The sequence below is a fragment of the Pinus tabuliformis genome, chromosome 9 (genome assembly GCF_031772625.1).
Source record: "Pinus tabuliformis cultivar Carrire ecotype Pingquan chromosome 9, CPIR1, whole genome shotgun sequence".
Lineage (NCBI taxonomy): Eukaryota > Viridiplantae > Streptophyta > Pinopsida > Pinales > Pinaceae > Pinus > Pinus tabuliformis.
The window spans coordinates 1,683,920,961-1,683,993,049 of NC_142307.1; positions in this window are offsets into that span (position 1 = coordinate 1,683,920,961).

The following is a 72,089-nucleotide window of genomic DNA, read 5'->3' on the forward strand; positions in this document are numbered from 1 at the left end:
TCACTGTCCGTTCTCAATACTTCCCTGAAATTTTCTGCCATGCCTGGGATATCTTCTATCTGAACTAATTGACTATCTACCTCATTAAAATTATCAGCAAATAAAACAAAGGATTCTAAATCTGTTTGTACATAATTTACAGGATGATTTACTGGCTTTTCCTTGCTAGTAATCATATACTTCATCTTTTGCTCTCGGTACACCTTTCTCATTTGGCCAAACACCGGAATAGTGGCATATGAAAAGTCCAGCTGTAAAGTACCTTTAAGTTTTGATCCCCACGACCTTGAAAGGAGCATACCAAACCTTGGAGGAATGTCTGCCACTACCACATCCATCAAGAGATTCTTTGCGGGAATTTGATCCAAGCTAACAACCAAATCTTTAATCAAACCGATGCATCTAACTCGGCTGGAATCAAATGAATATAGATCATGGTACTTACGAGTTATATCAAGTCCCAACTTCTCCATTATTGCCTTGGGCATTAAATTGTGTGATGCTCCCGAATCGAACATAGCATTATGAAGCACATAATCATGAATTCTTAAGCTGATATAGAATGGCGGGACATCGCTTTCCGGAGACTCACCGTTTAGAGCTGGCCCAAAGATTAATTCCGGCTGATCATCCTCCACATTTACCGCATCTAACATTGGATCAGTATTGAACATCTTAGAAATTTGTGCTCTGTAGGTAGTGTTCTTCATGACTTCTGTTAGTGGAATGGACAATTTCAATTTCGAGACTTCGTTCTCAATGCTGAATGCTTGACTTTTCTCACTTTCTTTTGCCGGATTATCTCGTTTTTCTGCTCTATCTTTGGGTACATTTGATGGCTGATCCATCTTGTTTGCTGGAAATATTTGAGTTGATGGGGGATCCATGACTTCTTTACCCTTTCTCTGTGGAACAGCAGCACCATTCTTTGCCAAATTTTCTGCCCTCTTTTGAATTGGATGTATGGGAACTGTCCGGTTTCTCAACTGTCTCTGCTGGCCTTGTTGAGTTGATAAAGCATGCAAGTAACCTCTTTGATACTCTTCTGACTCTTCTTGAATTACAACATCATTAGATAGAATGTAATGCTCATCTTGAGGTGTATAAGCATTACTTACCAACTCTTCTTCTTCCGTGATGTAAGTGGGCATATCATCGGGAGTGAAAAAATGATTTTCTTCACCAGGACCTTCACCCTCATCTTCAGATTATTGAGTGACATAGTTTTGCTGAAATGATGGTTGGATCGGTTGCTGCACTGCCGCCTCTTGTGCTCGTGTTTCCCGCTATTTGATCCTATATTGGGGCTGCTGTTGTTGGCCTCTGAAGTTTGTATTTCGAACTTGTGGTTCCGGTTTGCCAAGACTGAGATTTTGGAGTGCCTTTGACACCTCTTCCATTTTCCGAATAACTTGAGAAGTGGATGGCACCTCCTCCTTGATTGTGACCTTCTTTTCCGCTTTCATTCTTGCCCTTTTATCATTCAAATTAGCCTCTACACTTACTGCAATTTTCTGCATTTCCTCCAAAGTAGGAGGATCTCGGTCCCGTAGTGAGTAGGCCATCTCCGGATCGAAACCATCCGGGAACTTAAGCAATGCGGACTTTCTTGATGGTTTCAAATCATCAGGTATAGCGTTATACACTGAATTAAATCTGATGATATAATCTTGAACCGACTCACTCGGATTTCGCTTGAGGTTGTTGTACTCGGCATTGATTTGCAGTGGGTCTTTCCTTATTTCCCATCAGTCCAAGAATTGATTCTCGAGTGCTTCTAAGGTGGTGATGCTGTTAGCTGCTAACCCTCTGAACCATTTTCTTACTTCTCCGGCAAATGTCTGCACGAACAACCGCATGGTAACATCTTCTTCATCTAACTCATATAGATCAAAGAAAGTGGACATTTTATCGACATGTTGCTGTGCTGTAACACTTTGTGGAGCGCCATCGAACATGGGAATTTTGCTTTGATAGTCAGCAGGCAATACAAGTGGGGAAAAACGGGCTGCCATTTTTCTTGGTAATGTAGGTCTTGGATTCGCAGGCGGAGTAGGTGTGGCAGTATGAGGAGTAAGAGGAGGAGAAGTAGTATGTGAAACCGAAGGCGAAACAACTGTATATGGGGGATGAGGAACTATGGGAGTGAGGGCAATATAAGGGGGATTTGCCTGTTCATGCGCCGTGATAGAAGATCCGATATGACCAGAGATATTTTCAAGGAAATCAGCAAGAGTTGTAGCTTGTATACGTGTCTGGAGATTCCTCAAAATGAAATTTTCAACTAATTTATTATGCCTCTCAAATTCAATAGCAGCTGCAAAATCAAGATTAGGAACTAGAGTAGCAAGTGCACTTTCAGATTTAGATTTGAACAAGGACAACTCGAAACTCTCATCAAAATCAAGATCTTCAAGATATTCAAAAATAGCTGGGCATGAATTAGATCTAACAATTGGTCTTGGATCAGTAGCCAGCTTGTTTTCACAAATAGACTAGGAAAGGAAAAACCGCTCAGCCGTATCGAAACTCTTAGCCTATCATCCGAAGCTTAGAGTCCATAATGATACTGGGATAAAGATGTCACTGAAGTGAGTGTTTCAGAAGCACACGGAGATTGACTGAAGCAGCGTTTATCTACTAACGCTGATGTAAAACAAGAGTGTGTTCAAAGGCTACCTGGCGTAACTTCAGGCTCCGTCTAAGACTTGCGAAACACACACATCAACACACAAAGAAGTTTGTTCTCCCCAGTATGGTCACCAATATGTTAGCGCTTGGAATTCACCTAGGCTGAGATAGACAAACTCTCAAGGCTACATCAAACCATTTCACCTCGTAGCTAGCCCTACGAGGTATGAGAAGGCTCTCTCGGGTCAGATTCGGTAGATCTTTCAATAGGATAAGCTGACCAATTAGGGATAAAGATTTTAGGCTAGTAAATTGATAAGGGAGGTTGATTTAAAGATTTTTGGGGTTTTTGGTGGCAATTTGGAGGGAGTGCAATTCAGGGTGCGGGGATTGGGCTCAGTTTTTGCAGGGGGATCTTTGGGGCAAGGTAGGAGTGAGTGCTGATGCCTTAATCTGAGATGGAGGATCAGGAATGATAGAGGAGGAGCTAAAGAGGGCAAACAACAACTTTGAATCCTCTTTAGACAGTGGAAAACATAGATATTGAACAAAATTAAAAGCTGAGCATGGCATGCATGAATTCAAATGTTATCACTTCATCTGTTCAATTAGCAGCAAAGAAAGAGATGGAACACATAAAAACACTTACAATAACATGTAGAGAACACACCATCAACACAACAATCCACAAGAATCCACAATGATGTCTGCAAAACCCTGGCCTTCCTTTTCCTTAAATTGCAGTAATAGATGTACAATATGCAATAATACTTCTCCCACAAGAGTCCAACCATGAAAATGAGCAAGAGAAGGCATAATATAGACCATCTAACTCCTTTCCCCACCTCTAGGGGTCGAGCTCAGCTTCCTAGGAGCAGTTTGAACTAATTCTAAACTTAGCACTAGATAATAGGCAGTCAAAACAACTTGCCTCTAAAACTTAGCTAACTCATCCATGCATTAAATATTCAGTATTTACATCAAGGAAGCCTCTAGAAGGGTTAAGAGAGATTAAATCTATCAATGTGTCATGAAAATTATCCATACATCCATCATTTACAAGTACAAATGATTAACCAAGGTAAAAACTGAGTTTTGCAGGCCGAAAAGTCAAAACTGGCAATTTTCAGCTCGAGTGGTCGCGCCCCCTGCTCGAGTGGTCGCGCCCCTTTGCAGCACTTTTTGAGTGGGTTCCATGTGTCTACTTTCCATCCCAAGTGGAATTTCTGGATTTGGAGTTGATTTGACCCCTCAAAAGTCAATTCTCCTAAGGTCACTTTCTGCAACTCAAAAAGTGGGCAGAAAGTCAAAACTTTGATGTATTTTGAGCTTTTGGAGGCCCAAATCTCGAAATCAAGTTGACCCCAAGTATAGGTAATTCTAGTTTTTGCATGCCCTTTCCAAAAATGTCAACTTTTTTTGATTCTGAGCAGTCCTCCCGAGTGGTCGCGCGGGGGGTGAGACCACTCCATAGGCAAAAACCTGTAAATTTCCAAAAAATTTCCAAAATGCTCCAAAACTCTCAATTTTTTTTGATTTTGCTGCTGGATGAAGGCTAATGAGTACCATGGTGAGTGAGGGATGCCTCAGCCAAGATACGGAGTGGGTTTGTCCTTTTCTTCTTCTTCTGGGCCTCTGACAGCTTCCTTCGGAGAATTTTCATTTTAGCCTTGCAAACATGCAATCTTGCCCAATAGTGTGTTTTCATGTTGCGTAGCAGCTCTTTGTCACGATTTGCCTTCTCCAACAATCTCTCCAAGTGTGCATTCACACGGATAAGCATGGACTCCCGGTCAGCAGGCAATAGGTCACCGGGCCTCCTACGGTTCAAAGTTCGATCATTGCGGATCCTCCATAGCTCATCAAGTTCTTCTTCTTCTAATTGTTTGGTGCGATGTTCTAGATAAGTGATGGTCCATTAAGCCATTTGGAGCTTTTGCTGCAACACGAGGTTCTCCTCCTCTCTCTGCCTGATAATCTCATAAAAATCTGAAGAAGGAGAGCGGGCATCACGACCAATGAAATCATCATGTGTATCACCAGCTCTCTCATCCTCAATCATGGGCTGCTTGCCCTCCCGTACTGCCTCTGCTGATGAAGAATGCGAGGCCCCTTCCACCTGGTGTGGAGATAACACTCGCTGATCTGAAGAAGATGCCGAGACCCCTTCCACCTGCTGTGGAGAAAATACTCATCGAGCTGCTGCAAATAAGGTCCTAGGACCTCTCTGATAGGTGACCCGAGGTGAAGAAGCCACATGTCTCGGAACAATAATCTCGGGCTGGTGTGATGGACCTCCCACCTCATGAATGACCTCTGGCTGTGGCTGTGGCTGTGGCTGTGTGAAGAACTCACGGGAGATAAAATCTGCCCAAGAAATGCCCTGCTGGCTCAGCTGATGGGAAACAATCAGCTGGATGAGACCATGATGACACAAGCTGCTGAGCTGCTGAGCTGGGGACTGCCTCTGAAACACGGACACCATCCTCTGAATATCCTGGAAGAAGTATACCGGGATGTTCATCATCCTCACTCGGGTAAAGTGCATCAACAGGCGAATGTGACAAGCAAAGACTCGTGAAAACCTTCCCTCACATGTGAAGTAATGCATGATAAGCCGCATGATCGGAGCATACTCCTCTCGGAGGAATCTGAAAGGAAAGTTCCCTGACAAGTTGTGTATGTATGTTGGCCTGACATATGGCTCAAAGTAAACAAAATCCAGCCACTTGCGCTTTGGCCACACCTCACCCACATTGGGTATCCCGGTAGCCAGTGAAATAGCCTCTGGAGAAAACACAAAATTCACCCCTGCAAGGGTGACCTGCCTATCATGAAGGTGTAAAACAAATAACCGGGCCAGCTCCCTATGATGTTGAATCTGTGCAAGCCTCTCGCAAAACTGATAGCATGACATGTACTGAAAGCCAGTCACTGCCAATGGGCAAGCCTGCAACTCTGCCAAGGATGTGGGCTCTTCTCTCTTGTGGTGACCACCCTTGCCACCCTTACGAGGCCTCCGCTGTGTCTCAACCTCCGTGGATGAAGATCGGTCATCACCTTGCTCATTAGTTTCAGTGGTTGACATGATGTTATTGAGCAAGGTGGAACAAATAAGCCAAGATGACTGCTACCCTGCCTGCAAAAATGCTGAGAAGTATGCTGTTTTCAAGGGGAAAAATCATGAGGGAAATGTTAGGGGAGGGAATTTACATAAGGAAAGGGAAAATATATATAAACAACAGGGAACTTTGAAGGAAATAATCACATAATGTCAAATATGTCATTCTATCTCTCATCATTTGCAAATAAATACTTTATTAGGGAAAATAGGTGTTATGATCACCAAGGGAAAGGACAATATAAATTTTCATCATGGAAGGAATGAGGGTATGATCATCAGGGTATGAGGTAGCATCAACCACAAGCAATTAACAGGCTGCTCCCTTTTTATTTTGTCTTTGAATGCCTTTCATGAGCATACTTTGTTTTTTCAACATTTAAAATGGCCATTGATGCTTAATGGGAAACAGGGATCTTTACTTATTTGATCATAGGGGAGGGGAAGGGTTTTTATGACAGTTTGAAAGGGAAAAGGGATATTTTGTATCAAGGGTATTAGGGAGATGGAGGGAGAAAGGAAATTAGGATTTTGGGACTGGGGAACACATTAACAATCTCTGCCAACTATACTTTATAACAACAATTCCTTTAACAATGCTGGCAGCTTCATGAATGCTTTTTGTCATAGGTGAAATAAGGTTTCATTTACATGCTTTGACAAAGGGAAAGGGATTTCAATTGCATAGGAACTTTTAGGAAGAGATAGAGCAATTGAATTAGGGTTTTGGTGAAGGGAAGGGTAGAAAAACAGAGTTTTGGGATTAGGGAGATGTATCATGTCCTTGTGCAAACCCTAGCACAGCAAACTGTTCATTTTGACCACTATTACATTGATAAACTTTGTGATGGACACTCCCACAGCTATCTAACCTCTGATATTTATACAACAACATATCCTTTTTTGCTCATGTCTTTTACTAGGCTATGCATAATTAAATTACTCTGTTTTTTTATGATATTCATGTGCATGCCTCTTGCCATCATATTTTTTCTTTTCAAAATGTTTCTTTTCATTTTTTGCTTTGTTTTTTACATATATATTTGCTGTATGACATAGTACTAGGGTTTGGGTAAGTTTGTATGGGAGAAATTAGGATTTGAATAGGGTTTTAGGGAGGGATTGGGTTTTTTTTTTAGGAAAGTGAACTGGGGTTTAGCATTACTTGCAAATGAGATTGAATAAATTAACACTCTGACATTTATGCATAATGATGGGAAACCATGGAGGGAAATGAAGGAATAAAAAACCTTGAAGAACAAACAATAACCCTAGCATAATGCTTGCAAAACAAACAATCACTTAACCTATCTTTTCATTAATTTCTCATGATAAAAATGACCATAATCATCCATTGAATCCATGGCACAATCATTAACAATGCAAGGGAGGCCTACCTCAGAGAATTCACGAGCAATCACAAATTTTTTTGAAGTTTTGATGCATTCTGGAGCAAGCTGGCCGAGTGGTCGCGCACCAGTCTCGAGTGGTCGCGCCCCCCTTGAGTGGTCGCGCCCGACCAAATTAACACAGGGAAATGTTGCTGGAGTGGTCGCGCACCTCCCAGGTGGTCGCACACCCTGGTGGAGTGGTCGCGCACCCTCTAAAAGCCTGAAAACTGCTAAAACTTACCAAATTCGCCCTCTTGCCTCTCTCCTTGTGTTTTCTTGCCTTCAAATGCACAATGAGTCTCTTTTGAGAGGGAATTGGCCTTTATATGCTCACATTTGAAAAAATTAACTTGAAAAACCCACTTTATAATGTTTTCACTTTTGCATTCTTTTTAACACTGTTTTTGAGTTGATTTTGTCCTGAAATTAGCTTTTTGAGGCGTTTGACTCCGTTCTTTTTGCAGGTTGACCATCTGATGGACTGTGGCGAATGAACCAGGGTTGTTGCCGGCACTTTTGAAAACTTTTGAAAATTTCTTTATTTTTACAAATTTCTCATGACCTTGAACTTAAAAACAGGGTTTTTAAATCCAAGGCATTAAATGACCTGTAGCTGATGAAAATAACAATGAAACATATGTACATACCTCCTTCTGGCTTGCTGGGCACTCACTGAACTTGAACTCATGACCTTGCAGTGATTTTGACTCAAAACCCTAGACCTAAGACCTGGGACCTCAAGACAAAAATAAAAACAAACATGACTCAATTTCATTGTGGTATGACCTGATCCAGCAAAGCCAAGAAGGGAACAAAGACTAGCCCTCCATTCAGTTTTATGGCATGCCTAGCGGGATGCAAAACTGACACTAATGAGACTCCTACCTATGCATATGCAAAGAGCTATTGATCACTGATGGAGGGCTCAAGACCGACACTAACACACACCTAACAATTAAAATTCACAATTCACACCTATGGTCTCTAAAAGTAAAAACAAACAAATTAACACGCGCTATCAAATATAGGGGTCAAACCACACACAAACAGTAGCCTTCCGGACCGAAAACACTAGTTGGTGATGAAATCCAACATCGCAGAGTTCAGTACAGAAGTGGCGGGTGGAACAGTTACCCCGACAACCTGCTTAATGAATAGACTGGACCAAGTTCCTCCACTTTACTGTCTCGAGTGAAGAGAACCCCCTAGAAAATCCAAGTGAGTCTAGCCGACGTCTGCTCCAGGTACAGTGGGATCTTCCCTCCACCGTCACCTTGGGTAGAACCCTAAAGATAATGGTCACTAAGGTCGCCAACAACAACAAATATACCTGGGGGAACAGTCTACGATCCGATAGCACGCAAGGGCAGAGTAACAAGCTCAATCCCCTTGCCGGATCCTTGACAATAATCCAAGGTTTACCGACAAGTGACCCCAGGCTCCTCGACAATGGTCAATCCGAGGTTTACCATTTGTAGTACATGCGTATCTGGCATCGTTCCCAATGAAGGAGGATTGATCCCCTCACTGGTTCGGACACGAGCTCGTGCTTCTCCTTTAAGAGGAGCTTTCCCAGAGTATAAATGTAACAGTTGGATTTATCCTACCGCAAGATAAGCTACTTGTTTGGTTTTACTGTCTTGGAGAGTTAATTACTCTCCTACTCCAAGACACTAGCCTAAGCTATGTTGGTGTATCAGAGCCCTAAAAATGTAAAAATTACTAGATGAATTTTAATTAAGCGCTGTGTTATTAAGGCTGTGACTACTCAAATGGGTAAATGGATATGAAACCAATGGTGTTATGACCCGACTCAACAATGAATGCAATCGAATATGATAATGTAATCCTTTCAATTCGATGAATCCTAACTAAAGTAAGGAGAGAGTTTCGATTCACTTCCAACAATGCAAAAATTGATCACTAAGAGAAAATATAACAAATTCTCTAATGCACTAATTTCATCAATAAAAACTAATGCAAATCAATTCCAAAATAGTTTTTTTTTTTTTTTTTTTTGTGTAAATTCAAATCAAAGAAAACTGATCTAAATCTACGATTGATTTTTCAGAATGTAAACTATGCAATTGTAATCTATGCACAATTCACTTGAAAAGTATGCAAATGTAATCTATGCACATTTTTCATTAATATTCTGAAAATGAGAATTCTAATTATGCAAATGTGATCTATGCAAGAGAATTCTCAAACACAAGATGATTCTAATGTAATCTAAGAACCAATCAAGTGCAAGTTGAGAAAATTGGGTGAGAGTTCCAAAGATCAAAAATAAAAACATTCAAATGCGATTAACACTCATACACAATTTTGCAAAAACAAAAGCAAAAAGATGCAAAATTGTGAAAAGACTGAGACAAACCTCCAGGTAATGACCAAAGGAAATCAAATTAAGAATTTCTCAAAAAAGAGACTCAAAACACCCAATTGATGAAAGCTTAAAGTAGGAATGCCAATGAAACAAGCCTAGATGAGGACTTCTGACAGGTAACCAGTGGATCTGGGCAGCAAAAACAAATTAAAAACAAAAACTAAGAGGCAAAAAGGAGAAAATTGAAATTTTCTCAATTTTGATAGGGTACGTAGGCAACCTGTTTGCACAGGTGCGTGTACGCTCTGTGTACAAAGCTGCAGTGCGTACAGGTACGCACTGTGCTCAACGCAGAGGCTACGTACTTCTAGAAAAACCAAGAAAAACTAAAATCTAATTTAACCCTAAGCTATCCGACCCAAATACACAGTCAAACAGTCAAAAACCAGAAAACAAACGACTTTTCTCAAATCAAAGTTTCACACAAAGGAAAAATCATTCACATCAATGGAGTTCCCCAGTGGAGTCACCATTGTCATGCGGAAAGAGTCAATTTTGTGGACAAAACCGACCTCCCTAGAAGCTAAGGCTTTCTAGTGACAAACAAGACAATTAAACACTACCTTTCTCTAAATATGCATTTAGAATACAAGTAATCAGGTGTTTATAACATACCTTTAGTCCAACGCTTTGTAGTAGTCCAGCCTCGCCGATCCGGATGAGATCCTCCTTCTCTTTGAAACTTGCATTCACTAACAAGCAAACGATTACATAGCACCTGAATAACTTATAAAATAAAACATATTCATCATACAGACCAAGGAGTATATGAAACAAATCATGTATAACAATCTGTTGAGAAAAGTGAGCTTAATTGTATTAAGTGGAAACAAAAGAAACCATTACAACCTGAGCCTTGGTTTTGTGCAGGTCCCTCCTAGGGTCCAGCAAGAGTTCTCCTTTACTTTGATCAGCTCACCTACTTCCAAATAAGGCTAGGAAAGGATGGGAATCTCTCCTCTCAAGCTCTATAAGGGAGTCCTAATTCCAGCAGCATCTACCCTTAGGAATGTTTAGCTTTCAACCTCCCCTCCCTCTGGCCCAATGCCTGTATTTATAGTGCTTTAGAGGAAGTTAATCAGGTCCACCATCAATGGGATAAGCCCCTCTTTGAATGGGATAGCTCCCATCTTGATGGGATAAGTTCCTCTTTCATAGGGATACATGAACCATCTGGAGGCGCTCAATACACGTCAAACAAACTTCTAGAATGCTCTAGAATCGACCACAAGTAACTTTTTTGAAGTAAAACTCGCGCCTTTTGACCTTTACAGGGGTACGCACCCACCCCTTTACAGATAGAGCGTACAAGTAGGCAGGGAATGTGAACCTGAGGTGCGTACATGCAGGTAAGGCTAAGAGAAATTGCGTACCCAGAGTTATATAGATTTTTAAAGACTTTCTCTCTTTTTTGGAGTTTGACATGAAGATCAGATGTATAAGACTTGCCAAGGAGGATAGTATGACAGTTGATGGAGCCATACTAACTGCAAATAGTCATCGTGACAAATTTTAGTGTAACAATGTGAATACCAGATTTTGACACTATGAATCCTAGAAGTTTCCCTTCACTTAGTGCGAAAAAAGATTTCTTTGGGTTAAGTGAAATTCCATACCTTAAACACCATTGAAAGATTTGTTTCAGGTCTTTGAGATGGTCGCTTCGCTTCTTCGAGTACACTGTTATATCATCCAAATAAAATACTTCAGATTTATTGACTAAACCTTTGAATGCGATGTCCATGGCTCTCTCAAATGTTGCACCAGCATTAATCAAACCAAATGGCATCTTTCGATATGTGTATGTGCCCCACTTAGTCCTGAATGTGGTTTTCAATTGATCATTAGGATGTACCAACACTTGATTGTATCCTGAAAATCCATCCAAGAAAGACATTAATTCTGAGCCTGCCACTACCTGCAGTATCTGTTCCATAGGTGGTAGAGGAAAATTATCTTTTTGACAGGCTTTGTTAAGGTTCCGAAAGTCAATGCAAATCCTAATATCTCCATTTTTCTTTCTAACGGGTACCATATTGGAGACCCATTTGGAATGCCTGATGGGAAAGATTATCCTGGCTTTCAATAACTTATTGAGCTCAGTTTTTATCTGATTTTCTAAATTGGGGTGGGTCTTTCTCAGCTTTTGTTGGACAGGTTTTTCATTATCGATCATGGGAATAGTATGCTGGATGATGGAAGTGTCGTATGTTTTCAGCTCATCATAATTCCAGGCAAAAACATTTTTATATTGTCTCAAAAGACAAATATACACTAGTTTCTCTTTAGGGGCTAGGCCGAGGCCTAGATTAATGTTTTGTGGTTTAGCATCAGTCCCTAGGTTTACTAATTCGTAGTTCAAGGTTGAACTTTGGAGTTTTGAATTGGTAGACCTCTTAAACCGATCTTTCAAATCGTACAAGTCTTCTAGTTTGACCACCGACTTAGGTATAGCATTATTAGTGCTATTTTGTTGCAATTGTTGATCGTGCTGGTTTTCGTCAATTACTTAATTGGAGTAGGATCCTTCAGACGTGAGGAAATTTACAATATCAGGATCATCATTGAATACTCTCCAATTTGTGATGTTGTCAGGAATGGACGGTTTAAAGATTAATTCTATTGAGAATCTATTTGGACTAAAATCTTTGGAGGGAATAAGCTTAGAAGCTACGTTAGCCAAAAGGTCTGCACTTGCGTTTTGGAGCCTGGGGATTGAAAAAATATTAAACGCTAGGAAATGCTCAGTCAGATCTTGTACTAAGGATTGATAGTGTTTTCAATGACCTGATAAGCAATGTATAGTGTTACGTACCTATTTAACCACAATCTCAGAGTCTCCAAAAACTTGAAGATACTTGAGGTCTAACTCGATTGCTTTATACAGGCCTTGAACCAAAGCCTCATATTCTGCTGTATTGTTTGTGCAATCGAATTCGAGTCTGCATGTGAGCATGATTTTATCTCCTTCCGGACTAATCAGAACGCATCCTGCTCCTGCTCCTTCATTAGATCTAGAACCATCAAAAAATAGTTTCCAAAACAAAGATTTATTTATAGGTTTATCTAAAAAATTGATACATTTCGAACTATCAGTTCGAGAAATTTTTTTGACTTGGGACAAAACAGAGTGTTCTAAATAGGGTGACGTATGAGCATTGAAATTACCGAGGAAAGAATCTACCGAGTAATTTCCAATAATGCTGCTGTTATACGCTACTGGTTCATTTTCTCCCTCTAACTCCGTTACTATGTACTTCTGGTGTAGCTCTCATTCAACTTTTATTTGATTCGGTTTACCATTGTAGGGCAGCCACATGTGCGACCAGTCGGTTGCGAAGTATCCATAGAGTTTTTATGACCAATCCCTGCTAAGAATTAAGCCATAGAATTCTGGGATATCGGCAACTAGAATGTCAATAACCTGACATACCTTCGGGTTGGATGAAAATCTTATGGTTACTTGATTTAGTTTGCCAATCACTTTGAATTGAGCTCGATCTAGCTGAACTATGTGCACTGCGGATTTCTGTGGTTGAACATTTAACTTGGCACATATAGATTTGGGTAAAATATTCGATGAAGCACCGGAATCTACCAAACAATTGTGCACATTTTTATTGAAGATTTCATAAGTAAGGAGAAACGGGGGAGTGTGAGATCTTGATCTTCCTCTAATTAGGGTGATGTCATTTGGATTAATCTTATTGATCGCGTTAGTTGGAGGTCTTCCCATGTTATGGGAAGCTTGAGAAAGTACAGTGGCAGAAAAAGGTGCAACTGGCATGGCATGTAATTCTTTCATCATTATCTTCTGTTGATGTTTCAACTTGCTTAGTTCATAAAGGGTGATGTTAGCCCTAGTCTTCTTCATGTCTTCAATAATATTGTACTCCATTTCTTCCGACACTATCAGTGTTTCAGATGGAGTCGTTTCATCTGTGTGGACTGGGCTGGTTTGAGTCGCTTTAGATATCGTTTTCTTTGTCACGACTTTATCCTTTATTGCAGAGCTTGTGCTCTTCGGCTTAGGGATAGTTTGGGGAGGATCAAGCTGATTTTTGCTTCGTGTGCTAACTAGAAATACTTCTTGATCTTCTTCTTGTGGGAGGATGAAATCCCACATTCCTTGTAATTCCACAACTTCTTCGTCATCAGTCTTCCCTTCAGTGGAAATTTCCTCTTCTTCTTCCTCGGATTCAACATTTGAAATGGCATTGGGTGGCTTCGAATCCATTGAAGGACCTCTTTTAAAATCTCTATAGGGATTTTTTGAAGAAGTTTTTGCTACTTGCTTTTTTATGTAGACCATTTCATTGGACATGGTCTTTAGAACTTTCTGCAATCCTTCCAAATCAAATGGATCTTTTGCTTGTTTCTTCTTGGAGTCTTCCTTGAAGGTGACTTTTTTGGATTTACGTTCCTCTATCGCGGACCTCTTTTCCAGGGCTATTATTCGTTTCTCTACTGCTATCGCTTCTTTCATGTTATCAGCTAAGGTTATTTTATTGGCCTTGTCCACGAAGATTGCTATGTTTGAGGGTAGAGTGGTGATATACCATTCACATCGTACTTCTTTGCTGGGCTGGGAAGCAGTAGGAATTTTGTTGAAAATTTTGTTGAAACGTAAATTGAAGTCCTTGATAGGCTCTCTAGTTTCGGCTTTAAGATTGGATAGATCATTGATTAACATTGGCGTAGACCTGTCATCACCAAAATTGGTTAGGAATTGGTCCTGGAAGATGTCCCAACTTGTGATGGATTCAAAGGGTAATGAAAAGTACCTTGACCTGGCTGTTCCTTGCAGTGTATAAGGAAAAATCCGAACAACAACATCTTCATTAGTAACCCCATTGAGATTAACGGAAAGCATGAAGTTGTTTATGTGCTCTTCTGCTAGCATGCCTGCCTCGGGATTGAATTTAGGGAACCATTTCTCAGGATGGGCCGGTATTTGACTCAAGGGTGCAGGCATTAAGACTGCCCCAGGGTTATTCCATGGAGACTGAGCCATTGTTGAACTGCTAACAGAGGAGAGTGTAGAAGATGATCCCTGCGGTTGGGAGGATGAGGATACTACGGTTGTAGATGATTGAAGAGGGATTGTGGGGGTTCCAGTGGATGGACGGACGATGATCTGGAGTGGAGGTGTGGATGGTTGACTTCGCGGGGAAGTAGTTGAGATGGACGATGTTGACGAAAGAGTCTCACTGTCAGACTCTTGCGGTGATTTCCTTGCTCTTTTCCTGGTGGGAAGAGGTAATTCGGTTGGCTGAACACCAATCTTTTCACTCTTTAGCCTGGTTAGGGGATGAGTAGGGTTGTACTGCGAAGTCACGCTGCCTTGAGATTTATCAAACCTCTGAGGAGAAATGGAAAACCGCTGAAGTTTGTGAATCAGGGATTCAACTTCAGGAAGTTCTACGGTAGATTGTTATGAAATATCAGGGTGTGTAGCAGCGGTTGATACTCGAGCGACTTCTGACTCTGGATTTAAATGTAATGGAGAAATCGGGGGAGATGATGAGGGAGATTTACTCTCAGAATGGTATTCAGATTTGGAGTTACTTGCCATTCATATTTCAGGCCCTCCTTCTAGCGCCAAATATGTTGAAGCCCGGAAAATCGGGTCGACAACAAGGGGGATACCCGCCCGGTCCGGACCTTGGTTGGCAGCTCCTTATCTGTTTGGTATAGCGGGTCTGTCTGGGGATAATGGGACCAGTTTCCCAATCTATGAGTGTGTGTGTGTGTAGAATTTGATGTTGCTGATCTAACAGTTCCTATCTAAGATATTATAATTCAAACTTTAATCTAATTCTATGCTATTGTAATCTAATAAACAACACATCTAAATTTATACTAACCAGGGATGTAATTCTTCTATTATGCGATCTAAAGATATTTCAAATAACAACTGGTAATAAAGATCATTCAGCGATTATAAGAAAGGAAATCAATCAAGATGAACCACTTCGCATAAAACGTTAGACAAAATAGTTGTGAACAACATATCGCATAATGAGCTATTCATACATTAGGCATAAATAAATAGCTATCACCATACAAAAGTGCCAAATGATAACTCAAGCATTCATGCAATAATGCATAAACAACTAAAAACTGTATATCACTTTAACATATAAGCAGAAATGGTCAAGAGATAAAAGTACCATTTATGACTAGTCCTACTCATAAGCTTCAAGCAACAATGATTTATCTCTCCTTGCTCTAACATCCACTAAGAGTACAGAAGTGCAACATCAGTAGCAGATATCAAATGCAAACATCAACAAATCTTGATCCATTCATTCACCAAAACCTCCTCTGAGGGTGCAAAAGTGCATGTTCTGAGGACAAGTTTTTGCTAAATTTCTGGACTCTTCTCTAAATGCATGAGAAGGGTTTAAATACTACTAACTAAATAACTTTATTACACAGATTCATGATACGGTTTAAATGACTGCCCTTTTTCTAAGCAAAACTATTTCTAAAAATTAAATCTAATATCTAACTATTTTTGCATTTTCTCCTTAATGTTGCGAGCATTCAATATTTGCCTGGGTAGAGTCGGCTGACTGTCTTCCGCTTTTGGTTGAGCTAAGCAACATAAATGGTAAGAGCTGGCACCATCTTTTCAGCAAAATCAATGATATACTCGAGAGTCATCCTCTGGCTTTGTGGATTTACTGTGTATGCCCAGTAATAATCCAAGTTCCACTTGGTTAATCCTCGAATTGCTTCTGCCTCTTCTTTCAACTTTATGTTTCTAGTTTGTTCTTTACCATTGCTTTCTTGCGTTTTCTAGGCTTACAAGTGACTGAGCAGTTAGAGGCTTTACTTTTTTGAGCAATTTTCTCAGTGATGCGCAATTAGCGCTAGGCGCTAATCGCGCATCGGAAACTGCCTCCGTTCTTTGATCCGGGCCTCTCTGATGCGTTTTTAGCCCTTAGCGCCTTTTCCTTCACTGGGTATAAGCTTCAAAATTTGCAAACATACTGCTTTCGTGAGCTTTTGACCTTAAGCATTAAACCGCCTGTCAATATCAGAATTTTTCAACTACTCATTCAACCATGGATGTGAATGAAAGATCTGTAATGGATAGCTTAGCAGCGTTCTGTGAATCTGCGGCTCTGTTGCATGCAGTATCCATTTATGATGGCATCTTTTCTTTGTCTCTGAGCATTGGAGCTTTACCCTTTTCCCTCATGGCTTCCTACACATTGCTTTGTGTTGTTTCTATTTTTCGTTCCTGCAGTTTACACATGAGAAGAGAGTAATGATAATAAAAATCGACAAGAAATCTTTAAGCTCTACGGATGTACAAAAACATGCCACCTGACGTGAACTGACTCTTCGAAAAACATAGAACCGTCTTTCATTAACAACTAGCGTATCATTCATTAATTATCATTAAAGCACGTATCCAGTTCTTGGTTTATGGAAAGCTTTTCTTGAATGTTGAGCCAGGGAAAATCTGCGATGGAATGTTTCCGCGATTCGCATCGCAGCATCGCAGTATCGCATTACCACAAATTTCATTAAGATGTGTTATCGCAGGGTTGCTAGATCGCAATATCGCGTTGTCGCAAGATCGCAGTATCGCGTTGTCGCAAGATCGCGGATCGCAGTATCGCACTATCGCAAATCGTTACAAACGTTAAATGGTTATGTGTTTTTCATGCGACATTGCGATACGCGATATCGCATATCAGATATGGGTGATCTTTTTAAAGTTTTCCAATGTGAGAATTTCTTAATGCATGCGATGTGATGGAATTCGCGTCACACTTTTGCAGGTTATCATTTTTACTCATAAGGAAATGTCCTATCATTCTTTGCACGATGCGATGTTTTCTCAAGGAGTAAAATACATGAGTCTTAATTGAATTTTTTGAATTTTTACTAAGGGTCCCCACTTACCTAGTGTTATTGCTAATACTAAATAAGGAGGGGGGTTGTTGGTGGCCACAACAGTACCATATTCCTTAGACCTATCTATCCAAACACTCGATGAGTGTTGATTTGGGTCTGCCCCCCAGGCCAAGAAAATTGATTGCTACAATATTTCTAAAATGGCGATGATCCATGCTGTCAAAATGTTCAGGAATCTTCCGAATCCATTAGATATAGAAGATTTCATATTGCAGGTTTCCACTGTGGCCACTTCCGCCAGCTTACTCGGAGACGGTAGGGAAAAAATACCCATTAAGGCAGGGTCTTTTAGGAGGCATACTCTGATATTTTGAAGCAAATGATTGCTTCCATGGATCATTGGAATGCTTCCCGTAACTTGTGAACTGTTGGGGAAAAATGTTTGTTGGTCGATGATTGTAATTCCTCCTTTAAATGGAAATGCAATCTTTCTGAAGTATGTCGACACAACTACAACCATAGCATAAATCCAGGGCCTTCCTAGTAGGATGTTGTAATCGAGGTTTGCATCGATAACCTCAACATCAATTTCTACTGTTTTTCCTCCCAGTTCAACTCACAAGTTACTTAAAATCCCATATGGAGTGTATGATCGTCCATCAAATGCTTTTAATGTCGTTGACAATCTCGACAAGGGTGGTGAGCCTAAATTTTTCCAGCAACTCATTGACATAATACATGTAGATGCACCCTCATCAATAATTGTTCGATGAACAATTTTGTTTAGGGCTTTCACTTGAATAAGGAAAGCTAGTTGAGCTGGTAACTGAGGGTCATATCCTTTATGATCAAAGGCCACAAGATTGGCATCCATTGGGTTAATCCCACCTATTGCTGATAATAAAGCTTGCTTTTGGGAGGGGCAATTTTGCTGTACCTCAAGTGTCGACATAGCGGATGACGATTGGGCCAAGTCCCCTACTATATTATAATGCTGTGCTGCTCTGGCACGAGGATTAAATGTTGATTTGTGTACTACTCCCTTTGGCGGATTTATCGTTAGCTCAGGAATGATGGGCAGCACAACTTCTGTCGAAGTTGTTGTCGAACTACTAGGTTGATCTTTATCCTTTTTGTTCGACAGCTGTGGATTCCTGTAATCTTTACTCCTTGTCGATATCAAAGCATCATTTTGGTGCTTCGAAACGGACAGCATAAGTACTTGGGATTGGGAAGCATTTTCACTATCAACCATATTTGTTCCTGGATTCGGAAATGGATCAGTTAATACTGTCGAGGTTTTTGTATTCTTGAAGAATTTTCTAAGCTCAGCTTTATATGGACAATATGATGTCCAATGATCCTCATCGCATATAAAGCATGGATGATTTGGTTTCCTATTTCCACAAGGGTTTACAGAAGATTTTTTAGGAGACGACTCCTCCTATTTCTTCTTCTTCCCTTTCTTTTTCTTCTTGCCCCCTGTTTGCTTCAGTTGTTTGCCCTTGTCGGTTGACACAACATTTACCTCCGAGGTGAGAAGTTTTTCATTTGTATTTTGATAAAAAATCTTACGGGCTTTCTTAGATGTAGCCTTTGTCGATTTTGTGCTTGTCGTACCTATCACACCATCGCCGGCATGAGAGTCTTTGTTTGATTTAGGAGGAGGAGGACCGGAGAATTCTGGTCTAGGAGCATCAGGGATTTTATCGTAGAGCGTGCTAGACTGAGTATATATCAAGTCTAGATATTGTGCACGAGCAATGACTTGCTCTTCAGTGACGACTCCTCCTTTTGCCACATCTTCCGTAATAGAATGTAATAAAGACTTAATAAACCATTAAGCTAAAAGCTAATCAGGAACGTATGTTTTTACCATTCTACGATGACATCGCCACTCATGAATATGATCGGATATGTGAGTGGCCGTCGTTTGTTTGAAATTGGTAAGAAGCTCTATTCCCATTTCGTACCTTATGGGTAACTGAAAATGGGTTAAAAAGGTTGTGGCTAGGGTACTGAAGTTATCAAACGAAGCTCTAGGTAATTCAATATACCATTTTTCCGCCGGACCAGTTAACGTTCTTTGAAAAAGGCAAAGCCTAATCGAATCATCGTTTAGGGTGTTTGATGAACACCACAGATGAAAGGTCATCACATGATTCGACGAGTCTTCACCTGGATTTCCATTAAATTTAGGAATATCTGATGGAAGTTTATGTGGAATCGCTGGCCACGAAGGGGTTAAGCAATTGGATTGTTCATTAGCCGATTTAGATCCAGTAACTCTAAAGTCGCCACAAAGGGTAACTGCTGATTCAGGTTTGGCGAAGCATACCCAGGATAAGATGGAATTGCCTGAGCAGTTGGTCTTTGCATACCAGCATAATGTATTTGATGTTGGTAATTTTGATAAGGTTGATGGGCATAACCATTATAGTATGGTTTTTGATAACCGCTTTGGAAATGCGGTTGCCCATTACTTACAAAGACTTGTTGCTCAGGTCCTTGATGTGATTGCTGGAATTGCGGTTGTTGAGATTGAACCAGCCATGGTTGTTGGACCATTTGCTGTTGTCCAATACTGGATGATTGACCAAGATGAGGAGTCATAGTACTTGTTTGAGCCTGAGTCACTCCAGATATGGAGGCACTAACCTGAGGTTGTGATTGAATCGCTGAGACGAGAGGCTGTTGTATTGCAACCTGATAACCTTGGGGTTGACATACAATAGGTAGCGCTTGTACTTGTGATGCAGTCACCATAGCAGGTATAGTGGGAATATTCGACGCAGGGTGGACTGGTTGCATTGAATATACAACCCTTGGTTGCTAAGGCAGTATTGGTACCCAACCACCAGATGTAATTCCAGTTTGACCTTAACTTTGTTGTAAACTCCCATATGGTTGTTCTCTGGGAGGGAACAATGAAAAGGCATACTGCCCCCCATATGGTGGCAATCCAGTACTTAAAGGGTAGATTGGCCTTTGAAGACACATTGGATCAATTTGTTGAGTTTCAACATAAGAAATACCAGATGATAATCTGGATGAAGAAATAGGAACTGACCATGTCATCAAAACAGTCCCTAATTGGACTCTGGATTGTTGTTGATAACTTGCTGGGACAGATGGTACACCAACGAACATTTTTGGAGTAGCAGCAGGAGGTTCTGCTGCTGCTGCATCAGATGACACAGTCCTGGATGTCGACGGCTGTTCAGACATATCTAGTCTATCCAAAAGATTTCCTAGTGATTCTACAAGAACTTGCGATGAAGGGAGACTAAATTCTAAGACCAATGAGGGAACAGTGACATTATTCCAATTAAAATAAATTTTAGATTGTTTGACACAACTTGTTTTTTCAATTTTTAAGAGTCGAGAAAAAACAAAAGATGACTCTAGTCGCCTTTGATTTTTAATGAGCTTGAAGTGACAAGTGCTTAGATGGACCTTTTCCTTTAAGGAGTTTGAAAAGGAACGAAAGAGACTACTCTGGAAATCGAGACACAGGGATTACCAAACCAATCGCAAAACTGCAGAATACTTTTTACGGTACGACAATCAATCTTCCCGAATGTTGTGTTCAATGCATTGCGATCGATAGGGCGGCAAACACAGCTTCCTATGGATAAAGGATATAGCCTGTAGGAATTTACAGGGTAAGTTCCTCAGAAAGAATACCAAAAGGACACCGCTCACAACCAGATCACAGATCAATACACCAGTATTTTTGACGTGGTTAAAACCCTCAAAGAGGGAAACAGTCCACGGCCTGTCCCAACGTGGGTACTACAGGAAATTTATTAATCAAAGAATGAAAATTTACATAAGCTTCTCTCATGCACGGATTACCCAAACAATGACCCTCCATGCGCTTTAAATAGAACTCATGGACCAATCGAGTGTCAAGCCACGGATCAAGTGTCGGTAATACCGAGGAGAGAATGAACCGTCGGACCACTACATATCATGACCGTCGGATTGTAAGTTACAAAATGTACAACGGTAAAGAAACACACTTTACCTAACTCTATACCTAACTCTATACTAGACCAAGTTGAACTTAACTATTTCCTATGTGTCGGAATATCCTAACATCCCCCCTTAAGAACAACTTGGGATAGGATTGAAGGATTTACAAATATGACACAATAGGAGAAGGAAGGAGGCACTAGAGCCTATCCCCCCTTAGTGACAACTTCCTGAACTCCAAGCATATATCGAATTGCAGTGAACTTCGCCTCTGTGAGGGCCTTTGTGAAGATGTCTGCAACCTGATCATCTGTTGAACAATATTGCACTTCAAGAACATGGTCATGAATGAGCTTTCTGATGAAGTGCATGTGTAGTTCAATGTGTTTGCTGCGCTGATGCTGGACTGAATCTTTGCATAGCTGAATGGCACTTTGATTATCACACCAAAGTGTGGTTGGATGCTGCTGCTCAAAGCCAAACTCTGATAGGATCTGACGAAGCCACAAGGCTTCCTTACTAGCTTCCACGGCACCACGATACTCTGCTTCTGCTGACGAAAGAGAAATGGCAGCCTGTTTCTTACAAGCCCATGTAATAGGTCCTGAACCAAGAGTGAAGACATAACCGGCAGTAGACTTCCGATCATCAGGGTCACCAGCCCAATCAGAATCAGTGAAACCAACTAACAGAGGAGCTGCTTTGGCACTGTAATGAATCCCAAACTGTACTGTACCTCGAACATAACGAAGTATTCTTTTAGCTGCTTTCCAATGACTTTCACGGGGGTTTTGCATAAAACGAGCAACAAGGCCAACAGCAAAGGAAAGATCAGGACGAGTATGGGTTAAATACAAGAGTTTTCCTACAAGTTGACGGTATAAGGTAGCATCAACTTCAGGAGAAGTACAAGAGACTGAAAGTTTGACTCCAGACTGAAAGGGAGAAGGGGCTGGCTTACAGTCTTCCATGTGAAAATGACGAAGAATATCACAAGCATACTTGGACTGGGAAAGGAAAATACCCTCCTTGGATTGCAAGACTTGAAGACCGAGAAAATAGTGTAAGTGTCCTAAGTCTGTCATTTCAAATTTCTTTTTAAGGCTGGACTTCACATGGTTTATAAGGTTGGGATCACTACCAGTAAGAATAAGATCATCAACATAAAGAACAAGGATGATAAGAGAGTTGCCCACTTTCTTGGTGTAGACAGTATTGTCAGAATGACACCTAGAAAAGCCAGATTCTAAAAGAAAGCTATCCATTTTGGCATACCAAGCCCGAGGAGCTTGCTTGAGGCCATAAAGGGATTTCTTAAGTCGACAAACAAGGCTGGAGTCTGTTTGTATGAAGCCAATGGGTTGTTCCATATAGATTTCTTCCTGCAAGTCCCCATGCAAGAAGGCAGATTTAACATCCATCTGATGGACTTCCCATTTTAAAGAGGCAGCAAGGGAAAGAACAAGGCGGATAGAGTTCATTTTGGCAACAGGGGAGAAGGTTTCAGTGTAGTCAATGCCTTCAACCTGTGAAAAGCCCTTAGCAACGAGACGAGCTTTATGTTTATCAACTTTCCCATCTGGTCCATACTTGGTTCTGTAAACCCATTTACATCTAACAAGTTTGCGTCCCTTTGGTAGAGGAACAAGATCCCATGTATCATTTGTCATCAATGAATGATATTCTTCATTCATAGCTGCTTCCCAATGTGGATGGCCTGAAGCTTCTGCAAAAGTGTCAGGATCATGATTTACTGGAGCTTGAGCCAGTAAAGAAGAGGCTCTTTCAAACTGAGAACGTGTACGTCGCTGATCTGTAGGATCACCGGCAAGATCACCTGCTGCATCCCGAGTAGCACGGACCCATCTTGGAAGTTGAGGATCCTGAGAAGGTGGGGGAGGATTATCATCCTCGCTTTCATCATCTGAAGAAGAAATGTTTTCAAAAGTAGAAGAGATAGGAAGAGGTGGCACATCCGCCGGACTAGGCTCGCAGGCCGATTTATTTTCATCAAATTTTACATCTCTTCTAATGATAACATTTTTGGACTTAAATGGAATAAGTCTATAACCTTTTACATCTTCAGAATATCCAACAAAAGTACATTTCTCACTCTTAGGTTCTAAAGCTTTATGCTTTTCATCTGGAATATGGGCCCATGCTTCACTTCCAAACACACGAAAGTGACTTACATCTGGTTTAATGGAACTCCAAGCTTCTTCTGGAGTGATATTCTCTAGAACCTTAGTAGGAGTGCGATTGATTATATAATTTGCACAATTAATTGCTTCGGCCCAAAAACTAAGACTGAGTCCTTTAGATTGCAGCATACAATTAGCCATTTCCTTTAAGGTGCGATTTTTCCTTTCAGCTACACCATTTTGTTGTGGAGTGTATGGAACAGTATGTTGCATTTGAATTCCATTTTCGGTGCAAAAGTTGATGAATGTGTTTTTAACATATTCTCCACCATTATCAGTTCTTAGCTTAAGAATTTGATGTCCAGATTGTTTTTCAACAAAGGCTTTGAAGGCCAAAAATGTGTTAAATACTTCGCTCTTGAGTTTTAAGAAGTATACCCAAGTGCGTCTGGAGAAATCATCAATGAAAGTTAAGAAGTACTTGCAGCCAGAGAATGAAGCAACAGGAAGAGGACCACATAAATCACTGTGCACAAGCTGTAAAGGGGCTGAGGCGTGCCAAGAGGCACGTTTGTCAAAACTGTCCCGATGATGTTTTCCGAGTACACATCCGGAACAAACACCATCTCTGCAAGATACCATAGGAAGACCTGTCACCATATTTTCTTTACATAGATGCTGAAGGGAGCGATAGTTTAAGTGACCAAATCGCTCATGCCAAAGTTTGCTCACTTCATCATTATGAGCAACAAATACTGAGGGAAGATTTGATGACCCAAAGTTGTGAAACTTATACAACCTTGTGGAATCATCAGCAAGACCAGTAGCTAGAATCTGTTTAGGATCTTTTAGATCCTTGATTACAACATCATGAGGTGAAAATTCAACAATTTTACCTTCACCTGAATGAGTTATCTGATAGACAGATAGAAGGTTGCAGGATAAGGTTGGAACACATAATACATCATTAAACTGACCATTGTCTAGATGAACAGTTCCAGTCCCTACAACATTAAGAGATCTATCATCACAGCATATATATTTTTGGTGTTACAATCATTTAAAGAAGAAAACATGGCTTGGTTTTTGGCCATGTGATAAGAGGCTCCAGAATCAATGAGCCACTCATGAGAATGAGAAGAAGAAGAAGATACCTTTAATGCATAACCAGACTGAGATGATTGACAACGACATGCAGAAAGTGCCATTCCGGAAGTTGAAGTTGAAGTAGGCTCCACATGGATGTTATGTTTCTTCATTGCGGCTTCCAAGGCTTCCATCTTCTTAAAGCATTTAGATTCTAAGTGGCCATCTCGATTACAAAAGTTACAATGTCTATCAGTCTTCTTCCATTTGTTTTTATTGGTCTTATCATTTTGCTGAAATGATCTTTCATTTTGAGGCTGAGTTGGTTTAGGACCATTCTTTTGAGGATATGACTTCTTAGGATTCTTTGAATTTGGTTGCTGCTGGGCGGCTAACGCTTTCGTGGAAGAGTTTCCAAGATTAAGAAGACCAAGGTGTAAGAGTTTTTCTTGTTCTCTTATTAAGGAATCACAAAAGGAGTCAAAGGAAGGGGCCTTGTAGTCTTTTCCTTAACAAATGAAAGCTTCCCTTGTAGAATGGAAAGTTGGAACAAATACAGAGTAGGCTGGTCCCAACTTAGTAAGGATGGAATAAATAAGGTTACCATCTTCTTTCTTAACTTTAACACCTTCCAAGAGATATCTAAGGGTCTTGAATTTGGACAAGGAATCTTCAATGCAAGAAAAATTATTAGAATCCAAAGTAAGCAACTCATTTTTATGTTGATGGGCTCTAATTTCATTTTTAATCCCAAAAACTTTAGTGAGTTTTTCTAATGCTTCATGAGGAGTCTCAAGTTCTGCAATGTGGAATCTAAGATCAGGAGAAATAGACATCCCTATCAAACCACGTGCTTGATCTTGTCTATTTTCCCATTTTGCAGCCTTGTCTTCATCTTTTGGTTTCTTCTCTTGGTCTGTGGCTATTCTGAAGAGACCTTTACTTCTAAGTAAATCTTCCATGTAGGCTACCCATTGGAAGTAGTTAGTGCTGTCAAGAATGACTTGGCATGGACTTTCCATTTTTTTTTAAAAAACTGAAGCTGAAGATGCTGAAAGTAAGTGTTCCAATGGATAGATCTCGAAAAAATAGGCGGTTTTAAAAAAAACGGCTCTGAAAAAGGCTTCCGGATGAAGAAGTTATGGCTTTTTGAAAAAAAATTATTGATGTTGCCGGCAAAGTGCACGAATGTGCGGGAATGAAAAAAAAACGCCCCCACAAAATGGAGACTTGAACCCAAGACCTCTACTCTCTTACAATAGCTTTGAACCAATTGATCTATACAAAAAATTTGAGAGAGAGAGAGAGAGAGAGAGAGAGAGAGGGGGGGGGGGGGGCCTTGGTTTGCGTGCTTGCCTTGAGAAAGCTCTTTTTCCCTACAAAACACAAAACACAAAACCCAACACGAATATGCAAAGAAAAACGAACCTTGCGGCTCGAAGTTAGCTTTAGCCAAAAAACTAGAAATTTTTTTAAAAAAAATCTCAAAGTTAGCTTTAGCCGAAAAACTAAGTATTTTTCTCAATGTTTCTGATTTTCCGAGATCACACTAAGGTGCAGGGAAAAGAGCATACGCATGAGAAAAATCCTTCCTTTCTGTTTCTGATTTGCCCAGATCGCTCAGAGTCGCAGGGCAAAGAGCATACGCAGAAATGAAAGGTATAGATCCGGTTAAAAAAAAAAAAGGCTAAATAAACCGAAACCGAAATAAGTAGAGAGAAAATAACAGTAAACTGCAAAAAACACTATATACCTCCCGATCTGAAAAATGACGCAGCTAGGGCTACCAGAAACCTTTTCGCGTCAAACGAAAGGGGTTCCTCACTGGAACAGATGCTCTGAACGCAACAGAGCAGTCCTCTCGGCCTGAAAGCAGTCAGAAACAGCAGATCTAGGAAACGACAGCCGCATGCAGTTCTACCGGCTTCAGATTTGGATCACCAACGGACGCGGCCCTCAAATAGCTCTGATACCATGTAGGAATTTACAGGGTAAGTTCCTCAGAAAGAATACCAAAAGGACACCACTCACAACCAGATCAAAGATCAATACACCAGTATTTTTGACGTGGTTAAAACCCTCAAAGAGGGAAACAGTCCACAGCCTGTCCCAACGTGGGTACTACAGGCAATTTATTAATCAAAAAATGAAAATTTACATAAGCTTCTCTCATGCACGGATTACCCGAACAATGACCCTCCATGCGCTTTAAATAGAACTCATGGACCAATCGGGTGTCAAGCCACGGATCAAGTGTCGGTAATACGGAGGAGAGAATGAACCGTCGGATCACTACATATCGTGACCGTCGGATTGTAAGTTACAAAATGCACAACGGTAAAGAAACACACTTTACCTAACTCTATACTAGACCAAGTTGAACTTAACTATTTCCTATGTGTCGGAATATCCTAACATAGCCTATTGTGGTCTCCCAATATATACTCGACGGTATGTGGGAGCACAAGTCCATACTGGCACTTGTCGTCTCACAGTGGAGGAATCACCCAACCAACAATGAAAACAGCAGTTACCAGGCTTTACGACGTCGGAATACGTCTCTAGCCTAGACTTCTAAATGTTGTGCGTTAGGTTCCAAAGCGTTTTTAGATTCATTAAATTTATTTTACAGTTGATCTTGTTTAAGAAATTTTCCTTTCAGGTTCACCACATGATGTAGATATACAATTCCTAAAATGCAATCTAAGATGATAAACAATTGTTTAATCTTCTTTTTGCAATGAAAATCCTAGCTACTAAAGAAAGAGAGATGATATTCTTTCAACATAGAGTAGAGAGCACACACTATATGCACTGTCCTAAATCAAACCAACAAACAGTCTAAATGAAAATGTACATGCATGTATTTGTTTTCAGCCTTCTTAATGTGTGAATGATAAAAAGAAAGCTAAGCGCAAATATGAATTATTTTTCAAAGCGATATTACTAACAAGCTTCTTTTCAAGACAAAATGAAGACAATGATGACATTTTGCGATTTGGAATGGGAAACTTGCTTTCAACACTTGAAAAATTACTAATTCAAATCAAATACAAGAGCAACAGTGTAATCGACTATCAAGAACAATTGGATTCTCTTCTATGACTGAAAACGACACTTGCGACACTTCCAAATCAAGAAACGATAGTTCAATTACACTACTTCTTTGTAAAAGAGAACTAAAAATGGCTCACAATACATAAATTTTTTTACAGTTCTTTGCATAATGGAGGTGGAATAATGGCAAGGAAGGGGGTTTCCAACAGAGGTATACTGACTACAGACAACAAAACTCCTGAATAGAGCTGAAAAGAGTGAAGAAAAACCAAAGTCTGGAGGCAAAATTAGCCTTCTCTGATTAGCGCACCTGTTACACAGGGATTCCAGTATGCATCCCACCTACAGCACATGGGAAGTGTGATGCATACTGATATCCTTGAAGAGAGGGTGCGATGGTACAGTGTGAGACTTTTGATCAAGTTCTTGATCACAGTTTGCAGCACGGTTCAAGGATTTAGGCTGAGAAAGTGATAATCAGTAAATAAATCACAGGGGTAGATCTAAGGAGGTTACTAGAGCCACCACAAGGGCAATTAGAGAGTTTGTAAATCGAGTGTTCAGTTCATAAACAAAACCCAGAGATAGACTGAAGCAGCATTGATCTACTTTGCACTTGCATAGTAGATGAAGTTCGAAGGCTAGCTGGCTTGACTTCAGGCTTCGTCTATAAGTTTATAAAGCAAACAAATATAGACAAACAAACAATCTATTCGCTCCCCAGCAGAGTCACCATTTTGTTATCGGGAAATCTAGTGTCTATGCAGAGATGCTAGTCCCACTAAGACTGGTAGCTATCTTAGAAACAAACAAACTAAAACTACTTTCATTTTCCTTTATGAGAAGTAGATAAGAGGGGAACAAAGGAGACCAACCTCTGTCTTGCGCTTGGTTCCTTGCTTGATTCCTCTCCCTTCTGATAGATCTTTACCACTCGCTTCCTCGTCTACCCAGCTTCAAAGAGCACCTGTGGAATCAAAGTAGCATAACACTATCCAAGAACAGAGATCTACTATCACAAACAATATAGGACCAGATATATATTGACCACACAAATGCATATATCATCAATCATACAAGAATGTGGAGGAAAACTTGAATAGATTTATTAATATCAAGAATAGCAAAGAGGATTACAACCAATTGTTCTGACCCAGCGTCATCCTCTCAGCAAGAAAGCCCTTCTTCACCTCATGAAAAGCTTAGATCACCCAACACTATGATGTCACACCAAGAAACTAGCAGCACTTCCTTGCAAGATACAAAATTCCTGCCTCTGGATCTCTAGGATGAGGGATCCATATATAGATGATTGCAGGGAGGTGAGTCAGCTTCTGAGATTTGATTAGTGTCCTCTCTTTGATAGTTCTTGATTCCACTTGGAGATTGATGATCTCTTACTCATCCCTGGGTGAATGCAGAGAGGCAAGTGTCACAGGAGAAGTTTCTGGAAGATTCCATGATCCTCCACCTCGCAAATTGACTCTACCATTTGTCAATTCTCGCCCATCGCACCCCATAGAAGGGCTTTCCAGTATGCATCGCACCTCCCATGTGAATTTAGGTGGGATGCAATATACTTTGACCATGGAGCAGGTGAGGTGGTCTAGTTTTGACCAGTTCTGAGTAGTTTTTCATGGAGAACTTTTGGGAGATGATGTAATCAACTGACCTTGTTCTTTTAGGGGATGGAACAACACTTTTAGGGACTTAGGAGTCCTTGGTTTATGGACATGTTTGATTGGGGTTGCAGTGCCAAAAAATGTCTATAACAATGAAAAAGGTCGATTTCTTGGAAACCGTGCACTGGAATTGGGTGAAATTGCTTGGGCGGGTTACTATCACCCATATGCATCTCCCCATGAAACAGGTTTTCAAATAGATGCACGGATATGGAGAAAATGCAAAAATGGCTGAAGGTGATGGAGGTTGATTTCTTGGAAATCGTGCACTGGAATTGGCTGAAATTGCATGGGCATGTTGCCATCATCCCTATACAACTCCCCATGAAATAGTTTTTAAATGGATGCACGGTTTTCAAGTTAGGGAAAAAACAAATTTCTGCTCTATGTATTTTGTATCAGAGCATTCTACAGTGTTTTGGACAGTAAGAAAAATGAGCTTGGGGTGTGATGCAGGCATGGAAATGATGGAAGAGGGGTTTGAAAACTGCAGGAGGATTTGTGAACCCTTCATGAAGCTTCTCTGTTCCTCAAACTGCTTTTGAAGTCCATTTCTAGCTCTCTGTAATTTCTACAGGATCCTCCCGTAGAAAACATAGTTTTCAGAAAAGAAGCACAATGAGGTGGAAGGGATGTCAAGAATGATGGAGAAAGGTGAGGAAAGGTAGGATAGGTGATGTTATTGGTTTCAGAACTTTCTTGGCACCTGATGCTGCTTCCTGAAGTTCTCTTGAAGACCTGCAATACAACTGGAAATTCATTTTTCATTTTTCTTTTTCTCTCTTTTTTTTTGTTTGAAAACAACGAGGGCACCTCAAGGAGGTTTTCACCCTAATTGCCTGCCCTAGGTGCCTCCAAGGGAGGTTTTCATCCAGGGATCTTATTCACTTTTTCTTTTTTCTTCTTTCTAACCCATTGATTGCCTCATGGAGGTTTTCAATCAATGAGCCAATCTGAGGTGCCCCCGAGGAGGTTTTCACCTTAGATTTTTATTTTCCTCTTATTTTCATTTTTTTTTTCCTACCCTACACTACTTGAAAAACAAAATCATTTTCAAGTATAAGAATACTTCCAATGGAGCCATGTGCACATTGAGATTAGAGACAAAATGATGTGGAGGCTTGAAATGCATGCTTTGATAGGTATCCGGATTTCAGAGACCAAATGATTTGACTTTGAAGGGATCAAACATAGCTGAGGAAGAGAGTAATGCTGCAACTTAGTGATCGTCTGGAACTATATCTCAATATAGCTCTGATATCCTTGGTCCTTTTGCTGATCTGGATCATTTTTCATGTGGCCTTCTACCATGACCTTCTCATCTTCCTCTTTTTGCTAATTTTTCTCTTGAATACATGGAGGATTTGATGGTAACCACGAGGGAGCTCTCTCGATCTCTGATTTTGATGTCTTCTCTTCATCAAGTGCAGCCCATGGTCCTTTGATCTCCTATTTTGAATCTTCTTTTGCTGGATGAGGTCCTTCAATGCTATCAATATAAATGTCTTTTTCGCAATACTCTTCTTGAGCTATGGTGAATATCATTGAGCTCAAGAGGAGTCGTTTGGACATGTTGTGCCTTAGCATTGTAATTGGGTTGAGCTACTCCAATGTGCGGGTTTTGAAATGGTGGTACGGGTAGTTGAGTGGGGGTGTATATTTGAGATGGATGTGGATGGGGTTGTGGTTGGGCAAGTGGTTTCCCACTATATACTTGCTGAGCCTGCCTGTTATTTGGGTTCAGGTTCGGTTGAGTAGGCATTTGGGGCTGCCTTGGTGGAGTAGGAGGTGATGGTTGCGGTTGAGCAGGTGGTGGAGGCAAAGGAGCGGGAGGAGAGTTGTACTGGGGCCTCCACCCCTGATGAGGTGCATTCCACTGAGGCTGTGGCTGAGCATAGGGGTGAAATGGATGAGCAGCTGGTTGGGCATAATATGGAGATGTGAAGGACTAAGGAGGAGGTGTGGACCAGGAAGGATGAGCAGGAGAACCCCATGAAGGCATGGAAGTGGCTTTATAGGGGTTGTAATAGTTCTGGGATGTCCCTTGCATTCCCTGCTAGTAAGGTATGGGTCCATGTGGCCTCCTTTGGTTCATGAAATAGAGTGGTTCAATAGCTCCTTTGGCCCTCTGATATGCAGCTTTAATTCCGGGCAAGGAAGGGCACTAGTTCGTAGGATGGTCTTTTTAACAGACAAAACACACTTCTATGGAGTGCAATGGACATTCATTCCTAGGATGCTTTCTAGTGCACCTAGGACAAAATATGGCCAAAGCCCTCTCATCTTCCTCTTGCTTCCTTTGGATCCGCAATGTATCCAATTGCATGGCAAGAAACTACCTCATCTCGCTCTTGAAATCTTCCAGCATACTTTTACATTCATCTTTTCCAACATAAAGGGTTGAGTTGGAAGAAAAGGTACTGCTCCCAACATTTCTATTTTCAGCCATGGGCTCTAGAGGAATGTTTTCTTCTTTTTCTTCGCCTATAGGTTCTTCAAATATGTCTAGCTGTTACCTAAGGGTGTTTCTTGATTGCAGCCACCAAAGAAGAGAGAAGGTTGGCTGTGTGAAGTAGTGGGGGTGTTGTGCAAACATTTTTCTGAATTATCTCTACTCCTACAAGGCATGAAAGGAAATATTTTTAGCTGTTTTTTTGTTTTTTTTCCTACTTGTACCTACAAAACTGAAATAGATTGCATTGCAACTAACTAAAATCTATCTTGCTTAAATGAAAATGCAGAATTGAAATGAAAGCAGGAAAGGACTAATCTATGTTGCTGAAATGAGATTGCAGAATTGAAATGAAAGCGGGAAATGCTAATGTACGCTTGCTGAAATGAGATTGTGGAATTGAAATGAAAGTAGGAAATGCTAATCTACGCTTGCTGAAATGAAATTGCGGAATCTAAATGAAAGTTGGAAATAGCTAATATACACTTGCTGAAATGAAATTGCAGAATTGAAATGAAATAAACTACTTAGCAGAATGTTGCAGAGAAAAAATAGAAGAAAGAAGTAATCACAAATACTCTGACGCTTCCCTGGCAACAGCGCCAAAAATATGGTGGGCTCCAGTATTGCAGCAATAATGCTACAAATCCTAGGGCTCCCTTCTTTACTTTTATCAACCCGCTAGTTCGTAACAAACTTGGAAGCGACGATGCTATATGCACAAGTACTAGCTCTTATTGCAGGCTGTCACGTGATCAGCTGACACAAGTTCACTAGGAGCTTAAACCAACTTCTATGAGTTATTAGAAGAAGATTTTAACTGTGATGGATGAAATCTAACTCAAGAGAGGCTAGTCTACTTGCAGAAAGAAGATGAAAGCTGAAAGGAAACGCAAACCCTGGCAAACCCTTGTTCTACTGACTAACCCTACTTGTGCACGAAAAGAGATGAAAGATGCTGGAATGGATACCATTAACTCTTGAAAAGGTAATATGCATGTGGTTAAGTTACTTCTAAAGGAAAATATGGAAAAAGAATCTTTTTGTATTTTTGAGTAATTTTGCAGAATTATTATGAATGTGCTTTAACTATTTTTGACTGTGCAAAGGTTTATTGGCGAAAGGAAATGGAGTGGGTGCTTGCAGGAGGTTGGGAAGGTGAGAAGAGGACCTAAGGGTTCCCTATCACCCTTCTAGAGAATTCCACAGTGATCAGATCTCGAAAAACTGCTCGCATGAACTTCTACAGGAAGTCTGTAGGGGTTCTACAGGAAGTTCTATAGGAAGTTCTACAAGAACAGGTCGAAAGTGGATTTTGTTGGAAATAATACAGAGGGGGGGGGGGTGAATCAGTATTATCACATCATTAAAACTTTTTCATTTCCATATTCAGATTCATATATGCTACTTCCACAACTTCTTATGATTCAGTTAGTTGATCCTTAATGAGTGCATTAGAACATTATCAACCATATTAACAATAAACAGGTGCAGTAAAATAGAACAGATCATCACACATAAGCCACACACATGAACACCATTATATAAGGTGGAAACTCAATGTGGGAGAAAACCACCTGCTGCAAGTCATCTCAATCTTCTTCTTAATAAGAAAATCCTTTTACAATATTTCTGTACTGGTGCAGTCTTATACCAGTACGCAGGCTTCTACCTGCAGAGAGCTACAACCCTCTCTCGTTCTCAAGTCTTTCCTGGAAGGGAGCTACAACCCCCATAGTTCTTGTACTAGCCGATCCATTTACTAGTACGCAAGCTGCTACCTGCTACAATGCTCCAAAGTTTTCAACTGCTACTGGAAGGGAGCTGCCACCCCCTTAGCTCTTGTACTAGCTAAGATGCTAGTACGTAGGCGCCGGCCTACAATCTTCTCTCCTCCAGGTACCACGTTTCATACATTTTCATACTGGATACTCCTGAAGCACAACACATAATCTGAAAGGCCACGTTTCATCCAATTTTCATACTGGACCCATTAATATCATTGAAGCACATAATCAACCAATCTTCTGAATCACCCAAACACTAGATCAATACATATACAAGGATAATATATGTGTTAGCACCCAGATCTAGTCCATCAGATCACATAAATATGAGCCATTATGATCCTGATCCAATATTAGTTCACATCCATCAATACTGAAGCTAAACACAATCAACCAAATAGGATTTGCAGAATACTGACACCTTTAAACTGTCATCAGAACCCATCAACAACCAGAACCACCTGTGACTTCAAATATCATAGCTCAAATTGTATACGCTACTACAATGAACCAAACCTGCATATATACGCGCTTACACCAAAGCCAACCCACGTACAAATCTATAAATATTCAAACACGACTTGCAGCGATTTCAAACTTAAGTTATACCCAGTTCAGATCATTTTTCAATATACAGATCTAGAATAAGCATAATCAAATATATAGAGATAGTTCATTTCAAACCATTTGATCCCGATCTATCCTTAGATCTAGTTCTCCATCAACCGGTGAGATCCCTCTTTAGCTCAGATCCAGATCTACACCATAACCCAATCACATTATTCCAGATCTAACACTTTATCAGATATTCAATAATTCAGATGATGCTTTGCCAAATGATCTTCTTCCTCTTTTATAGTCTTAGGCCTTTCACAATACCACGGTCCAAAACCATAATAACACAATACCACGGACCCAATACTTGGGATCAACACTTTTGGATGCAATACCACGGACCAAAACCATAGGATCAAAAACTGTCGGACTAATACCATGAACCAACCATGAAAGTGCGTGAGATCAACACTTTTGGATGCAATACCACGGACCTAAAACATAGGATCAAAAACTGTCGGACTAATACCATGAACCAACCATGAAAGTGCGTGAACTTTTCTCTTGCATGAAGGGAACTTTTCTCTGCATGAAAGTGCGTGAACTTTTCTCTACATGAAATAAACTTTTCTGTGCATAAAAGTGCATGAACATTTCTCTACATGAAATAAACTCTTCTCTGCATAAAAGTGCGTGAACTTTTCTCTTCATGGAATAAACTTTTCTCTGCATAAAATTGCGTGAACTTTTCTCTACATGGAATAAACTTTTCTCTGCATAAAAGTGCGTGAACTTTTCTCTACATGGAATAAACTTTTCTCTGCATAAAAGTGCGTGAACTTTTCTCTACATGGAATAAACTTTTCTCTGCATAAAAGTGCGTGAACTTTTCTCTACATGGAATAAACTTTTCTCTGCATAAAAGTGCGTGAACTTTTCTCTACATGGAAGAAACTTTTCTCTACATAAAAGTGTGTGAACTTTTCTCTACATGAAGGAAACTTTGTTGCACTATAATTTATCAAATAAATTTGCTGCACTATAATTTATCATTTGTGTGATTTGCCATCAAGGACAACACTTGGCTCATAATGCCAACAATCTCCCCCTTTGGACTTGTCATACTGAGAATTGTCATCTGATATCTCTTCCGTAGATTCATCTAGATATATATAAGTGAGTTGATCTTCTATGAGTTTTTTGCCATCAAGTACAACACATGCATCATAATGCCAACAATCTCCCATGCATCATAATGCCAACAATCTCCCCCTTTGGACTTGATGGCAACAATACCAAATCACTCTCCCCCTTTCACATCAAGGGCAAAGGGCGGACCAAGATATTCTCTTCCTTTGCTGTCCATACTCCCCCTGAGTACCTGCTGAAATCTCTGAATAAGCTCCCCCTTATTATATGCCAAGAAGTAACACTCTGTCCATGCTTCCTTTGAGTACCTGCTGAAATCTCTGAATGAGCTCCCCCTTTGTATATGCCAAGGTGTACCAATCTGTCCATGCTACATGCTGAAATCTCTGCTCTGCTGAAGTGTGTTGTTCATGCTCCCCCTGACTGTAAGAAAGGTCTGCAAAAAGATGTTCTACAAGAAGAACATGACTCTATACATCATAAATGACCTTCCTATCACCAAAGACTCATACATACATCTATCTCCCATCACAATGGTGATATACCAAAAGTTTACATATGATAACATAAGAGAATAACATCATTCATCCCAGGCATAGTGGGGAAACCAACATAGGCCGTTACATGACCTGAAGAGATCTCATCAAATGACTACAATAGATAGAGACACACTATTACATCATGAGTCTTGATATGACCTTTACATCGAATGATATACATGACATTTATAACAGAGACCAAACACCTAAATAAGATCATGATAAACATCAGCAACAACACTGTATGATCTGCTCCATAGCATCTGTCAACAGCAACTAGACCAGCAACTTGTATTAGTGCATGAATCATCAAGATATGGCTGTATCAACTCATCCTTTTGAACAGAATTCTGTATATACAGAATCATTCACATTATATCATATGTGAGAAACACCATAGCCATCCAGATCTGCATGAACCAAGTATCATCAATTGGGAATATCTGCATCAATAAACATATGTACGAAACAACCTATCATCATATAGGTAAGAACTCATCATCATCATGTCTCCAAAAATGCAGCTTTGAATAATCATCCATGTATGTGCCAACAATCCTCATCCATATATGTGCCAAGAACAATAGGAATCCTGCATCATAACTGTAATATATGATCTTTATGCATATGACGACAACAGCATATGAGTGACTCATCATCAAGTAAAGAAGATGTGAATTCGAGCTAAGTACTTCTCCTTATCCTTATGAAGATCACCATGTAAGCACCATTAGAGGATCAACCACAAATCTGATCTAAATATCAGCTATGTAACCCCAAGAATCATCTGAACAACTCATAACCATATCATAGCAAGATGAATCATTTATCCATATAAGCATCATCGCCAAGGACTATTAACCATAATGCCAACAATGCATTAAAAGCATATGCTCCCCCTAAACCTGTGCCATCTTGTTTACTGTCAGATCTAATCATTCATATCAGCAAGAAGTATCAATACATCATCATTATCAAGTTAGAAACAAAACACTTCTAACCATTAAGTCATTTCCACACATCATCAGCAAATTGTAACCATTATCAAACAGCGCAAATAATAAACCAAACCATGACTGATCCTTTTCCTGAACCTGTCCCTACTGCCTTTCCTCAAACAATCATATACACGACTATGTCATAACCAACTCGCGTGACTTCTCTTTAAGAAACTTGCGTATGAGATTTAGGATACTGAAGTTTTACACTTCCAGCTCCCTCTGATTCTGTTATGTTTTTATGTTGTGCTGTGCCACCTCTTTTTGAGTGTACTTCTTTCTTCTTCCACATCTTCAAGTGTGATGATGATGTTTTCTCCTTTTGGTATGGTGCCCATACTTTGTTCCTGCATTCCTTAGCTATATGTCCAGGCTTGTTACATGTGTAACATCTTACATGTCTCATATTTCTTCTATAGCAATCAACAGCTCTGTGACCAAACATATTGCAAGCAAAGCAATATCCATGAAAATACCTTGAATGTGATGATCTTTCTGCATGATGGTCTTGAAACCTTCTTCTTCTACATCTGGCTACAACATGTCCAAGATTATGACATACATAACATTCAACATTATTCATAGGAGGAGTAAAAGATTTTCTTTGAAGAATTTCTTTCCTTGGTTGATGATGAGATTGACCTTTCATCTCCTTATTGAGCATTTCAGATTTTGCAGTCGAGTCCCTTGTCTTACTTTGTGAACTAGATTCACCTTCAATAGATTCATGAAAACCAAGACCAGTTTTGATAGCAGGAGACCTTTGACTATTAAGAATATCATCCAAGACTTTAGTACTATCTTGAAATCATAACAGTTTATCCTTTTCTTCTAATTTATCTTTTAGAATATTTACCTCAACTTGATGTTGCTCTTCCTTTTCAAGATACTGCTTCTTCACGTTTTCTTCAGCATTTCTTTCTTCTTCCAACTGACGTCTTAGTTCAAGAACTTCATTTTCATGAGCTTGGAGTAGTTCTTTATTCTGCTTCTTTGATTCTTCAAGATCTTCTTTTAGCGAGCGGATCGTGGCTTCAAGACTTTCATAGTAACTGGATCTATCTCTGAGTTTCTTGATGGTTATGCTTCTTTCATTGACTTCATCCTGCAACTTTTGATATTTGTCCTTGAATAACTTCCTTACCTTGTTTCCTTCCTCTAGTTGAGCTTTTAGTTTGGCAACTTCTTCTTTGAAGTCACATTCCCTTTTGTTCAATAGATCTTGTTGATCTTTAATTTTGTCTGTAAGCCTTCTAAATACTTCCTCTATTTGATACTTTTCTTGCTCACCCATAAAAGAAAATTCAGTTGCTTCACTATCACTTTCATCTTTTCCAAATGGATAGATAGCAGGAACATCAGAGGATAGAAAATTCATACCTGATAGTTCATCTTCATTCTGAAATGATTCTGAATCTTTTTCTGAATCTGAAGAGCTTCTTATACCTAATCCCCAATCGATTCTCCCACTGTCATAGTTCTTCTGAGATGTCTTCTTCTTCTTAGGTGCTTTCTTCTTAAGCTTCTTTCCCATAGTTCCACTGATCTCCTTCAAGCGATCAAGCTTCTACCAAAGGACCTGCTCTGATACCAATAGTTGGAAATAATACTGAGAGGGGGGGGGTGAATCAGTATTATCACATCAATAAAACTTTTTCATTTCCATAGTCAGATTCATATATGCTACTTCCACAACTTCTTATGATTCAGTTAGTTGATCCTTAATGAGTGCATTAGAACATTATCAACCATATTAACAGTAAACAGGTGCAGTAAAATAGAACAGATCATCACACATAAGCCACACACATGAACATTATGATATAAGGTGGAAACCCAATGTGGGAGAAAACCACCTATTGCAAGTCATCTCAATCTTCTTCTTAATAAGAAAATCATTTTACAATATTTCTGTACTGGTGCAGTCTTACCAGTATGCAGGCTTCTACCTGCAGAGAGCTACAACCCTCTCTCGTTCTCCAGTCTTTCCTGGAAGGGAGCTACAACCCCCATAGTTCTTGTACTAGCCGATCCATTTACTAGTACGCAGGCTGCTACCTGCTACAATGCTCCAAAGTTTTCAACTGCTACTGGAAGGGAGCTGCCACCCCCTTAGCTCTTGTACTAGCTAAGATACTAGTACGTAGGTGCCGGCCTACAATCTTCTCTCCTCCAGGTACCACGTTTCATACATTTTCATACTGGATACTCCTGAAGCACAACACATAATCTGAAAGGCCACGTTTCATCCAATTTTCATACTGGACCCATTAATATCATTGAAGCACATAATCAATCAATCTTCTGAATCACCCAAACACTAGATCAATACATATACAAGGATAATATATGTGTTAGCACCCAGATCTAGTCCATCAGATCACATAAATATGAGCCATTATGATCCTCATCCAATATTAGTTCTCATCCATCAATACTGAAGCTAAACATAATCAACCAAACAGGATTTGCAGAATACTGACACCTTTAAACTGTCATCAGAACCCATCAACAACCAAAACCACCTGTGACTTCAAATATCATAGCTCAAATTGTATACGCTACTACAATGAACCAAACCTGCATATATACGCGCTTACACCAAAGCCAACCCATGTACAGATCTATAAATATTCAAACACGACTTGCAGCGATTTCAAACTTAAGTTATACCCAGTTCAGATCATTTTTCAATATACAGATCTAGAATAAGCATAATCAAATATATAGAGATAGTTCATTTCAAACCATTTGATCCCGATCTATCCTTAGATCTAGTTCTCCATCAACCGGTGAGATCCCTCTTTAGCTCAGATCTAGATCTACACCATAACCCAATCACATTATTCCAGATCTAACACTTTATCAGATATTCAATAATTCAGATGATGCTTTGCCAAATGATCTCCTTCCTCTTTTATAGTCTTAGGCCTTTCACAATACCACGGTCCAAAACCATAATAACACAATACCACGGACCCAATACTTGGGATCAACACTTTTGGATGCAATACCACGGACCAAAACCATAGGATCAAAAACTGTCGGACTAATACCATGAACCAACCATGAAAGTGCGTGAGATCAACACTTTTGGATGCAATACCACGGACCAAAACCATAGGATCAAAAACTGTCGGACTAATACCATGAACCAATCATGAAAGTGCGTGAACTTTTCTCTTGCATGAAGGGAACTTTTCTCTGCATGAAAGTGCGTGAACTTTTCTCTACATGAAATAAACTTTTCTCTGCATAAAAGTGCGTGAACATTTCTCTACATGAAATAAAATCTTCTCTGCATAAAAGTGCGTGAACTTTTCTCTACATGAAATAAACTTTTCTCTGCATAAAAGTGCATGAACTTTTCTCTACATGGAATAAACTTTTCTTTGCATAAAAGTGCGTGAAATTTTCTCTACATGGAATAAACTTTTCTCTGCATAAAAGTGCGTGAACTTTTCTCTACATGGAATAAACTTTTCTCTGCATAAAAGTGCGTGAAATTTTCTCTACATGGAATAAACGTTTCTATGCATAAAAGTGCGTGAACTTTTCTCTACATGGAATAAACTTTTCTCTGCATAAAAGTGCGTGAACTTTTCTCTACATGAAGGAAACTTTGTTGCACTATAATTTATCAAATAAATTTGCTGCACTATAATTTATCATTTGTGTGATTTTCCATCAAGGACAACACTTGTCTCGTAATGCCAACAATCTCCCCCTTTGGACTTGTCATACTGAGAATTGTCATCTGATATCTCTTCCGTAGATTCATCTAGATATATATAAGTGAGTTGATCTTCTATGAGTTGTTTTCCATCAAGTACAACACATGCATCATAATGCCAACAGATTTTAGAGGGTTGATGGTGGAAAAATGGTGGGAAAGTGGAAATGAAGTATGGATAAGGATGTTAAGGGGTCTAGGACCTGGTAAATGAAGCTAAGGAGTGATGAAGATGGTTGGCTTTGTTCAAGGATGGAGAGCACAATGTTGCACAAAAATGTAGAAATTGGGGCAAATTGGAAAAGTGTAGCAAATGAAGGGAAGAAATCTTGAATTAGGGGTTGGAATAGGTTGTATGATGGAGGAAGGGTAGGTAGGAATGTATCATAGGTTCTTTACACACTATTTTCCAAAATTGATCGAACAAAGACTGAAAAAACCAGAGATCTATCTATTTTGACCTAATCTGACCTAAAAACCAGAAACATGATGAAAAAAAGTTTATAGATAGGAAATCATGCAAGAGAGCTATGGAAACTAATCAAGAATAGATCTAAACATGCAAGCACAACTGACATCAACTTTTCCAACTTAAAATCTAACACTAGCAATTGCATTGGAAGGCAAAAACAATGTTTTTGTGGCAGCAAGTATGCCTTGGTCTCAGTTCATGGTCCCAAGGAGGGAGAAATGAGATCAGGGACTGTTTGATAGCCTTTTTGTGGATATTTTCTGTTACCAAACTATCAAATCAACCTGAAGCATGAAAAACTATCTTAATCATCAAAAACAACCTAAGTAACAAAGCAAGATTTTAACCTAAATAACAGAAATTATTCTATGAATGCAGCAAAGACACAAAAAAGTACACAAAGGAGGTATTGGCACTTGGATTGGGCCCAATGCCAAGAGCTACAGCCTCCTAAGAAAGATCAGAGTTGGTGCAAAGCTGGATTCATCTTTATTGATCAAGAAATAATAGTTACATCCCAAAAAATGTCTACAAGAAAAAGCTCGAAAATGTGCTGATACAGGGCTGCACTAGACTACGAAAATAGACTTAAAAATGTCTAAAACATAACTAAAATCTAACTAACAAAACTAAGGCCCTAAGACTTCTTATTTATACAAATGGGGACCTCCAATAGTCCTCCTAAAATCAAGGAAATCGGCTTCCTGGAACTGAAGATAACAACAATCCTACTTGACTTGCTTGGCTGCCCCTTGTGCTCTGAGTTTTTGATGGAGAATTCGAGGTAAGGGCTCATAAATGAAGGGGACGCCCTCCTACAAATCCTCTCCCTTGTTCTTCGACGATTTTGGCTTCCAAGTGCTCATTAAACCTTTGATTTTGTCTCAAAATTGACCAAAAATCTGCATAAAGCACACATTAGACTTTTTGGCATAATGACTAATCCAATTCACTCTATTAGCATAAATATGATAAAAAACATGCAATGAACTAAAGAGAATGGTGGATTAAGTCAAATTAAGAGGTAAAATGAGCCCATATAATTACCCATTTATGGGGCTCATCACTTAGAATTATCTTTGAGTTGATCAATCCTAAGATGAAGTTGTTGCAGTTGATCACCCTTGTTTCTAATGTCTACTTCATGTTGAAGCTTCATCTCATCAAATCTCTTCTGCAGCTGTGTCATTTATACCTTCCATTCTTCACCAATACTCTGTCTTGCATTTGATAATGCCTGTTCTAATTGCAGGATTTTATCATCCTTTTCCCTGAGTAGAAGTTGTACTTTTGAGGCTTTATCAACAGTAGTTGTAGCATATGCCCCTGTGAATTGAGACAATCTTATGAGATCATCGGTAGGGTCAATTTGAGAATCCTTCCATAGGACATCTAAAGGTATATTTCTAGGAATTAAGGCTTGGGATTGTTCTATTCTCTTCCTCTTCTTGTCAACTTTATGTTTTGATATGTAGAATACATCGAAGGGAGGTATTTATTCAATCTTCAATACAAATTCAGATGTGGGGTGTGCTGGGATGACTTCCAAGTCATCGATAATGATTGCCTTATCATAAGATTCAATAGTGAGTGGAATCTTCTTGGTAATCTCTGGAGTTTTAAGAATTTCTATAAGATTTGTGGTCTGAGTTTCCTGTGAGGCTATATTGACAATCTTGTCAAATTGTTCCCATACTTTATCCAAATCGTTGGTAGACATCGATTCATCGGTCTATTGTGTTGATGATGTACTTTCAGTGTTTCCCTTCTTGACTTCAGGTTCCTTTGGTACTTGAGTTGTAACCAGTTCTTGATGTAGAACTAGTTGCGAAATACTTAGTATGTCGAGGGGGATATTTTCCAACCTGTTGTTCCTGTATTCTTTGAATTTCTCCAGATACACTAGGCTCAGGTGAGCTTTGACTAATTTCTCTACTTGTTGATAATCTGTGGCTATCTTGAAAAGGTCATCGAAATAATATGGATCATGCTGGAATTGCCTCACTTTGACTTTCACTGTGACATTTTGAGATTTCTTGACTGGGTCATATTTCCTAGGTTAGATAGTGGGAAATTTCATGCATTGAATTTTCTCAATTTCAAGCATTGCATGCATAAAATTCTCCAGAGTAAAAACTCCACAGTGAATAGGAAAAGGTGGCCAAACAAATTTCTTGGCTTCCTTAAGAGCTTTAGTTAATCGATTTCCCACAGTTTGATATGCTACTTCTCTGGCCAAAAGTTTTTCTAGTACATAGAGAGGGAGGACATGTGGGGAAGCTAGGCTTCCATAAATATTGACATAAGTGAAAAATTCTTCCCCAAACCATTTTCCTATGGCCATGAGGTCATTTAGAGATTCCCTAGAAAATCTAGGGGGTCTTTCATTAAAGATGACTTGGTACAATGGTAGCATTACCCCATGGCAGATTTTGTAAAAATGGGTCTAATAGTTGGTTTCCCAAAGGATGTTATGGTATATATGGATGGGGGTAGGATCTTCTAAAGTCCATTTCCATCCCATGGATGGAAAATCAGAGGTGAAGCATAGTGCATCCATAATATAAGCACTCATGAAAAAGGGGGGAATCTCCCTGGTAGACATATTATATTTACTTTTGTATGCTAAGATTTGAGTGGCCAAATTATTTGACAAAATGGTAGCCCAATCCATAATGTAGGCATCTGCGACAACTTCTATTAGGGAAACCCATTCTATAGTGAATTTCTTTGTATTACGTTGTCCAAATAGCCTACACATCATAGCTATGATATGAAAATAAGGACTAATGAGAGAGGCCAGGGAATACATACCCTTATTGTCATGCTTGTGTTTGCTTGGCTCATGCCTCCACTGCCTTATTGGTTCTGATTGAACTGGATGCTCCTCTGTGAACTTCTGAATAAACTGGGCATTTTATATCTTTTGGGGTTCTGGTAGATGGTACATATTTCTAAGGTATTCAACTCTGAATGATCTAATTCTCGTCCATGTCTTCAAAGTTATGAAGGTCATGTTGGTGCTATTTACATTATCAATCATCCATTTGACTATGTCTGTATATGGGATTATCTTAGCCTGAGAAACTATCTGATGTAGATGAGAGTTGGTGACATATGCTCAAGTGGTTTCGGATGTATATGTAGTATCATATGTTGTATCATGTTTGATAACTACCCTGGGCTCTTCTTCCTCGAATAATATGTATATCTCTTCCTAGGAGGAACTTCTGACATCTGTAGTACACGTAGTTTCTGAGAATAAGGGAGGCATTTTAGTTACTTCTGTAGTAGTTGGAGCCGATTGTGGCGGAACCACATTCTTCTTATTCTTCTTTGGAGCTCTTGACATTTCACCTGAGTTGTGTTTCTTGAGACTAGACTGTGATAGAGATAATATGTTAAGAATAAGGAGAAATACTTAGAGATTTAGACTTATCGCGAGAATGGAAAAATAGTGTGAAAACAAGCATTTAATGCAAAAATCTCGAAATGATCAATGAAATAAATCAAATCATTACATAACCAAGGTCCATTAATACCATTATAACTGATAATAAATGAAGAAACGTGGGTTTCACATGTCTTTCAGACAAGTCAGCGTCTCGTTGGACTATATCGCATCACAAGTTTTTGATATGATCATTGTTTAGCTTTGTGAAGTGAGCCTTTTGCGATATTCAATTTTCCACATTCGCTAAGATATATGGCGGAGAGCTTATTGCATGATTTATCACAATTGACATTTCTAGAGGGAATACCACTTTAAATATTTGTGATGTGACGCGATAAGGATATGTGCGATGGAGTTCTGCGATATCGGAAAGGCTTATCGGGGATTTGAGTTTATAACAACGTTGGGGAATACATACCCTTTTGCGATATTTCATTTTTCAATGATGATGTGGCCTAACTTCGGGACCTAAAATATTATTCATATGTGAGGGGGCCTTTTCTTCACTTAAACTTAATTAAGAGTTTTATCGTGGTCGGTTAGGTTGGGGTTTCTCGCATTGCGCTTTGATTTAGCATGATACTCTACTCGCTTGCGATTAGCGATATGCGAAATACATGAGACCTATTCAACTTAAGTCCTTTTTAATATTAATGGATTTAAGACCTAGGGTCAAGATGCTACTTTATTTTTATTCATTTTATTAAAAGACTTTATACTTAAAATTTAAAATGGTCCCCATTATTCAACTAAGTTACTTATTTAATAATAATGGGGGGTTGTTGAGTGACACAACATGTTCATAAAAACTTCGAGGTGACAATGCTATATCATATTAGATGGAATTCTACTCATGCCACCCTCAACTAGGTCATTTGACTATTAGGGCTCCAAGACCATCCTTGTATTGAATCAGGGGGGAATTGACTATTGAAAGTGCAATCCAAAATCTAACTCTAATGTAGAAAAAGGTAAATTAGTTTCAAATCTAACTTATAAAAGCTACCAACTTGTAAATGATATTGAATCAATTCATGAAAGAACACAAGAGATAGGCTACCTACAGAAAGGAAACTACACTAATTGCAATCAACCATATAGCGATAAAATTCACTTGTAAACAAGAAATTATTCTACCAACTCATAGCTCAAGATTTCATGCATCATCTATCTAATTAAAACTTGCATATAAAGTAATGTTTACTTGCCAAATATGTGATAAAGAAACTAATGCTCTTCTTTCATACAATGAAGGAAAAAGGATGGCTGGAATGGCCTAGGTGCTACCTTTGATCATGGAGTCCAAGATGGGGGGTCAACCTACTTATAAACTAATTCAATATTTCATTATAGGTCAAAACAAGAGCAAAATAGGCTGCTACAAGCATGCTACAGGATCCCTATATTGCTATAGGAAGGCCTATAATGCTACAGGAAGGCTGTCGAGAAGGTTTGGAAGGTAATAACGATGAGATCAAGGGATGGAAAGATGGATGGGGGTTGTAGTAGATTGGTGAAAGGTGACCAACACCCCTAGCCATGCTCAACACTTCAGGAAGGACAATTTTGGACCAAGAGGGCTGCTCACCATGACCTAAAAGGAAGAGCTCAAGAACAATGTTTGAGATTAATCAAAAAAGAGTGGAGAAGTCTTAGATCGAGATGGTCAAAATTTCCCTTTCCTATAGTTCCAAAAATCCTACAACATCACATGCACATGCTCTTCTTATCATTCACAAAATATCATAACCAATGGTGGAAAAGATGATTTGAATTTAGAAACTATCTAACTTATGCCAAAAGCTCTGATATATGCAATGAATCAGCTTCTAAGATACAACAATTATATGCAAAACAAGATAAATAATGTAGACATTCTTCCAAGAAATCATAAACATAGTGTTTTTGGGCTGTGATTGTAGATTCCTCTAGTCAGGCTCCCATGAGAGAGATGAGATAGAGGCAACAATCACAGGATTTTTGAGGAATTAAATTCTAATAAAGTGCAACAACTAAAAAACATTCTAAGCTAAAAAGGAGTATCAATACATAAGAGGGACCTAAGCTTCTGGGGTTGGGCCCAAACCCAAGAGCTTTAGACCTCTAAACTAACTTAGTGATGGATCAATAAGAAACTTCTCATTATCATTGCAAAAATGTCAAATACATCACATAACAAGTTAAAAATAACAGTAACAAGTGCTTGATCTCAATATCTTCTTACCTAAAAAAAAGTTCGAATCCTAATGAGTTATTTCTCATGTTTATTTACACAAAAGGGTAGCTACCAACAACTCCCTCGAAAATAAAGATGTTTGTCTCCTAAAACTCAAGAAAGCTAGATCTAGATCTTCCTTGAACTGCACTGGCTTGGTTGCCCATGACCTCATCCTTCTTGGATGCTAATGAATTTGAGTTGATGAGAGATAAAATGGTGATCTTAGCTGATTGAAGGAGTTAAGGAGGTGGAAAACCTTCTAGAATCTCTCCCTACTATCTACTTTGAGCTCCTGCATTGAAATTATCTCAAAATTGTTTCAATTCCTGCATTTAAACAATACTAAGCCACATGACATAGAAACACATCTTTCAACCCTTTCACTAAGAATAATATAATAAAAATTATAAATAAATGTGAGAAAGAGATAATTTTAAAGTTGTAGGATGGCATTATGACCCTTATGATATACCTATTGATGAGCCTCATCAATTGGCTCTTGGTAGGGCATCATGAACTTGTTATTGGAAGTGTTGAAATTATTCCATAAATTTGGCTACTTGATGGGAGGACTTTTTTGGTGAAGTCACAATCTAAAAGGTGACATCCATGGGGATTGCTGGCTGGAACATTGAACATATTTGCAAATAACTAATAAAGTTGTAAAGAGCTCCATTGTTTCCATATTGAATACATGGATAACTTTCATCCAGTGTAAGTAGATGTGTGACTTGGAAGAGTAGGGGTGCCTTTGTAGGTGAGGTGAATATATCCCTGGACCATTTTACAAGCTTGTCCACCTGCTTATATTTTGTAGGGAGATATTGTACTGAATTTGTGGTGGTTGTACTGATTTGTTGTTCACCTTTTGACAAAACCATGGAAAGGACAAACTTGGAAGTATCAAATACTACTTTCTTGCATTGCTTTGCTTAGATCAATGATTTTGTAGTAGTTGGAACAACCTATGGTATCCTATAGAGTTGATCCCTCATAGTAACAACAACAGTACGAGGTCAAGACTCATAAACAACATAATGTTTCCACATATAAGGTTGTATTGACAAAACATCACAAACTTTGAGTGGTGCAACATCACACAATGCCTCATTTTTTAAGGGATTGATGTTGTAGGACAAGTGAAACTGCTAGATGACACAAATGTATCGTTCATGTCTCAACCAAGAAATGGTGTATGGTTGGAGGTGCAACAATATTTGTAGCTTCAATATCTTAACGACCTTGACTAAGATTATGTTTTTTTGGATGCCACTGTCAACAATGAAATGTAGTGGGGTCCTTATCACCCACATTTGTGAATGAAAGAGGTGCTCCCCCTCCTCATGATCATTTGATTATTTTGGTTGGATATTCAAAGTTGCAATGGTAACATTGGGTTTTTCATCAATTATCAACTTCCTTTCATCCTATTCTAAATTAGAATCTAAGCTAGAGTTTATTTGTTTCTCTAGAAGCTCTACCAAAAATGACTGTTTCAAGAAGAATTCATCAATGTTTTGTGAGGGACTTATGTGGAGCCTACGACAATTCTTAGTGTATTCCTTTGACTTTCCATAACCATTATTTGTCTGAAACTTAGTTGGGTTGTCCCGGGGCAGCCCACCTTGGCTCTGTTCCTTTCCTTGCTTTTGTTGTGAAGGTTTTTCATATCCAAAGTATTGCTTGTTTTGTTTAAATTTTTGCTCTATTTTGATAGCATATTTGTATGATGCACCAAGCGGGGAGATTGTCGAGCTATAAAAAGGGTCTCTTTCACCTCTAATCACCTCCCATTAGTTTGTCAATCCAGGAATGTTTTTTTATTTCAAAGAGTGTCTCAGTCTGAGGCTATCATTTGCCAGAGTAATGCTAGTAGTACAGTGCTTAAAAATACAAGAGTAAACGGATGCTTGTTTACAGCAAACTACTTGGAAAGACTAAACCACACATTCAGAAAACTAAGCAATTTATCAGTCAAGGGTTCAATAGCAGTAACTCATCCCTTTGTAAACTGATGGAACTAAAAGAAATCAGAGAACAGATCATGGATCTGGGAGCCAGACAATAAATATCAATGCTCACTACAGCCTTATATTGTTCTTCACACCAAAATAACAATTGACAGGAAATGGAACGACAGATAAGAAATGGAACAACAAATAAGAAATAGAACAACAAATCTGAAATGGAACAGCAAACAGGAAACTGTAACAACAACTAAGTCTAACAAGCAGTAACACCTTAGTCTACAAGATCAAATGCACGAATCATGACCTACAGGAATCAAATGGCAATCCTTCACTCTTAAGGATGAATTGAACAAAACACAAAAATGGAACGACGCTGATTAATGATGAATTATAGAACAACGCTTTAAAAACCATATATGCACATGGCACACCTTAATAGTAACCTAGTCTTGGTAAACTAGTTATCAATCTAAGTTATAAAAGATTACGACTGTGTTTCAGAATGGAACAACAATGTCTATAGATCCAACAATCACAAAGAACATAATCACTAAGATGAATTCCGCAATATCAATAAATAAATGCACAACATAGAGGCTCTGTAATTGAACATCAACAATATTTCGTAAAGACCGATAGTATTATATCAACACTTAAAAGAACAATGATACGTTGCAAAGTTAATACAATGGTTATGTCTTTAGAAACCTCAGTAAATTAAACATAACAGAGCATGTGATGTAAACTTAACAAAACACATTAGATTACCAAATAATGCTGATAAGCAAACCACGCATAAACCAAACGTAATAGTACATGAGCAAGTGTCCTCTAGGGCCGGGCCCTTAGCCTCCAGGGGTACACCGCTTGAAGTTATTCCAGACTCAGAGATGAAACAACAACCAAGTTTATATCAATGCATAAGGCAGAATTATAGTAGATCAGCTCTCAATGAGACTCGATGATCAAAGTTTCAATCTTAAGAGAAATTTCATAAAACATAAGGACTCGACCGACCCCTCGAGCTAACAGTGCTACCCCTTTTATAATGGTGAAGGCGGAGATGTCTAGGTGCAAAAAATAGTTAAAGCAACGATCCCTCAGGATCAAAGGATCTTGAGGGATTCGCCGAACCGTTAGTCCTTAGTTATCTCTTTCCTTTCTTGCGCCGAGTCGATATCTCCACTTCCTTTCCAGGGCTAATTCGCTTTGATTTGTTTGGGCTTGTTTGCATACGGTTCCTCGTTAAAGGGACAGCGGTTAACCCGGCCTTGTTCTTTCCTTCGGAACGACAGTCTTTCGTTTTTCCTTCTTCTTGCATAAGAAAATGACAATTGTCAATGTTTTCGATTTTCACATTAATCTCACAGGTTTTATTACAATTCCTTATCATTTTCCTAGTTCATGATGCAAAAGGTTTGTAAGTTCTAATGAAAAGATGTTGAAATAATTACCAAAAACATACCTTCTTTAGTACTCCACACACCCCCCTGCTTACCCTTTTTCATGCCCTCATGAAAACATTGTAGTTGACATGTAAGGTAGTGAGAGAGTAGGTTGGAGATGGAATCTCATGTGGAGGTCTACAACCATGATGCATAACTAGGTGTTCAAAGAAATGGCTTGTCTGACCCTCAGGCATCTCATACAGGGCTTGGTACCCAGGTGCAGGGTGCCAAATAATTGGACTCCGGAACCTATATCCTAACTAGGATGGCCCTGCCCTCAAAATGACTTCACCATAGAGGTGCAAGAGGTTGGCGGCTAACTTAAAATTTTCATACTTAAATGGCTCCCTGAGTTGGATATTCGGATTAGAGATCTAATATCGAAATTTAGCCGCATCAATGGCAAGGTCTTTAATAGTGAAAAAGTATTCTATTCCTTGTTGATTGATTGTTGTGTGAATGGGTCCTAATGCTTCAATTACACCTGGAGTCTTCATGAGGTTCCTATGTTCTCTCCACAACTGTACTGGATCCCTAGGCTCAGCTCTTACCCACAAATCTAATCCGTTTTCTTGCCTTTGGAAAGCATTATAGGCTTTAAGCCATTTAATTTGATTAACCCCAAATGAAATAAATGCCTACAATTGGATATCCCCAACAAAAGGGCCAGGGTTCAGCTCGGTCTCCTGATCTAATACAGGATCATGCAAATAAAACTCACACAGTAGTCTTTGAACTTTTACCCCGTAGTGCTTACAACAGTTTATAAAATCATCGATGTTATTAGTTTGTATGGGAGCACCTGCTTTAACAACCTTTATTTTCAATTGCAAATATCGTTCCATTAAAAAAAAGGCATAATTCTTAGCAGGGGCTCTATATGCTAGGACGTCATTGTACAAAGAACATAAGGTATCCATTTGCTTGATAACTATATCTAACCTACGAGTTACCTTCGCAACTTTTTCTTCTTCCCTTCGCCACCCTTCAAAGGCCTGGCTTTCGGATAGATTGACGTTCCTAAGCTGTTGTTGTAGCTCTTCATACCTTTCTCGAGGGACTGTTTGCTCTATGATATTTTCTAGTGCTTGTTGAGCTTGCGTCAAACACTCCCGCGGGGTTACTGTTCTCGGATCTCCTTCCCATGCGGCGGTGGAGACCGGGAGTTTTACCTAAATTTTCCTATTGCTTTGTCTTACGTTCATGGCCCTTATCACTCCCGAGGGTGGTGCCCTTGTCTGAATTTCCTTATCACAGGTCAATATATCATGCTGTTCCTTTTTAATTTGAACAACAGTCTGCTTCTCAACAACATTTGGAAAAGCAGCCCGCTTTTCGACAGGGTTTGAACAGCAAGGTGGACTCTAGTCCTCCGATCCTTTGTCTTGAGGGGTTTTTCTGGAGTAATTGCATGTTTCCTTCCTGAAGTCCTTTTTACCCTTTTCATTGCTTTCAAAATCCTGATTTGTTGTTGAAGCTGAACTATTACATTCAGAAGTCTTTACTGTTCTTTCCGTAATTTCTTAATTTCCTCAATTTCCTTAGAGGGAACAATGGACTGTTCACTGCGGCCTGGACTATGACCTGGATTAATTTCCTGATTTTCTCTCTGGGGTGCTTCTTTGTTGCTCTGCTTTGGCTGCTCCGGGGCAAGAACCCTATCTGGTTCTGTTATTTCTTGGGTGACTTTGTTATGAAACCAGCTCAAGAAAAGATAGAAAAGATAGATCAACACCTTAGAATTCAGCCTCTTTGAGGGGGAAACCTCCTTTACATTACATAAATGAACAATTCTTTGATGATACAAATGACAAAACCTCCTTTCTATATATAGGAGTCTAAGGAGTCACAATATAATCCAGCCAACCTAACAATAATAATATAAAGCCACAAAAATAACAATAGAGGGATTCTATGGGGCACAGAAATAACAACATGGGGGTAATAGGGGCACAATAATATAAATAAGGGGTATAACTACAATAGTAATGGGGTAATCACTAGTATTATAGGGACCCAACATGCCCCTCTCCTTCAAAAAAGTGTTGTCCTCAACGCTTGAGTAGTTCTGGATACTTCTGCATAAAATTCTCATCCTCCCATGTGGAATCTTCAGCGGATAAGTTCTTCCACTTGATAATATACTCTGAAATTGATCGATTTCGTAGCTGTCGAGTTCTTGTTTCTGTGACTGCTTCCGGTTCCAATATAATTTTTCCTTCCTCATCAAGTTCTGGCAATATTGTTTGAACTGGGAGCTTGTCGCCTATAACCTTCTTTAAACATGAAACATGGAAAACTGGGTGCAATCGAGAAGCTGTAGGAAGCTCCAATTTGTATGCCATAGTACCAATCTTTTGCAACACCTTGTACGGACCATAATACTTTGGTGATAATTTATTATCCTTCTTAGCTTGCTTTAGGGACATTTGCTTATATGGTTGTAGCCGTAGGAATACCCAATCACCTACATCAAAACTTCTTTCACTGCGATGTTGATCTGCCTGTTGTTTCATTCTATTTTGTGCCAACACGAGGTTATCCTTTAAGAGTTGGAGGACTTGTTGTTGATGTTCGATGTGATGTTCCACTGCCTGAACCTTAGAATTTTCTCTTAAATATGATGTGATGGATGGTGGTTGATACCCATAAAGTGCCATAAATGGGGTCATTTTTGTTGCTGTATGGAAGGAAGTGTTATACCACCATTCAGCCAGAGGCAACCATTTGACCCATTGTGTCTGTTTATCAGATACAAAGCAACGAAGATATCCTTCCAAACATTTGTTTACTATCTCAGTTTGCCCATCAGATTGAGGATGATAAGATGAGCTATGAGCTAACTGAGTACCAAGACAAGAAAATAATTATGTCCAAAAATTTCCAGTGAAAATGGGATCTCTGTCACTTACAATAATCTTTGGGTTTCCATGTAGCTTTTGAATTGTTTCCATAAATGCAGTAGAAACTGTACTGGCTTTAAATGGATGTGATAATGCACAAAAGTGTGCATACTTGGTAAGTCTGTCAACTACCACCATGATGACACTCTTTCCCTCAGACTTGGGTAAACCTGTGATAAAATCCATTGAAACCTCCTCCCAACGTTGGCTTGGAATGGATAAAGGTTGTAATAGACCCGGTGTCTTAATTGTTTCAACTTTATTTTGTTGGCAAACCAAACATTCCGCCACAAACTTTTGAATATCTGATTTAAGGCCATCCCAAAAAAATTCCTTCTTAACCCTGTGGTAAGTTTTTAAAAATCCTGAGTGCCCTCCTAAGGGAGAAGTGTGCAATTCCATAAGAATGTTTTGTTTTAGCTGGGAATTCTTACAGAGGTATAAGCGATCTTTGTACCATAGTGAATCATTTTTCCAGCTAAATGTATCGTACTGGAATCTTGTTGTAGCTTTCGAATAAGTGCCCACACTTCTTCATCATTCTTCCATTCCTCCTTTGCTTCGTTTATCCAATCTGGTTGGATAATAGAAATGGCGCACAACAATGCTTCCACATCCTCATCCTTTCTTGAGAGTGCATCTGCCACCACATTTTGCTTCCCTTTTTTGTAGATGATTTCAAAGTCATAACCCAACATCTTGTGACCCACTTTTGTTGCTCTTCAGAGGATAATCTTTGTTCTAAAAAGTATTTAAGGCTATCATGATCCGTTTTTACCTTGAAGTGTCTTCCCATTAGGTAGGGTCGCCATTTCTTAAGTGCATGGAGTATTGCCAACATTTCCTTCTCATAAATAGCTTTGCTTAAAAACTTTCCCTTGATTGGACGACTTTCAAAAGCAATGGGTCTTTCATCTTGCATTAGAACAACACCAATTCCATTTCCTGAAGCATCACATTCCACAATAAAGGTTTTTGTGAAGTCCGGTGTAGCTAAGACCGGTGCTTGGCACATTGCCTCTTTAAGATGTTCAAAGGCCTTTGTTGCTTCCGGAGTCCATGAAAATGCATCTTTCTTCAATAATGTTGTTAGAGGTGCTGCTATTCTCCCATAATTCTTAACAAACTTGCGATAATACCCTGTCAACCCAAGAAATCCTCGCAGATGCTTTATGGATGTGGGGATTTTCCATTCCTTAATGGCTTTAATTTTGCTAGGGTCTACCTTAACTCCTTCATGAGATACAATATGACCCAAATATTCCACCTCTTGGACTCCAAAGAAACATTTGGATCTTTTTGCATATAATTGTTTCTCCTCCAATAGTTGTAGCACCCTGTCAACATGTTCAACATGATCCTTCCAAGACTTGCTGTAGATTAGTATATCATCAAAAAATACTAACACAAATTTTCTAAGGAATGGTTTGAAAATTGAATTCATCAAACCTTGAAATGTTGAAGGTGCATTGGTAAGGCCAAAAGGCATGACCAAAAATTCATAATGACCCTCATGAGTTCTAAATGCCGTTTTCGGAATGTCTTCAATCTTCATTCTGATTTGATGATATCCCGAACGAAGATCCAACTTGGTGAAGTAAATTGATCCATGCAATTCATCCAGTAATTCATCAATGACAGGAATGGGGAACTTATCTTTAATAGTGAGCTTGTTGAGCTCCCTATAATCTGGACACATGCGCCATGATCCATCCTTCTTGTGCACCAATACTACTGGAGCAGAGAAAGAACTTTGACTTGGTTGAATTATACCAGCCTCTAGCATTTCTGCAACCATACGTTCAATTTCACTTTTTTGGACATAGGGATATCTGTACGGCCTGATGTTTGGAGGAACACTTCCTGGAATCAGATGAATAGCATGATCATGATCACGCATAGGTGGGAGACCTTTGGGAGTCTCAAATACCTTGGAATGATTGTCCAGGACTTTTTGGAGATCTGGAGAAATAGATGATTCCGATGTGGAAACATCTAGCGAACATAATTGTGCAATTACACCTCTTTGCTCCTTTTTTAGAAGCTTTGTCATACCATTAGAGCTGATTATCTTTCCTGGTTTCCCTGCAATACCCCTTAATTCAACTTCCTTTCCTTCCATAGAAAATTTGATGAAAAGTTCTTGAAAATTAAAAGCTATTGTACCCAAGGATTGTAGCCATTGGACTCCTAGTACAACATCAGCACCTCCCATTGGAATGGAAAGCATTGGGCTAGTCAATACATATTCTCCCATGGATAGCTTGATATTATGGCACTTTCCAGAGCAATTTATTGTTCCTCCATTTGCAATCATCACTTGACACTCTGGTGCTGGATATAGGAAGCAATTCAATTCTTTTGCTACCCTACAATGAATAAAATTGTGGGTGCTTCCTGAATCAATCAACACTATTACCTTTTTCTTCTTGATTTGTCCTTCTATCTTGATGGTTTGAGGAGTGGTAATTCCCGCCAATGCATTACAAGATATGGCTGGATTTATTTGTTCTTCATCTAGGCTTTGTTCCTGGAGTATATCTTCTTCTTTTGACCTTTCTTGCTCCTTTCTTCTTCCTCTTCACAATCTATGTAGAATAATTTCTTCTCAGCACACTTATGACCTTTAGTGTATTTGCTATCACAACTGTAACAAAGCCCTTTTGCTCTTTTTTCTTCCAATTGTTGTGGTGTCAACCTTATAGGTTGTGGAAGACTAGGGCAACAACACTTCCATCTTTATAGTTGTGAGTGGTATGCTTCCTGGTTGCCATAATTTTGCTTTCCATTTTTCTTGCTAACCTGAATGCCTTCTCTAATGAATCAGGTTCCCAAAGGCGAACATCATGTTGGATATTATCCTTTAAAGACCCTATGAACACATCAATCCTATGCTCCTCTGGAATATCTTTTACCCTTATGTTCAATTTTTGGAACTCCTCAATGTGCTCCATTACTGAACCCTTTTGTTTGAGACTTATCAATTGGCTAAAAAAAGTGTTGCTTTTTGTATCTTCATAATGTGCTATCAATTCTTCCGTAAAAATTGCCCAAGTGATAAATTTTTTACGAGAGAAAAGCCATTGATACCATACAAACTGATTTGGTTCAAATATACAGTTGCCATACGTACCTTTTGTGTGTTTTGCACATTATTGAGATCGAAGAATTGCTCCATCTGTAATATCCATGTGGCGGGATCCTTGCCATCAAACTTCCTCATATCGATTTTTGGAATATGGTGGGTCTTCGATCCAACATTAGCGTCTATGGAATCATGATTAACATTTCTTTTGTTCACATCATGAGTTTCCTTTACAACCTTTTCACCATTAGTAAGTATTTCTTGTAGAAAATTTGTCAAATCTGTCTTCAAATCTGCCATGTCTGTCTTCAAATCTGTCCTCAAATCTGTCTTCAAATCATCCATCTTAGCTTCCATGCCCTTTATCTTAGATTCCATGCCATTTATCTTAGATTATACGCCATTTATCTTAGATTCCACGCCACTTATCTTAGCTTCTGTTAGCTTTTGTGAGCGTGACATTTGTTGCACTTGTTCTTGTAATTTTGATATATCATGTAGCATTTCTTCCTCTTCTTCATGAGTCATGCTAGAGCTTTCAGGTTCCTTACTAGGTGTTTGCATTTTCTTTCCTCGGGGCATCATTTACCGATAATAATGCTTTACTATGCCCTTTGAATTCCATTAAACCAAGTTTACACAAAATTTTTAAAAAAACTACACACCTTTTTTCACTTTATAGAAGCCTGATATTGAATTTGATGTATCTCTGCAACTTCGGATCATCCAGTTCTAAAATTGTGACCTGTAGTAGCTTTCTGCATCCTCTTTCCAATGCCACAAGTCTGACCCAAATTGGATTCTCCAATGAAGAGTTATGTGAAATCTCCCACAGTGACTTGCTTTTAGACTAGTTCAGTATAGCGAAATTGTACGACGTACCACGAGTCACTGTTTCAACCTTTGAATCTGAAACACACATACAAGAAACTATAGTCTGTCCTCTTTCTATGCCTTCTTACAAAATTTCAATTCGATTCCCAGAGAGAAAGTTATGACGATTTTCCCTAGGTCACCTGTTTTGAATGTAATTCAGGAGTTTGCAAAAAGACCAACTTCCTCAGATCATATCTCCGCAAATATTGCGCGAAAAGCTCTGAAATTTGGACCCAAGGTTCAACATGATTTCTTCTCAAATGGGTTTTTTTGCGACTTCTGAAACGGCACAGAAAAAAAAGTTATAGCGAAAATGCCACGATGACCTGTTTGGAGCAGCGAAACCCTAGAATTCAAAGCTCTGATACCAAATGTTATGAAACCAGCTCAAGAAAAGATAGAAAAGATAGATCAACGCCTTAGAATTCAGCCTCTTCAAGGGGGCAACCTCCTTTACATTACATAAATGAACAATTCTTTGATGATACAAATGACAAAACCTCCTTTCTATATATAGGATTTTAAGGAGTCACAGTATAATCCAGCCGACCTAACAATAATAATATAAAGCCACAAAAATAACAATAGAGGGATTCTATGGGGCACAGAAATAACAACATGGGGGTAATAGGGGCACAAAAATATAAATAAGGGGTATAACTACAATAGTAATGGGGTAATCACTAGTATTATAGGGACCCAACAGACTTCCTTTTCTGCCCCCCCTTCTTCCGGAGTTTCCTTTGGTGTTGTCTGGCTAGGAACAGATTGTTCCTGTTCTGCATCTCCTGTCATGTTTTCATCATGAACAGGTTGACTCTCCTCTTCTACCTCCTCTCCATGTGATTTTTCTGGTGTGTTTCCCTCCTGAGCAGAGTGCTCTTTTGGTTCTTCTTCAGCATGGAGATCTGATGGGCTGGAAGATTGGCCATATTCTCCCATATTGGCCAAAACTTTGGCCAATTCATCTTCTCTCAATGGATCCTGCAATGGGATGCCTTCCTGCTGTTCTGTTTCTCCTCCTGCTCAGGTTGCTTGGTTTCTTCCTCCATTTATCCTTCCTCGTTTTCCTGCATTACTTTCTCATTGTCTTCTCCTTCCAACCGCGGGGGTTGCTCATCCCCTGTATCTTCTGTCTCTACCGGTTGACTGATATTTCCTTGGGGCTTCTCTAGCCTCCCTTGTAGCCATGCTAGTCGGACTGATTTCCTTCATTTTTCTGGACGCTCAGGTGTACTGGTGGCATGTTTACGTTTTGGGGATGGTGTGGTCAAACCTCCATCTATCATGGCAATTAGCTCTTCCCAGCTGTTCTGCTGCTGGGTAAGGCTATAGCTGACTATTAATTGTATCAACCCATGATGACTAACAACTGATTCTACATGCTGTGCCTTTTTCATGCTCCGTGCAACATCATGCAGTAATGAATTCAAAAATGCAGGTAAATTTACAGAGTATTTTTGTTTTAACACAGCTAAAAGTTTAAGGTGTCGTGGTCTTACCACATCTTTTCTTCCTTCACAGGTGATGTAGCTTTAAATGGTCTTTGCCAATTCCGCCCACGGTTCTCCTAATTCTGCTGGCAGAAACCCCTTTCCTCTAATTGTCAGGCTCTGGCCTTCCTCTTGGAATGTTTCTATAATATTCTGCAATCTCTCCTTCTTTAGCGTCCATATAGGTCCAGTGGCTGGCAGTCCCGAGACCTCTGCGATTATGTCATCAGTGACTGCTATGTTTCTCCCCCTCACTGTGGAGTGATCCTCTTGAAGTTCTGCAAGAATTCAATTGCTACAGTCTTGTTGGATTCCTGTAAGCGATTGAGATAAGTTAACCACCCGGCTCTTGCCAGGATTTCCTGTGCAGCATCAGAGACTGTTAACACCTGCGGTTCTCTCCGAATCGATCTCCCTCCCATGTTTATGGTTTTGCTGTAAAATATCAGAATTTTGACAATGGAACGGCAACTTTTCACGCTGTTAAAACACAGAGAGGCTGACAGACGCAAGACTCACTCAAAATCTAATGCTATAGAATATACAATGGAAATGGCTTAGGAATAGAAAATCATGCAAAAAATAAAAAAATAGCATATCGTTGAGCCGTGCTATTCCCAAGTACGCAGTTTCCCAAATAGCGGTCTGACACGTCATCCAAGGAATGATGAGGTTAACCTCCCCCCCCGCAATGTGATAGGTCGTCCCGGCCGTCAAATAAAGGAGCGGCGTGCCGGTATGTTTTGAAGCAGAGTCATAAAGGAACAGTGTATGGCAATATGCCATGTTTACAAAAGTAGCAGATTACATAAATCGAGGTGTCAAGTTGGATCGCTTAATACGTAAGGGACTGCTGTGATATGATACGAGGCTGGGAGGATAGGACATCTGCCGTACATACCGAGTCTCCTGCGGTCATTGTCAATTGTTCTGTCATGATTGGTGATAATAGATTTACATGCATTGTATGGTTCGGAAAATAATATACATCCGTCTTATGCGATTGATTACTAAGGTATAAGAAACAGAAGGGTGCTAATAACTACCTATTGGTGTAAATAATGTGACTTCAATACCATTAATAGTGCTCTGCTGCCGACAGGTGTCCATAACCTTGGCAAAGTTGTTTATTTCACCCATGGAACCATGATCCTTTGTGTATGTTTAAGAAGTGTTGTGTGATGTAAAAATGTAGGCCATTATGCTGGCTTGGTGACCAGTTAGCCATAATGCCATTCATGAGGAAGGAGCGAAAGGTGGGTAGGCCAGCTCGTGATGAGACCTCCTGTTCCAACGGTTATTTATTTGATATACCTTTTGGACCATATCCCTGGTGTGGTGGCCATAGTGGGAATGCCACTTCACTTTCTTCCTCATGATCATGGTAGGCTGGCTCTTGATTAGACCCCCTATCCTACATTTGACATCTTTATATAAACAAGTCATTTTGCTCTTTTTTTCTCTTTTTTCATAAAGTACTTTCCCATTTATACACAAAGGGTGGTTTAACACTCCTTAAGAGTAGGAATGGTGGAAGAAGTCTTAACATCTCAATAAGAAGATATAAACCCTTTGCTCCTATTCCAGAATAATAATCAAAGAGGATTTAAAAAGAACCAACATGATAAAGATAACCAATTAGAGTAGAGTTAGTGAAACAATGACAACAAAAGATAATGGGTAAGTGTGTCCTTCCCTCTGTCCTTTTACCAATTCAGAGCAATTTCTTATAAAAATAACGATTTTATAATTCACCTGATTTCAGTATGTTGTGATTTTGTATCCATTACATAAGTGAATAGATGTATTCGAAAAGACTTGAAAGAATAGGAACAGTAAGCATCCTTAATTTAAAACAGCAAGGGGAGCAAGCATAAGTAAAAGGAATACGAGGATGTTGCTGCTTCAAAGAGGAAGAGCAAAAGGATACAAGTGGTGTTCCTTTTGGAAAAAGGAACAACAAAGATCAAAAATGCTGTTCCTTTCAAAAAGGAACAACAGAAAACACAAATGCCATTCCTCTGTAAAAGGAACAACAAAAATCGGAAATGTTGTTCCTTTGGAAAAGGAACAACAAAAATCGGAAATGTTGTTCCTTTGGAAAAGGAACAACAAAAATCGGAAACACTGTTCCTTTGGAAAAGGAACATAAAAAATCGGAAATGCTTTTCCTTTGGAAAAGGAACAACAAAACACACAAATGCCGTTCCTTTGGAAAAGGAACAACAAAAATTAAAAACGTTCTTCCTTTGGAAAAGGAACAGTAAAACACACAAATGTCATTCCTTTGGAAAAGGAACAACAAAAAAAGTTGAAAATGTTGTTCCTTTGGAAAAGGAATAGCAGAATGCAGAAATGTCGTTCCTTTGGAAAAGGAACAACAAAAATCGAAAATGTTGTTCCTTTGGAAAAGGAACAGCAAAACACCCAAATGTCGTTCCTTTGGAAAAGGAACAACAAAAAGCAAAAGCGCTATTCCTTTGGAAAAGGAACAACAGAAAGCAAAAATAAAGAAAAAGAACAAAATTAAAGCAAAATGATGGCTGATCCAAAAGGTGTTGTTCCTTTGAAAAAGGAACAACAGAAAATAATAAAATTACTGCTGCTACAGAAATAATTCAACAAAACAAAGAAATTATGTACAAAGTGTAGAAAGAAACAAATGACTTAATGAATCGCAGGTGAGGAAGATTTCTCTCCCTCCCCCAAAATTTCCATATCAGAGTCTTGGTGTAGCTGCTGGCAGAAGGACTCCCGAGTGAGTGGTTTGCGATAAAGACGAACTCGGTGGCCATTCGCCTTGAAGGAATATCTGGAACCATCAATAGTAGTTAGAGTAAGAGTACCATTGTCATGTACCTTCTAGATTTCGTATGGTCCCAACCAATGAGTCTGAAGTTTCCCGGGAAAGTCCTGAAACTTGGAATCGTACAAAAGTGCCCAGTCTCTTTCGTGGAAGACTTTATTTTTAATGAGAGCATCATGCCATTTAGCTCGTTGCTGTTGGATAAGTGCAGTGTTTTGGAGTGCAGAGAGCCTGATTTCATTGAGCTCATTGATCTGCTCTAATCGATTAATCTATGCCTCAGTTAAATCTAGGCCAACTTCCTATGCTGTTCGCAATGTTTGGATTTCGAATTCTATGGGAAAAATGGGTTGCTTGCCAAACACTAATTGATAAGGTGAGTAACCAGTGGTACTTCTCCATGTTGTTCTGTAAGCCCACAGTGCTTCTGGTAGTCTGGCAGCCCAATCACGTCTATGTGATGCAATTGTTTTTGTTAGGATTTCTTCTATTATTTTATTGCTGCTTTTTACTTGACCATTTGCCTATGGGTGGTATGGAGTAGTGATTTTGTGCTAGATATTATAGTTTTTGAGTGTTGCAGCTATTTTGTTCCCAGCAAACTGTGGTCCACCGTCTGTAATTATATCTCTTGGAAGGCCATAACGCACAAATATATGGAACAAGAATTGTATGACAGAATCTTCTGTAGCTCTCGGCAACGCCTCTGACTCAACCCATTTGGTGACATATTTTGTTGCCACCAGAATATATGTTTTCTGGTTTGAGGGTGGGTTAATTGGTCCGACGAAATCAAGGTCCCATCGTTCGAATGGTTCAATGACTAACTATGGGTTCAAGGGCATCTCACCGGACTGACCAGTGTGTCCTGCTCTCTGGCAACTGTCATAGGCTTGGACGAATTTCTTTGCATCTTTGAAAATTGTAAGCCAATAATGCCCTGTTTGCAGCACCTTATGTCCAGTTCTGCGATCGGCGAAATGTCCGCCACATGGTCCATCATGGCAAGCTTTTAAAATGTCAAAGATTTCATCCTCTCGAACGCATCTTCTGATATGCATATCTGCCCCTGTGTGGAACATGTAGCCTCCAACCCACGAGAATCGAGCACTCCTCTGAATAATCTGTTTCCGCTCATTAAGGGTTAGAAGTTTACCTACTGCTAGGTAATTGGCAACATCAGCATACTAGGGTGTTTTAGCAGCAACAACAAACAGATGCTCGTCCAGAAATTGATCTTCAACTGCTGCTGCATCGATTGGCTTTGGCATTCTTGAGAGAAAAGCGGCTACAGGATTTTCTTTTCTAGGTCGATCCTTGATTGTAATATCAAATTCCTGCAATAAAATCATCCATCTAGTTATTCTGCCATTTGTGATAGGCTTGTTTGCTAAATATTTGATGGCAGAATGATCTGTATACAAGATAACAGGATATCCATTAATGTAATGTCTAAACTTATTGACAACATGTATTAGCTAGAAATTCTTTCTGAGTAACAGTGTAATTTAATTCAGCAGGGGATAAATTTTTGCTAGTATAATAAATTGCGTATGGTTTTTTATCCTCTTCCTGCCCAAGGACTGCTCCAATGGCTGTATCTGAGGCATAAGATGATATCTGAAATGGAAAATCCCAATTTGGTCCTCGAAGGACTGGGGCTGTGGACAAAAGCTTCTTTAGATCCTGGAAAGTGCGTTCACATTTTTCTGTCCAAAGAAAATCAATGTTACCAGTTAGTGCATATAGAAGTGCATCAATATGCGAAAAATGTTCTATAAACCTCCTATAATAACCAAAAAATCCAAGAAAACTGTGTACCTTCTTTTGAGTGGTAGGAGTACGAATAAGAAAAATTATTTGGATTTTGGTTGGGTCTACCTGAATGCCAGTTGCTGAAATATAGTGTTCGAGAATAAGTCCTTCAGTCATCATCATATAACATTTTTCATGGCTTAAACAAAGCCTGGTAGCAATGCAGCGTTGTAGGACTTTTTCCAGTGTATCCAATGCTGGATCGAAATTGTCTCCATACTGTGTAAAGTCATCCATGTATACTTCAAGTCCTTCATTTATTAGGTCTACAAAAATGTTGAGGATAGCCCTTTGGAATGTGGCAGGAGCATTGCATAAGCCAAAAGGTAGAACTTTGTAGGAAAATGTTGCCCAAGGACAAGTAAAAGTGGTTTTGTCTTGGTCTTCAGGGGCAATCTAAATCTGATTGTATTCACTGAAGCCATCAAGGAAAGAAAAGAATTTCTTTCCTACCAAAGGGTCTAGTACTTGGTAGATGAATGGGAGAGGGAAGTGGTCTTTTTGTGTTGCTTTATTTAGTTCTCTGTAGTCCACACAAATTCTCCATTTCCCATTATTTTTTGGTACCACCACAAGCGGAGAGACCCATTTACGATTGGAGATAGGATAGATGAAGTTGACATCTAAAAGTTTTTGAAGTTCAGCTTTTACCACATTTTTTAGATGAGGATTAAGTCTCCTCTGAGGCTGGTGAACAGGTCTCGCATCTTTTTCTATGTAAATGTGGTGTGTACATAATTGAGGGTCAATTCCTTTCATATCAGGATAGTCCCATGCAAATGCTTCTTTATATTTCCTCAACAAATGGATGAGCTTCGTTTCTTGTTCGGAGGTGAGGTTGGCATTAATGTTTAAGGTTTTTCCCAGTTCGATTTCCAAAATTTTACTATTTGCAACAGAGGTAATAGGTATCGTTTGATCATGTGTATCTTTAAGAGGATCTTCTTCTAATTCATTATTGAATGCTGCCTCTATCATGTGACACTGCGTGTGGGATCTGAATTTAGTTTGACTAATAAATTTATTAATAGCATCATCCTCTGTCTGATCTTTAAAATCAAGTGCCTCTTGTATAGTTAATGGAGACCTAATGTTATCAGTAAGATATGTTACAGGGTGCTTATTAGTTTTGGTCATTGTGACACTTGAGTGTGCTGGAGGATATAAGGCTAAGTTCTTGATATTCGCTCCCCTCATTATGGTCATATTGCCTTGCCGGCAGCCAATATAGGCATCAGCAGTTGCAAGCCAAGGTCTACCTAAAATCAATGGGTGTCCATCAAGTCGGCTTTTGGGATTTATTATCAGAAAATCGGTCGGATATTCCCAGGAGGCAACAGATACCATGACATCATGTAGCGTGCCCTCTGGCCTAACCACAGATCGGTCAGCCAGCTCTAGGAAGGTAGAGGTGGGTTCTACAGATGTAATGCCTAGCTTTTGACAAGTAGTAGTTGTTAAGATGTTGATTACAGCTCCTAGATAAACTAAGGCATTAGGGAAGGTTTGACCATAAATTTGTACGGTGACTATTGGATTTCCTGGGTCTTCATATTTAATGGGTGTTTCTTTTCCCGATAATAAGTCAGATAGAGTGCCAACTACTTGGACTCTTGAATTATTTTCTGCATTCCTCCTTGGTTTCTTTACACACAATTCTTTGGTAGTCTTTGCATATATCAGGATGTCTTGAATGGCTTGGAGGAATGGAATTTTTATGTACAAAATTTGTAATTCTCCCAGAATGTCAAAATTAGGATATTGTGTAGGTCTTTTGTTAAAATTGGCAACCAGGGCAAAAATTCATGTGGGTCATCTCATTCATGGCTGATAATATTCTTATTAGATTCCTCTCGTCGAGAGGTGTAGGATTGATATAAAGATCATTCGATTCCGATAAGTATTCATGGAGATATGAATTTATTTTGATTATGGAATTATTATCAAGCCGACCTACAACTCATGTAGGCTTAGAAGCCCAACAGTCGCATCTATTCACCCACCAATGTTGTGTATAAATATAAGAGGACTTTTCCTCATTTGGACTCACTCATCTCATCACATCTCTCTCTCTCTCTACTGCGCAAATATGAGTCTCTTCTCTACTGCGCTGAAATGGGTCTCTCTCTCACACATGTGAAGCCGGAAGTTGTTGAATTTGAAGCTGCAACTGCAGAAGTAAAGATTGACTTGCGTGGCCTAGAATATCTCATCTTTGGAACTATGTTGTAGGTTCATCTGAACCTCCTTTGAAAGCCGCAACTTTTGGTGGTGGAATGAAGTCAATCCGCCGAACGGTTTGCAAGATATCGACTGCCCTAATTTGAAGCCGGAAACTGCTGAAACTGAAGCTGCAACTGTAGAAGTAAGGATTGACTTGCATGGCCTAGAAGATCTCCTCATCTGAACTATGCTGTAGGTTCATCTGAACCTCCTCTGGAAGCCGAAACTTTTGGTGGTGGAATGAAGTCAATCCGACGGTCGGTTTGTGAGATATGGTCTGCCCTAGTTTGATAATGAAACTGATAATGCTGATGCTACTGATCTAGGGTTTGCTACTGCTAATATGAATCAGATTTATTGTACTATTTCTCTCTGCTGAATTATTGAAGATAAAAGAAGATTTGATCAAAGGGTTTCCCCACACATTGTGGGGTTTGTCCCTGGCTAGCCGCCACATCTTGTGTCTCTTGTCTTGGCTTGTTTTCTGTCGATCGTTTAATGTTCTATCTGCACTTTACTTTATGTACATGTGATTGCTAATCGGTGGAATATAATAAGAAAAAGAAGTAAACTGTTATAAGCATAGAAAATACCATAACTTAGCATGGTATCAGAGCAGAGGTGAAGACAAAGCCCGAGCAAGAGCAAGAGCAATCATTGAAGAGAAGATTGGCAAGGCTATCCTAAAAGAACTATGGGGTCCTCAAGACTCTTTCCTGCCGAAGACAAGCTCCGTGAGAAAGCTGACTATCACGGATGGAATATTTCTATCGATCTAACCCTTGAGAATCAAGGAGTGTTGGATCATGTGAGAGGCAATATTGTTGAGCCTCCATCAAATGCATCCACTGCTGCCTGGAACAAATGAAAAAAATGGAGAAACCAAAACAATAGAAGATCATCCAGGACTCTATCGACAAGCACTTGGTGGCCTACATCTCTGAACTAAACACCTCCAAGGAAATCTACGATAGACTGGTGAATTTATTTAAAGTTAATGATGCAAATTAAGTTTTGTTTCTTAGAAATAAGCTGAGGGAAATCAAGAAGGGTAAAGATGAAAGTATGCAAGCATACTTCTTAAGAATCATCGAGATCAAGAACGATCTCCTATCTATTGGGGAAACTATTACTGACAGAGAAATGGCACTCACAACTCTTGGAGGATTTCCATTTGAATGGTATGTGTTCAGGACTATTCTTTTGAACTATAATGTAATTCCTGGTTTCGAGGAATTAATGGCTAGATGCATTCAAGAAGAAACAAGGGAAGAAGTGTAAGAAATGCCCATGCCTAAAGGTCCTCCTGCTGCCTTTTCTTCTCATGCAAAGAAAAGAAATAATTCCGGGACTAAATCAAAAGGAAAGGCTGGACCTAAGGCTAGAAGAAAATGACGATGTTACATTTGTGATAAGCAAGTCACTATTTATTAGATCATGAGCATCATGATGAATGAGATCATGGACATAAAGGGAAACATGAGATCATGGACATATAGGATAGCATGATGATGATGCACACTAGTTTGAGCAGCATTATGATGGATAAAATCATGGACATGGGTAGCATGATGATAATCATGATTAGAGAAGCATGGTATAGTATGCAGTGGTGCAACTCGAAATCCCTCTGATGGCAATCAAAGGAATGACAAATTCAACAGAAAAGGTAAGAGGAGAGCTGGGAATCAAGGAAGAGGACAAGCATTCAAGAAGGCTAGAAATTCTAGGATGTATTAAATGCACCTGATCTCAAAAGGAACCTAGTGTCCATCTTGGCAATGGAAGACAGAGGCTACAAGGTAATCTTCAGCAATGGCAAGGTATGTATATGGAAAAATAATGTTAAAGATGCCTTTACTCTTGGTTTTAGTGTTGATTCATTATATTAGGTCGATGGAAGTCCACTAGGTGTCATGTCTTATGACACATCTCTTCAGTCTGAAATTTGGCATTAGAGGTTTTCCCCCCTTCATTATAAAGCTATACTCGGTGTAAGACAAATGGTGATAGGGATGCCCGAATTCTGAATAGAGAATGAAGGTGTATGTCCAGGATGTGCTGAAGGAAAGCTCAAAAGGGGACCATTCCCCTCAAGCCAAAGCAAGACCTCTGATATATTACAATTGGTTCACTCAGGCATACCTGAGGTTGGCATTAAGAGGGAGACTACTACACCATATACTCCTGAGCAAAATGGTGTCGCAGAAAGGAAGAACCTCACAATTGTGGAAGCTGTCCGGGCCATGCTACATGATCAAAGTCTTCCTAAGTTTCTATGGGCTGAAGCTGCAAACACTACCGTATATGTATAAAATCGATGCCCTCATCAAGCATTGGGTTCTGTTGAAGCCCCGAAAATCGGGTCAACAACAAGGGGGATACCCACCCGGTCCGGACCTTGGTTGGCAGCTCCTTATCCGTTTGGTATAGCGGGTCCGACTGGGGATAATGGGACCAGTTTCCCAATATAAGGGTGTATGTGTGTGTGTGCAGAGTTGGATGTTGCTGATCTAAGAATACTTAAAGCTAATTTAATTCAAACTTTTAAACTAACTCTATGCTATTGTAATCTAATGAGAAACAACACATCTAAGCTATGCTAACCCGGGGTGTATTTCTTCTATTATGCGATCTAAAGAGATTTCAAACAATAACTGGTAATAAAGATCATTCAACTATCATAAGAATAGAAATCAATTAAGATAAACCACTTTGCATAAAAAGTTAGGCAAAACAGTTGTGAACAGCATATCGCATAATAAGTTATTCATATATCAAACATAAATAAATGGCTCCACCGTACAGAAGAGCCAAATGGTAACTCATACATTCATGCAGTAACATATAAACAACTAAAAACTGTATATCACTTTAAGAATATAAGCAGAAATGGCCAAGAGATAAAAGTAGCATTTATGACTAATCCTACTCATAAGCTTCAAGCAAAAAAGATTTATCTCTACTTATTTTAACATCTACTAAGAGTACAAAAGTGCAACATCAGTAGCAAACATCAAATGCAAACATTAATAAATCTCGATCCATCCATTCATCAAAACCTCCTCTGAGGGTGCAGAAGTGCATGTTCCGAGGACAAGTTTTTGACAAATTTCTGGACCCTTCTCCAAATGCAATGAGAAGGGTTAAAATACTACTTCCTAATTCTAATAATAGTGTATTTACAAAATTTAGGATGCGGTTTTCAAATGACCATCCTTTTTCTAATCTAATTTTAAAGAAAAAACAACATTCTAAAATAAGGCTACTTCTGAATTTGGTCTTTAAAGCTGCAAGTGTTCATCATGGGCTTGAGGAGAGTCGGCTGGCTGACTTCTGCGCTGAGCTGGGCTGCGAAAACAGAATCTATGAGAGCTGGCACTACTTTTTCGGCCGCGTTTATGATGCATTTCACAGTCATCCATTGACTATGCGGCTTGACCAAGTATGCCCAGTAACACTCCCAATTTAACTTGTTTAATGCTTGGATCGCTTTTCCCTTTTCCTGCGCCTTCTGCTTCCATTCTGCTTCTAGTCGTAGTTTATTTGGTAGGTACCCCAGGGTGGTCTCTTCGATTAAATTGGCCCTGTGTAAATTCTGATTTACACAGTCGATAAGAATGCTTGCTTGCATGACCGCTGTCTTTTTGTCTTTTAGGTCTTTGGTCAGGCCGCGTTCTGAATAGGTTTGATATGCAATTTCCCGAGCCAAAAGTTTATCGGGGATATACAGAGGCAGGACATGAGGAGGTACAGTGCTTCCAAACACTCTAATATAGGTGAACCATTCTTCCCCGAACCATCTTGCGATGGGGATGATATCTATCTGTGCCTCGGGTGAGCACCTCGGGGGGTCTTCATCATACATCATTCTATACAAGGGTAAGATAAGCCCGTGACAAATCTGGTAGAAGTGTGGGACAAACTGAGAATCCCATAACATCTTATGATAAACATGGATAGGTAATGGGTCCCCGATAGTCCATTTCCAACCCATAGTGGGAAATTTAGACACATAACAAATAGAATCCATAACATATGCGGACAGATAAAAAGGAGGATAGATCCTTTGAGACAAGGATCTTTTAGACCGGTAATTGATAATAGCCATGTATAGATTATCAGAAAAGATCTTGGCCCAATCCATAATATCGGCATTTGTGGTAGCATCTATTAATGGTAGCCATTCAGACGAAAACTTATTGATATTCGGCATCCCAAATAATCTACAAAGCATGGTTGCAGCAAAACAATACGGAGAGGTGAGGGAACCAGTGCTGTACATACTGTTTTTGTTTTTTTTTGAGTGGCTCCTCTTTTCTGGACCAATCTTTGGTGGTCTCTACTAGGTTTGGGTTCTCTGCCACAAATTTCTTAACGAATTGTGCATTGTAAGTCGCCTGCAGTTCAGGAAGATGATACATAAGCTTTAAATCTTGTGCAGCGAATGATCCGATGAGCCCATGTCCTTGAATCTTGAATTGTCTGTTGTTCATCTCTGCATTGTCAAGTATCCACTTGATCATATCCGTATATGGTAGAATTTTGGGCCTTGCTGCTATCCGGTGAAGAAATGAACATGCTAGCTCCTCTAAGGACGCCTCGGAAGAGCGTTGTGAGCCCGCGACAGCAGTAACCTTCATTATTCTGGGATTCTCTTTTTCAAGCAGTCTGTACATGCTTTCCCATGTCGATATCCCTGCGTCTATGTTACAGGCTGTGTCTGTATACAAAGGCGCCATCTCCTTCGTCTTTTCCTTCGCCTCAGAGCCTTGAGCTTTATTTTTCTTTCCCATTTCTTCCTGCGTTTGGATTTGAATCATCTTTAGTTCTTCGTTCCTGCAGCTTACGAGCGAAATGGAAATGACTGATCAAGAAAGGTGATGGGAGAGTTTTAAATGCAACAGATATATCAAATATGCCACCTTACGTGAAGTAATTCTTTACAAAAGCACGCGTCTTCATTTCATTTAATAGCTGACAACTAATTCCTTTACTATCATTAAAAGCGCATGATCTTGAGTCAGATTATGGTAAGTGGCTTTTCTTTGAATAGTGTGCTCGAAGGATTCGTGATGAAGTGATTTATGATTTGCTTACGTAACATCGCAGATCGTGCCATCGCAAATCGCACCATCGTAGATCCCGCAAACATACGAATATAATATCGCAGCGATCGCAACATCACAGGTCGCAGAAGTTTAATGTTTTCCGAATCTTGTCAGCTCATTTCTGCAATATGCGATCTTGCGATCGGTGTTATCGCAGATCGGTAAATCTTGAAGTTTTTTCCTTATGAGTATTACTTTATTGCGATGCGATATTATGCTCAACACGAGAGTCTTGCGCATACCGATATTATAGAGAAATGGAGGCATTTCCTATCTTTTTTGCAACATGGTTTTAAAGATATTTCCCTTATCATAGACTTAGGTTAAAAAAATATTCAAAAGACCTTCCTAAGCTTACGATGATAACCTTATTTTGAAGAAAGGAAACTCTTGCTTTTTTTCTAAAATTTAACTAAGGGTCCCCATTCATTTAGTATTTTGGACAACACTTAAATGAACAAGGGGGGGGGGGGGGGGGGGGTGTTGCTGGCCACAACAATTGGCGATTCACTTGGGAGAACCAGTTATCTCTGATCTTCTATTGACGTTTTCAAACTTCCGAAACAAAATTTTTTTTCTCAGAAAACTTAAACTTTATTATAAAAAGATAAATCATATTATACTTCAAACTGTCAATGATATTTTGTTTCAACCTCTTTCTATTTTAATTACTTGTATCCTCAGCTTTTCCTTGCATTTACATCAGCCATTACTTGGTCTTGTAAAAAATAAAATAAAGTCTTCCCTGTGTAGCAGCCTTTTAAATATGCTCCTTTGTCACAGGTAGAGCCTCTGCTGCCAGCAGGCGTGCATAGCCTCGACAGGGTTACCTATTACCCAGTAATGATCCTTTATCCTGCTTAAGGTGATCTAAAACTCTTAAAGAAAAAACCCAGATTGACACTTTTTCCTTTTTTTATTCTTAAAGAACAATGTCTTGGTTTGGTAGCCAAATTATGACACAGTCATTCACTTGATTTACACTTTTGCTGAACAAGCTGGCTCGTGATGAGACCCCTTGTCTTGTGATTTCAATAATCTTAAGTCATTGCCCTGTTTTTGTGGACAGTAATGGCAAAGTCAGCAAGTTATAATATCTGTGATCATGATAAGCCGGCTCGTGATGAGACCTCTTATTCTTCAATATATAATGTATCCTTGGGTCTTTTTCTAAATGCTGCGATTTTCTTTAGCGGGGAGGAAGTTAATTTCTTTCCTTAAGAAAGTTCTGGACGACAATAATAGAGGTTTTTGGAAATGGCTGTTTCTACAGGGAATCCTTATTTTGTTATTGATGCCTTTCATTGTACTGACATAAAACAATTTCTTCACTAAGATTGCTTTCTTCAAATTTCTTGGAGTTGAAACTAGTATCATATCTGGGTTAAAGTTCTATTGATAATAAAGATCAAGTTTCCAAAAGATTTGCTATTTATAGAAGCAGAAGTTCAAAATCTTGATAGAGAAAAGGTGTCTTTAGTAAATGTCAAATGCTGTTAACCATAGAAAATTTTATTATGGAGAAAAATATTTAACGAAATGAGAGGTAGACATTCCCTAGGATTATGTACAGAATAGGGATAATCTCTTCTCTTATTTTGCCTACCAACTATTAAAAGTAAATTATAAACCTAATAACCTAGCTAAATTA